A 72,089-nucleotide genomic window follows, 5' to 3' on the forward strand; every position below is an offset into this window, starting at 1 on the left:
CCTTGTATTCTGTAGTTTCATTAATCAAGATTTGAGGGTAGCCGCACCAGCTTCCTTTAAAAAAAAAAAAAAAAAAGATCCTAAACATATTTCAAAAGGTCAGGCATAGCTCAGCTAATGCTTTTGCCAACCTTGATGTTGATCATTTAGGTAATCGAGTACTACTTCACTAAGTTGCCTTCTTTTGCTAGCAACTTATACAAGGCGTCATTTAGTTGCATCTGCAATTTTGCCTTGTTATCAAATCGCTTAATCTTGGCTGCATTGCTTTCATTTGTGTTCTTCCATCTGCTGGTGCAAACAAAAATGATATTTCACAAATCTTTACTGTATATGTTTTATTGCTTCTGATGGGCAAGGTTTTATGCTCACATAGTGATGTGTATAAATAAGCCTATGTAATGATTGAGGAAATTCTACAATACTTTAATATATGATATACATACGATTAACATTTTAAAATTTGTTCAAGTAAATCCATATTTGTGTGTTTGGCCCAAACTCTAGGCTACTTGACCTAGTGGTAATAGAGTTTTAATTAAAGAGAATCTCGGAGAATATCGTAGAGATATCCATTCATTGTATGATTACCAGGTCCCTATGCATTCATTGGATATCCATTCCCAGAAATCCAGAATCGGAGGCACCACCTCAAGAACCGGCCGGAAACCTACTGAATCGGCCACCAGAATCTCCAAACCACCCTCAGCAAATATCTCAACTGTTCACCACCTTCCAGACTTCCAATTGATACCCAATTTTTATAGAAGTAGCGTCTCGATCCCAACATCCGAGAACCGGAAACAATTTTCCTGGAACCGGCCACCTTGTCCCCGAACCAGCCAAAAGTTCTGGCTGCACCTTGAACTGGCAGAAAAGAAAGAAGAAGAACAGAAGAAAAGAAGAAGAAAGAGAGAAGAAAGGAAGGCCCAGCCCAGAAGAAGAAAGGAACAGGCCTAGAAGCCCACTGACCTAAGCCCAGAAGCCCGCTAACATCAGCCCTAGGACCCGCGACCACGTCAGCAGCAGGACCCACTTCCACGTCAGCAGCAGTGCCACATCAGCCCTCTGGTCAACCCCCCGTCAACCTCCGGTCAACGACTTTTCCGGTGACTTTTTCTAACCACTTTTTCCTGTCAAATTTTCCGGTTACTTATTTCGAGGTATTTTTTACTAAACGTTCCAGTTTTTTTAGAGTTTTTTTAATTCAATTTCTCTTCTTTTTCAGGGACTTGCAACATCCCTTCTTCTACCCCCCTTTCTTGATCATAGGGGAGACCTAATTAAGCCGAACTGTGAGGGTTCGTGCTCACTCCAAGTTTGGAGCTTGTTGAAATCTCCAAACTTAGAGTTTGTAGAGAATTTATGATCGACCACTTACATCATTGTTTCGATCTAATCCAATACCTCTTGGAATTGAATTTCTTGGAAGCAATTACGCTCAGAAATTCCTAATTTCTTGGGAGCAACTACGCTCAGAAATTTTATATGTTTTCGTGGTAGCCGTTTACGCTCCGAAACTAACCCTAATTTCTTGTTCTCTTTCAGGATGAGTAACCTGAACAAATTGGACTTTGCTCCATTGGGAACAACTGGCTCTAGATATCACAGGTGGGTTCGTGATGTTCGCCAGCATCTCAAGGCCGATGGAATCCTAGATATGATTCTCGAGCCTAGCCAGGACGTGCTAATTGTTGAGCAAGCTCAAGCTTTGGAAGCCAATAGAGCAGCCTTAGAAGCAAATAAGGTGAAAGCCTCATCCTAATGACTCGTAATATGGATGATCCGCTCCAGTACGAGTGTATGAATGAAGAAGACCCTAGAAGGCTGTGGGTCTCACTCGATGAAAGATTTAGCAACGTCCATGACTCCCTGCTTCCTGACCTAGAAGTGAGATGGCATAACCTCCACTTTTGTGATTTCAAGTCAGTTCTTGACTACAACTCAGAAGCACTTCGCATTAAATCACAAATGCGATGTTGATTGAGAAAACTCTCTCTACCTTCCCCTTCTCTGCATTGATGGTTGCTAAGAACTATCGAATTGATGTTACTGCAGGACGGATCACAAGGTTTCATGAGCTCATTGGAGCTATGAATGTAGCTGAAAAGCATGACAACATCCTTGTGAAGAACTATAATTCGAGATCCATGGAAATAGAAAATATTCCGGAATCCAATTATAGTCGCGCCCCCTAAGAGAGGGCGCCAATAGCGAAACCCTAATCTTAGGGATACATTTGGACGTTTTAGTCCACATAATCGCTCTACTTAGGAAGATAATTTCCAAAATAGGCGAACACGGAACCAAAGAGGTCAACATGGAAAAAGAGAGGGAGGCAATGCCTTTGGCCATGTTGGTGGCGCCACCAACACTAAGAGCCATCTAAATGACGCTTTCAAAGCGCCTTAATCAATGGAGTTTGAGCAAAGAGATGTATGTTCTCGATGTGCAGTGTCTGATCATTGGGCATACATTTGTAGAGCTCCTGAAGGAATTGTCACCGCCTACAAAGCATATTGTGAATCAAGAGAAGCTCACTATGTGGAACAAGAACATCAAGAAGATGATCTAGAGTGAAGGGTTGAAGACTACAAATCTGGCTGGGATCAATAGATCGCCAATTCTGTTTAAATATTTTTATTTTCCAAGAGATGTAATACGCAATTGCCATATATTTTTGTAGTAGATGCCAATGGTTTAGTCTTTCTTCAAAATAGACTTACCCCAAAGTAAGTGTGATGTCTAGGAAGGTTCTGAGATTAGTGGTACTTAAGTGAGCCTTGCTCCACCGACATCTCTTTACTCACCTAGTCACTTTCATTTTGGAATTACCAAAAGAAGTTAGACGACTACTGTTGCAAATTTTGCATTAGCTAGCATTTTGGATTAGATTTTCTTTAGTCAAAGAGACAATGATGTGACTCTGTTGGCTTATGAATAAAATTTCAAGTTCTTTTGATTATGACTCAATTTTGATTCTGAGCTTATTACTTTGTGACTAGGATGGCTGGGTCTTTAGTATTAATTCAAGGACATGAAATAGCCCAAGTTCCACTTGCCAAATGACACCTTGATTACTGTCACGGAAACTCTCTACGCTTCTAGGGCGAATCGCACCTATGAATAGCCAACGGATTCCATGCGAAAACACATGTAGAGAACGGAAATGAGTTCCTTTGCAATGCCTCTAACGATTGCGAATAAGGGCACATCGTAGAGAAGTTTATGTGTCTCTAGTGGACTTTATGTCACTATTTGAGCTATTAAATCCAATAAATTTATGAGAGAAGATCTCTTGGATTTAGACACATATTGGCTTTGTCACGATAGGATAGGTCATCCTGGTCATGATATGATGATCCGTCTACTAAAGACTTCACATGGAGATCTTTTCTATCGAGCGACATGAAGCATGAATCAAAAGTTGATTCTTGAACTAAGTGTGACCGACGCTGCTGCCTAGGGCACCGCCTCCATCCACCACCGGCCTAGGGCTGGCGTAGTAACTGTCCATGATGCCATGGATGGTGTTCATCATGGTGATGGCACCCCAGGTGATGCTGCCATCACCAACTTGCTTCAAATAGCGTTTCAGACGCTCAGGCCTAACCAAAATTCTCATTGGTTAGTTCTAAAGCCTCCCGCTCGTTTTACAAAGTTGTTCCTTAGGGAAATTAGGACTGAGACTGAGACCGTCCTATGCAAAGGATATGAAAATACTCATTTTGTTCTTACATAGAATCGGTGGAGATTTTATGGCCTGATTCAACCAACTTGCGGACATTTAAATATCTCATGATGCTGGTTGACACGCAAACACGCTGGTCATGTGTTGTACTATTGTCCATCTGTAAATGCTGCTTATACTACACTCCTAGCACATATTATATGACAATGGGCTCACTCCCCGAATCATCCTATTTAGTCAATTGGATTTGACATTGCTAGAGAGTTTACAGCGAAGATTTTCGATGGTTATTGCATTGGGACTAATGTTGGACATCATATTCCCATGAACACACCCAAATGGTCTCGCGGAAATGACTACGATGGTAGCCCGGACATTGGTCATGTGCACCAATCTCCTTATATCCGCTTGGGGTGATGCAATATCGCATGCAGCTAATTCGTCTACGACCTACTGCCACTCAATGTATATCTGCATTACAGCTAGTGACTAAGTACAAGTATTTTGCACTTATGCACATTTGAGTGAGCCCTTTATGTGCCTATTGTGCCACCACAATGCTCTTTAATGGGTCCTTACAGACGAATGGGCAACTCAGTTGAATTTGAGACTCCAACAATCGTCCGCCACTTAATGCCTGTGAATGGCGATCTCCTTACCGCTAAATTTAAAGATCTCACTTTGATGAGACAGTCTTCTGGTCGTTAGGGGGAGATAAGAACACAAATGTTTAACAGGAACGACAGGAATTGTCGTAGTCTATCCCCACTATGTCTCATCTCTATCCCCGTTAAAGTGACGAGATCACACAAATATGTTGCAAACAAGCCTGCAAGGAAGGCCATCCCTACGAGAGGACATAGCGCCACCCTACAAGGAGATAGGCCCTACAAGGAGATAGGCATAGTGCCAACGCTAAAGAGAGTGGTACTCTGGCATTACAGGCCATGGCCCCAGCTAGGATGCTTGGGAGGCCCGTGGGTTCGAATGATACTTTGGCACATTCCAATCCTTTGATCATCAAGACTCAAAATCCGTCTCATGAGAATCTTTCGGGTTAGGGTTATCGTTGGGGGATTCCTCAACGTCAGATCCTATTCCTGAGAATATAGAGCTCTATGTAAATTACACTAGTGTACATGAGATGTGGGATAGAAACTCCATCATAATTGATGATGTAGTTGCGCATGAGTTTGTTGAGTCTGACGATATCGAACCACGCTCCGTGGATGAATGAATGCCAACATAGAGAAATTTGGCCTAAACGGAAAGATGTTATCCAGGTTAAGTTGGATTCTCTAATGAAGAGGAAGGTTTTTGAGCCAATGATGGTAACACCTCCTAACATAAAACCTACTGACTAATGGGTTTTCGCTAGAAAGCGTGATGAGAAAAAGAGGTGGTAATCTCGCCTTATGGTGCAAGGCTTCTCACAAAATGCCCTAGAATCGACTACAATGAGACATATTCTCTCGTAATGGATGTCATTGCACTCCACTACCCTGTCAGTTTGGTAGTTTACGAATAACTGATTATGCAGCTTACAAATGTGGTCACTACATATCTCTATGGGGATCTAGATAGGAACATACATGAAGGTTCATGGTGAACTTCATTTACTCAAGTCAAGTGCCTCTAGACCACGGAGCGCGTTTACAAAAAGGTTGAAACACTCACTAAAGTGACTACTTGATTGGGAAGGGATATGCCCACGCGTTTCCATAACAAGTTTCAGATTCTATCGTGGTTCATGTTGGACATGATCTTCATTGGAAGCCCTTAAAGAGTTAAGGGAAACCGCTGAACACTTCAAATCCGAGTTTGAGATGAAGGGTTTTGGGAGAACACGATTATGTCTCGGTTTGGAACTTGAGCATCGTGTTGATAGATGCTTAGGCATTTTGACAAGGTCAAACCTTCAAGCACCCCATGATCGTTCGTAGTTTTGATCCTGAAAATGATCCTCTTCGTTTGACGGATGATGACGAAGATGTGCTAGAGGCAGAAGTGTCTTACATGAGTACAATAGGTGCATTATTATACTTACCCCAATGCACAAGACCGGACATCTCATTTGCAGTGAACTTGTTAGCTAGATATAGCTCTGCGCCCACGCGACACCAATGGATTGGTGTAAAAGATATCTTTCGATACTTGAGATGTACGATTGATATGGGCTTGTCCTATCCCTACAGAGAGATGATGGATTCGGACCCATCACACACAAGGAACGCCGCCAACACTGGCCTGCGTCCTCTATCCCCATCCCAAAACGACATGTGTTTTGGAAGGTTTTGCTGATGTTGGGTATCTCTCTGACCCATACAAAGGTCATTCCCAAACTGGTTAAGTGTTCACCATGGGAAAAGACCGTGATATCTTGGAGGTCTACAGAACAAACCTTAGTCGCTATATCTTTGAACCATGTAGAGATTATTGCTCTTCACGAAATGGTTCGTGAATGTTTATGGATCGGATCCATAAATACGCATGTTCGAACAATTATGTTTTGAAGTCTACCACAGATGAGCTTACGAGCATTTTAAGGTAATGTTTTTTCGTTTTGAACAAATGAAGCAAGGCTACATCAAAAGCGACAACACTAAGCATAATCAGCAACAACAGACTCTCCTCAAGATCAAAGTGAACTAGGTTCAATCTGAGGACAGTATGGCAGACTTGCTCACTAAGTCATTGCCTAAATTCCACTTTCAAGAAACATGTTGGTAGCATCGTTTGCGGAAGTTATCCGAACTCCAATGACCGTAGTCATCAGGGGGAGATGCAGACATTAGGGGAGAGGTGTCTACATGTATGGTCTCGAATCGTGAAGGGTGTGTTGCGCTCTTTTTCCCCTTTGACCGAGGTTATTTTTTGTCCCACTGAGTTTTTGTTACTCGGCAAAGTTTTTAGCGAGGCAACGAAAGAAGCACCGCGTTTGGGCGACACAAGGGGAAGTGTTCAAGTAAATCCCTATTTGTGTGTCTGGCCCAAACTCTAAGTTACTTGACCTAGTGGTAATAGAGTTTTAATTAAAGAGAATCTCGGAGAATATCTTAGAGATATCCATTCATTGTATGATTACCTTTCCTTGTACAATTCAGATTCTATGCATTGCAATCCTCTATATAAAGAGGCCCCTATTATCAATGAGAACACACAGCAATTCTCTCTCAAATATCGTTTTTACTTAAATGATAACCTATTTTTAATAAGGGTTTTTGTCCATTTACCTCATTTCTAGGGATTTTTATCCCACATACCCCCTTAAGTTTTTTTAATTCTCTCTTACCTCTTTATTTATTTTTATTTTTATTTTATTTTATTTTATTTTAATACCATTTTACCGTCACCCCTTTATTATTTAGAGAGAGAGAGAGAGAGAGAGAGAGAGAGAAACCATATGAGAATTCGGCTGAATCCGGCCAATTTTTGCCGGAATCCGGTCATCGACCACTACCCACCGGAATTTTCTAAAAACATATATTGCCCCAAATAGATGTCTATTGCCCCCCAATAGACGTTTCAATTACCGATATGGGAACTAATCTTCTTAAAATTACAAAAACAAAATTTGATTATAGAAATAAAAAAAGATTACATGATCAATTTAAAACGTCTATTACCCCCCCCCCCCAATAAATGTCTATTGCCCCCTAGTAGACCTCTATTGCCTCCCAATATAATTTTTTTTTTTCATTTTTCTTTACTTCAGGCCTTCTATCCCATTTTACCCAAAAAAAAAAAAAAGTGTTACGGGCACCCAGAAAATGCTCTGGGCACCCAACCGTCAATAGTGCCAAACACAGGCTGCTCGCATACACTGTACAATCCCATATTAACCAATTATCACCGACTCGATTTCTCTTGAAATGTCACAAACACACCACCAAAAAATCACAGATCAGGAGGACAAAATCAACAGTGGAGACATGGGTCACCAGAAGGAACTAGAGAGAGAAAATGGAGCTTTTTACAATCTTTATTGGTTTGTAAGAGAGAGAGAGAGAGAGAGAGAGAGAGAGAGAGAGAGAGAGAGAGAGAGAGAGAGAGAGAGAGAGAGAGAGAGAGGTCTGGTATCTCTGATGTGGTGCAGGTATGGCAGAGATCAAGAGTGGGGTTCGACCTGAGAGTGAGTGAGGGATCGAGTGGCAGCACTACAACAAAATCTGGTTTTAATGACCACCACATTGGTCACTAAAAATAGCCAATTTGGTCACTAAATATGATTAGTGACCAAATATTATTGGTCACTGAGTGGTCACTATAGACCCGTCACTAATTCTATTTAGTGACCAAAATATGGTTGTTGGTCACTAATGTGAAAAGATTTAGTGACCATGATTATTTGGTCACTCATCACAAAAGAATTAATGACCACAAAATTCCTCACTAAAAGTAACAGGTTTGGTCACTAAAGCACATGATATGGTCACTAAAATCCGAATAACATGCTTATATTAGTGACCAAACTGTAGGCCACTAAAGTTCTAATCACTAGAAAAAAAATATCTCATAAACTTTTTAATTTTGGTCTCTACAATAGTCATCAAATAATAACTAGGTGAAAATAAAACTCCAATATTAATAATAAAACTTCTATATAATTGAAATTGTGTCAAAGTAAATACATTGTATTGCTAAAAACAATCCATATTATCACAAGTACAAGTCCCTTGAAAACTAATTTAAAAGCCTAAAACAATTTCAATACTTCCATGACAACAAAATCCATGAGAAAGATGGACAAGCTTTTGCAATTCTTCACATGTAACAGTTGTAATTGATGTGCATTGAGATATCTACCTCTGAACTGACAACCCTCTTCACCATTCTGCATTATAAGAACACATATTGACCAACAGAATATACTATAAATGAAAAGACATTAGGCTAAGTTTGACAAAATAGAAACTATTGAAGACATCAGTGATACCAACATACACAATAAATCATTAATTACAATGGAAAACTGGAAAACAGCAAATAATGTAATGTTCTTTCTTCAGTTGCTTTTTAATTTGATAAGTGAAGTTGTACTTCCACTATACAATTAAGAGTTGAGCAATACATAGAAGTCATGCCAATTAAATGCAAGAGAATGAAAAAGGTCTGCCCAACTCCTAAAGAATTTTGCTATCAAATATAAAATGAAGATATTCATTGATAAGAATGGTAAGGACAGGTCACCTCCATTGACGTATGTTCAGGTCCTCAATTGACTTTAGTTTAGGTTCTTAAGAGATCTTGATACCTGAAAATTTAATATGAATACCAGATCAAATTTCATGACATAACTACAAGTGACTATTAGTTTTCTAGCAAGCTAGACTACCTTCTGGATAAACCTCACACTTCACCCAAGCTAGGAAAGGGAAAAAAAAAAAAAAGTCCATTGATAACACAACAGTACCTAAGAGTTTAAAAGAAAAGCAGGATCTCACACTTTAGCTATACCATTAATAAGAGATTCCCGAATAAAGACCAAAGCATCTCAGTTATTATTATTATTTTTTCATTTTCATTTGAGCATTGTAACCTTCTTACTTATGTGATCCTGCATGATTCAACAAGTTTACATACAAAAGTAACAAGCAACTTATACTCATCATGCTAGTTGCTAGAACCTGCAAACTAATCTTAATGAATTTATTCTCAGTTTCATTTCAATAGTTTTAGACCACCATAAGAACCAGCTGAAACCAAATATGTACCAAGTAAACCCCAACTTGAGATACTTGAGTATGTTATAGCTCTTAACAGAATTCCAACTTATTAGCAACGCTAAATTTGAAGTTCAAGAATAAAGTTCAAGAGCTTTATGATCTTAATTAAAGTTGACAACTATGACCAAGGCAAATGTGAGTGAACTAATGATGATTCCATACGATAGGGTGTGTAATATATGGCATTGAGGACGGAAATTACCACAAGTTTTTTCTCCTCAATATCGTCAGGGAGTCATTTCCAACAGTCTGAAACTGTTAGATCTGAAATATCAACTTCTTGATCCAGATAGCACTATTCTTCTTTTAAAAAGCTGCATACCAAATTAGCATAAAATGAAACAACTGCAGCAGTAAAAAACTGAAAACTACAGATCTAGATAAAGGCGAAAACACACAAAGAGAGATTACAAAGCAAAATGGAGGAAATTACTTTTATGGAAACAATATCTCTACTTAACAGCTACATTGTACATGGTGAACATTACCTAGAAAAGTCCACCATCACTATTTTTGTTTCCTACTATACAGTTGAAGCCTCATCCTAGAGAAGGATTCTAACTCGCCAAAAATGATTAGTAATGTAAATGACTAAGATCTATGCCTTGTTCTGAGCAATGGTATTACCTGTCTTTCATAAATTCGAAATCAGACTAATTTTTCCAGTTATTAAACTCAAAAGATCATTTTCACGGCAGATTAATTGATTGACTGGTTGGACAATATGCACCAACTGTGTGTAGATTCAGAAAGGATCCCACTTGTCAATTCATTCATCAGAAGCATCACTCAAAGGAGAAGATTCTTTAGAGAAGTTAGACTTGGATGCATTTTGAAATTCTTCCTTGAGTAACTTCCAGATTTTACTTCTTAACCTTGAAGCCTCTACAGGTTGGAACCACTGCCTGACAATCTGAAATTTCAAAGTAGATCAATCAGGTATAATCGAGAATGATACTTGCGGAGGAAACTAAATAATGGAAAGTACCAATTATTAAATTATACACCAAAAAGAGTTTAACTTCCCACTACATGTATGTGTGCACTCACCTCCCACTTGTGCCTGCATAAACATAGGTCATGCATCTTGGTTGCAAGCATGAAAATTTCAACAAACGGAGAAATAAATAGCATACAAACATAATATGGAACATCTCGAAGAAATAACGTTCTTTCTTCTAGCCACTTCATGGTCCATGATGCCAGCAGAAGTGGTGAGCACGATATATCCAAACTGCAAGATCAAACAAAAAGCAGTAAGCTCAACTGAAAGTGGCAGGATCAAATTTGTAAGGTGAACTTAATAAGGTAAGAGTGCGAAAAGGGTATAAATGTACAACACTATTTGATTCATAACAAGGCAACTAATTATACCACTAGTGCCCAGTGAAGGATGAGCACGAATGATCACAATTCAAGGCCACACTATATATAATCACCTAGAGTTCTGTTAATCTTTTAAAATTTCAAAAAAATTGTTCAAAACAACAATTATAGATTAAATATGTATACTTAACGGAGCCTCGAAATCATATCATATTTCTAAACTTGAAAGACCACTGCAATTCTTTTTTCCGAGAAGAAAGCTAACAGCTAATGCTTGACTAACCTGTCTTGAAGGAAGCAACCTGGCAGTCCAACCTTCAATCTCCTTAACACCAACATCAAAACGAGGACTAATGACCCCACACTTGTTAAGCCTTCCATTCAGTTCGACCACAATTTTACCAGACCTGTGGTCGTCAACATACTCGAACTCTCCAATGTATCCTAAAGAAGAAAACCATAAACATAAATATCCATACATTCATAAAAACAGACTAGCAAAAACAGAAGTAATGAATTATGTTTAAGTAATGGATACTTAGCATGCTTTTGCATGACAATAAGAAACTTGATGATCACTTTGGATGACGGCCTGATCATCACCTGACGCTTACCACGTTTCTCTGCATTGTACATGCTCTTGAGAGCATCATTCAGCACGCTAACTCTCACCATTGTCGCTGCTGCATAAGAAAACAAAAATATCCAGGACTTCAGTTCACAAATCAGGAATGAAAAAAAATCAAACAAACAGAAACACACATAAAACCTCTGCTCTCATTCTCTCAATATGCTCCTACTCAATAGCACCCAAAACCATAAAAGCACATGCCAAGTTCCTAACTTCATCCATATTCACATAACAACCCGCCAGTCCAACTATCTTTTTACAGCAACCACCAACACCCATGTTAGTTTTCCCCATTTCTATCTACTAAACAGATAAAAGATCAAAATGACTACTGAAGCTCTGTTCACCATTATAACAAGGCCGCACCGAATTCTAGCTAGTTCAAAAGTTTAAATCTTTTTTAACCCAGTTCCAAAACAATTTCATCCTACAATAATAAACCAAATATTTACATTTCACCGTAATGCCCTGGAATTCCACTAAGGACTTCAAGAACAAGCACAATACAAACACAGACCCTAAAAACCAAATATCCACACCAATATAATAAAAGCAATTACCCAATAGATCTACATGCTAAAGATCAAATCTTTGGTTCATATTTTCCATAAATTTTCGAAGAAACCAAACAGAGAATCCAGCTACGCCTAAAAAAAAATCACTAATTGAAATCACAAGGCGCATACATGAAACGATAAGAGCTTAAAATGGATACAGATCGAAACAATTTCAGTTATTGATGAAGAAAATGAATACTGACCGAAAGAGATGAGCAAGCTAATTAGAGGCGCCTCCGATTCTCCGAAAATTTCACCTCTGTTTGTTTGAATTGTGAATATGCAGCATACAAACCCAAACTCAAAACCAACAACAAACGGAATCATCCACTTATAATAATATAACCACAAAATGTAAGATTAATATGATGAAATACCAAAACAAGGAACAAATTTAGAACAAGAAAACTGACGATTAGAGTATAAGATCAAACCCAACGCCATTAAAAATTGAAAAAGTGCAAAGAGTAATTAATAATTAACTCTGAAAATGAATAGGTAATCCAAGATAGCAGAACGCACCCGAGTCCTGAAGTTCCACAGTTTTAATAGCAAGGCTCCCCTGTATCCCTGCAAATGCAGTGAAGTTCAGAAAAAATAAAAACAAAAAAAAATTAAAATAGACAAGAACTAGAAATTCAAACACCCCAATCCGAATTATAATCCCTAATTTCCAACACCTTAAAATCATAATAAGTTGATTGATTAAAAGCCCCTTACCCAAACCCTAAAACGAAAATAAGTTTGGCCCTGTGGAAGAGGAAGGAACAAATTCAATCATTAATTTGGATAGGAATGAACAAATTCAATCGAATACTTCAACTCTACCTTCACGAATGACTGACGAAGATGAGTCGCAAGAACAAGAAGCCATCTGGAAGAGGAAGATAGACTAGATGGGCATACAGTTTTTGAAGGAGAACAAAAGACGTGACCAGATTTTATAAAAATAAAAAATGAAAGAAATCAATATCCCACTTCAATCTTTGAGAAACCCGCGCCCAATTATCCCGCTCACTGAATAAAAAAAAAAAGGATAATTCCCGCTCACAGAATTGGTCACTAAATTGAGAAAATGAATGAACGTTTAGTGTCCTAAAACAAATTGGACACTAATAGATAAATAATTGGTCAGTAAAAGATAACCAATAAGCGGGAGACTGACCATATTTCGCGTCCATCTCTTTAGTGACCTGTTGTCCTCGTTGGTCATTAATTCTATACCATTAGTGACCTAATGTCATGTGGTCACTATCAATTTGGTCACTAAAACCCGATATTGTTGTAGTGCAGATCTGAAAGAAGAAGACGAAGACGAGGACGATTGGTTTGGCGTTGTTGGGGTTGCGGCTGTGCATCGGTGAATGGTCTTACTCGTTCGAATTCGAGCGGTTGATGGTGACAAAGCTGAGGATGGAATCGCCGTGGCAGTACCGGAGAGGCAAAAGCTTCTGGACTAAGAGGTCGTTGCCGTTCGGTCGCTGAAGCCTCGGGTCTTCTCGTTCCGAATGCGAATCGGAGTCGCCGATTTCCCATGGATCAATTGCTTCATGGTGTTTGCAGAGAGAGAGAGAGAGAAGCGTTTTGGTTTCATAGAAAAGGGGAGAGTCTAGAGAGAGACAGACAGACAGAGAGGAGAGAGATAGAGAGTGGCAGTAGCTGTAGTTATTTAATTAGGAAGTGGGCAGAATAGTCATTTCAATTTAAATTGGGTTAGCGGGAATAAAAATTTGTTGTTTGGGTAAGTGAGATAATTTTAGCTCATTTTGGTGTTTTTGGTCAAGAATCCTTTTAATAAAGGCCTATTTACTTTAATGAGGACTATTACAAGTAAGGATATGATATGTTAACTTTTTTCATATATATCATATATCATGCAATAGTTGAAGGTAGCTCTTGCCTATTCAACTACAAAATTTCTTTTTTTTAAGAAACCAATTAAAAAGAAGAAGAAGAAGAAGAAAAATTTCTTATCCAAAAAGAGCAGTGTCATTTATCTTTTTGGGGACTGGATGATGAAACACCCAAGTTGATGTGCATGTACATAAATTTGAAATAAATTTGATAGAGACGGCGTCTCTCTTGCTCACCTAACTTCTTTGAGGATGCCAAAATGTCACAAGCAAAAAGACCCTGCAAGTGGTTCTTATTAAGTCTTAACCAATATGGTGGCGCTATTCTGGTTGGCTGCACTTTTTGTTCAGCTAAATTCAATTGGAATTGGACACTACTAGTAGTCCAAGATATAGACTTCTGCAAATTGTTTGAGGTGGAAAACTGGAAATGTACACTTCTAAGTCTCATTTAGCAGACTTCTTAAAACTAAATTTGTATGTACTGATAGGTCTTATTAAGCCCCGAACGACTACTTTGATTCACGTTTATGTGGCCCAGTTTGGGATAACACAATTATAGAGGCTTTCAACTAAAGTCTCACTCTCATTATAGTACTATAGTGATTAGTCGGAAACTCTTCTTTGCTGGAAAAAAAAAAAAAAAAAGATTGAATGAGTAAGGTACCTAGATGCATTGTCCATTTGTTCAATTATTGGTCAACTTAATTATGTGGTTCCTGATGCATGGATGGAATACTCTTTGTTTTATTCAGATGCAAGAGGGGTGGCAAAGATAATAACATATGAAACTCAAGTTGTAGATGTAGGGATATGTGTTCTAACTTATATGATTCTTTGCTATCACTAGGTGATAGAGATATCTTTAATTTGCCGACGGAAACGAATCAACGATGGTACTTATTTTTTAGGGTTATTATCACAAATGGTACCTGAACTATACCTTAATCTTATCGATGGTACCTGAACTTCAATTTTGATCACAACCAGTACCCGAACTTTTCGATTTCATTTTAAATGGTACATAGAGTCACCTCCGATCAATATTCCGACTAAAAAGGGCATGGGAGGCGATCATAGTGATGATTTTTGATGATTTCGAGGGTTGCGATCATATATAGTGATGATTTTTTAGTAATAGACTTGCCTTGAACTTGTTTTTTTGTTTTTTATTTTTTAGATTTGGCTTTTTTGGCCTGAATAATGATCGAATGTGGCGTTAGGTACCATTTAAAATGAAATCGAAAAGTTCAGGTACTGATTGTGATCAAAATTGAAGTTCAGGTATCATCGATAAAATAGAGAATAAGTTCAGGTACCATTTGTGATAATAACCCTATTTTTTAACTTGGTTATCCTTTTCTCATCTACTTATTAATCTTATTGATCCTTCTTTGAGATATTCTCTATAAACACTCAAGAACTAGTTAGTGATTACTTAATTAATAAAACTTGGAATATTTCTAAACTTTCTAATGTTTTGCCTTCTCATATTATTCAAAATATATATTTCTTTCATCACGTTACCTATCTATGATTAGTTGATTACTATGATGAATTCATTTGGGGTCCAATTGGTAATAGAAAATTTACAAGGATTAATCTCTGGGCCTATGAATCATTTGGGATACTGCAAACAATCCGAACAGAGGGTGTTAAAATAAAGGGTGCGGCTATTGCCACCCTACTATTTTCTTAGTTCACCCTACAAACATTTGAATTATTGAAAGACTATATTACCCAAGTGCAAAATGACTAATAAGTACACTAATTTTCTAAAATCCAAATATGTAAGAAAAAATAAATATATAAGTAATTAATTAAATATAAGACTACTTAATTTCTCATTGGATAACATTAATCTTTATGTTCTTAACCCAAATTTGAATTTATTACTATTTCTTTGTCTTTTTTATGCCTCTTCATCGTTAATTCATTATTCAATTCACAAAATCATTGCATTTAACTTCATCAAAATCTCTACAATATTCTTTGTGAACACTGAAAGTAAAAATTTAAAACACGAAGAAAAAAAAAATCAATCTCTTCTTCATTGATCATAGTTGTAAATTTACTAATCTTTTTACATAGATTGAAATAGAGACCATTGAAGTTCTTGATCAAAAAAAAAAAAAACATTGAAATTGAAAGAAAAAATTTTAAAAATGGGAGTAAATTAGATTATGATTTTATTAGGAAACTTTAATAAATTTTAAATTTTTTTATGAGTATAAATTAAATGATAGATTTTTATTAAAAATATTTATTTTCTAATTGGATATGTCATATAAGGATATTCTTGAAAAGAGAAATGGGTTAAATAAGTAAATTTAATAATTGAAATTAAAATGTAGGGTGTAATGAGCAAGTATGGTGAACAAAGAAAATGGTAGGGTGGCAATAGCCGCACCCAAAATAAATCAGTTTTTGATTTACAAAACCAACATATTCCTATACACTCTCAAACTAAATTACAAAATTTTATCTGGAAACTGAATCTGCCCCAAAATTAGGTAAAAAATTTGGTTGGCAAATGATTGCAAAAATACTAAAAACTAAAGATCAAATTTATTCTAGCAATATTATTGATCGCAAATGCCCCTTCTGAATCATGGATCATCTCTTCATTCATTGTCCCTTTAGTAGACAAGTTTGGAACTTATTTTCACCCAATTTACAACCTATTAACCAGCATGACTCCTATATTATATTACTTGGCTGAACACAAACCATAATTCAAGATCTCAAGATAAAAGAACTGTTTTGGAACCAATTTTACTTCTGAATTATAACTTGGTTTGTAAGGAATAACTTAATTTTTAAAAATATTAAGGATTCTCTAGCAAAAATGATTTTACTTATGCTTCAATATTCCATAATTATAAGCAAGAACATAAACCTTCCAATACCAGGAAGAAAAAATCTCAAAAACTTATTAGATGAATTCTACCTTTTGAAAAATATATCAAAATGAACTTTGATGCCTACCGGACTCCCTTCTTTTAATAAATGGGTTACACATTGATTTCATGTGAGCGAACTGACATGCAAATGACCTGCATTTTAATCGTACGGGTTCCGAGTCATGTTATTGGATCATGTTAGAATCAATAGCCCTAGTTTTAAATGATCATTAAGCTGCATCTAGCTTAATTTTCAGAGATCATTGATAACACCTAACCCACTACCCAGGAGTGAGGATGTATTTTCTTTATAGTATTTTAAGGCACCCTGGCACACTAACTTCAGAACAGGTACATGATCAAATAGATAATTGCCCATGCCAGTGCATATATATCAACCAATTATAGCGTTATGAGTTGCAATTCGACCAAAAACTTTAATGTTCTAAGTGCTGGCCAAAAGTGAATCCAGGATACAATGTGATCATAATCTTTCCTTAGAACTTGGTCTGAACAAAAACTCACAGAACCAACGATTTAATCTTTGTGTAAGAATTCGTACATATGGTTCAAAATGCGGAATGATCGAGTTTTTTGTATAACAATTTAACCTGCAAGGTTAATGTGTCGATAAAAATTTATAAGCATAAAATTCTCGTGCTTGTCATGAACACAGCAACTTAACCAATCATATGATTTTCAGCAAAAATAATAGACATTGTACATGACAAAACTTAATTACTCATGTAAGAACCATCACATAAACAAGACATCGTTTCAAGATCTCTAGAAGCATATGACCTGCTTTGATATCACATGTAAAACTGAATAAATGAGCTTAAGTCATACACTTACAAGAGATACATAACATATATATATATATAGACACACACACACACATATCTTATCCAGAGCGAGGCATCGCTTTGAAATTTCAGAGCGAGGTTAGGGTTTAGGGTCACTTTTCGGTCGCATATCCACATCTCAACCGTTCAGTTTCTAGGTACTAATGTATAGATCATCTCTGCAAAATTTCAACTAAATTGATGATCGTTAAGGCAATGATACCTACCTTAAAGCTAGTACGGTTCAGGTTGGATAGATTCAGTTCGTCCATTGGTTTAAGAGAGTTAGATACCTTAAAGACCATCAATTTCGTTAAAATTTTGCAGAGATGATCTATACATTAGTACCTAAAAACTGAACGGTTGAGATGTGGATATGCGACCGAAAAGTGACCCTAAACCCTAACCTCGCTCTGAAATTTCAAAGCGGCCTCGCTCTGGATAAGATCTGTATATATATATATATCCTATCTAGAGCGGAGCTTCGCTTTGAAAATTAACGTGTGAAGTTCAAGTTTTGGGTCACTTTTCGGTCGCATATTCACATCTCGACCGTTCAGTTTTTAGGTACTGGTGTATAGATCGTCTCTGCAAATTTTCAGTCAAAATGATGATCATAAAGACATTGATAATTGCCTTAAAGCTAGTACGGTTCAGGTTGACAGATTCAGTCCGTCCATTGGTTTAAGCAAGTTAGATACCCTAACGATCATTAATTTGGCTGAAAATTTGTAAAGATGATCTATACACTAGTACCTAAAAATTGAACGGTCAAGATGTGGATATGTGACCGAAAAGTGACCCAAAACTTGAACTTCACACGTTAATTAAGCAAGTTAGATACCCTAACGATCATTAATTTGGCTGAAAATTTGTAAAGATGATCTATACACTAGTACCTAAAAATTGAATGGTCAAGATGTGGATATGTGACCGAAAAGTGACCCAAAACTCGAACTTCACACGTTAATTTCAAAGTGGAGCTCTGCACTGGATAAAATCTGTATATATATATATATATATATATATATATATATATAAGGGTTCGAAAGAGGACGTCCGTGAAATTATAAAACTGCAGACGAACGGCTCTTAGCTGTTGATTGGCATAAATGAAAAGGAATGGCTCAGATCGTTGCTTCCAATAACAATCACGGGTCAAATAGCTCTATGCCTTCAACGCGACTCCTCAGTCTCACTCTCTCAACGACAAAACCAAAGTTCTCATCTCGACTTCTCCGACCAAAATCCAGTTCTCCAACCCAACTCCTAGTCTCCACCATTGACGCTTGAAACTGGCCTCAGATTGCATGATTGTCACGACACAAACTTTCTTCTTTTCCTTTCTCGATGCCTGATATAAGTCCCCGCCGAACCTCGTCATCTCCTAATTAATCCTCCTCACTACTGTCGTCTGGGTTGGACGATGACGTGGTCACCGGAGTTTATCATAGATGAAGACCCCGATGAAGGTCCCCAAGTCGCCGTATAAGGTAAAGCTTTGAGTTTGAAAATTTGAGATTTTTCGGATTTTGCATCTGATTTGGTCCTTTTCAGGGTTATGGATTAAGTTGATTTCAGGTTGGGTATTAGCTTATGTTTTTTCAGGTTTTGGATTTGCAAGATGATTTCAGGTTGGGTATTAGCTTTATTAGTTTCGACATTGTTGAGAAATTGTTGTTGTGATTGGTGATTTAGCTTATGAATTTTGCGGTGTAATACCGGTGCCTGAGTGATCAAGTCACATCTCACAAGACAATTTTCTTCTCTTGCATTTGTTTAGAAATAGAGCTCAAGATGGATCGAGGATTGACAGGCTTATGATAATTACCGGTGCCTGACTCAGATACAGTTTTCAGTTTATAGTAGTTGGTCTAGAATTTATATCTGAGAAAGTAAACATTAATCTTAGATAATTAAGAGTAGAATGATATCAAGGGGTTATGAATGGTGTTGTACATAGATTAATGAATGTAAGTTTATGCAATGAATCATCATTCGTGTTAACCCTTCTTTGACTATCGAGTCTTGAAAAGGCAAAGGTAAGGACAGAGGAAAAATTATTCTTTCTTTTTTGTAGATACTTTGACAGGACCCGCCCCTGATTTCACCCTGAAATCTGAAGTGGCCCTGCGGAGCCCACCTTAGAAGAAATTTTACCCAAAATTTGGCTGAACTTCCCCTAAAAATGGACTACCCAAAACCTGTAGAAAGACATTTTACACTTCTAAATCATCCATCCTTGTTCTCCTGGAACCACCATGCTCCCCAAATCTCAACATCTCCCATTTCACATTACACAAATCTCAACTTAATAACATTAATCACACAAGTTCTCAGAGCAATTCTAACAACAAAAGTAAACAAGGAAAACATGGATAAAAATGAATACACGAAAGCGGTGCTAACTATGCCTCAACTCCATGTATGCCCGACCTCAACCAATCAAGCCTGCAAACTGGGCATTTGAAACCGAAGGGCCCAAGGGAAAAGTATTGAAAAACACATTAGAATGAGTGGACAAAATAAATAATTCAGATAATATAAATGAAGCAAACTTGAATACTTTCCCACTTATTTAAATTTATAAAACCTCGATGCATGCAACGTTTATAAAACATATTTCTTTAAACTCTGAAATCTTGTGAAAACATACCAGCCCCGCTGGTTAAGAGAAATCGAACTAGCCCCGCTAGTCAAGTAACAACAGAGTATGGGGAAGAAGTCATCACCATACGAGTAAGGGAGCCTCCCAGGCTCGGGTGGGAGTGTCCCACTCTCTTGAGCATCTCATGCTCTGCTCAACTCACCCACAAACACAGAGTAAGCAGGGAGGATTACTAATAGGCTAGCTAACAATAAAATAATACGACCCAGGTATGGTGGATTAAAATCATACGAAAATTGAAAAACCAATAAAGCTTCCCCAAGTCTCACAAGAAAAATAATATATATCATTGACGTGGCCCCGCACGCCAAAATATTCTCGAATTCATAAACCAATATGTGAGATTAAAGTAATCCATGAATCCCAACAAAAATCCCATTTTCGAAGATCTTTTGGGAAACTCAAAATCGACGAATAAAATATATAATGTTAAATTATGGAAATCACTTCAGAAAATAATTCATCGAAACTCATATAAATCATAATTTCAAATAATAATCAAATATTGGATATAAACATCAAAAACTCAATATCCAAAAATATTATCACGAATCCATTTCCCAAATCATAATTAATCTCCGAAAAATCAATTCATATTCCCGAAAACAATTCATAAGTCCAAACCCAAGTATATTAAATTCAATTCCGAAATTCATATGGAAAAACAATGCAAAAGTAGAGTCCAAAGCCAAATATTATGCTTAATAAATAAAAAGATAAATAATTAAATAGATCAATTATCATTTCGGGAAAAAAAATTTGCATGCATCATTATTTAAAACAAAAGTCCACTCACAGTACTATATAGGCGACCACGCATACGGGTTTCTTCGTCGAGCAGTAACTCGGTATAGCGCCCTGTACACAATTATATTCCGTGAATAACAATTCGGTAATTAAATACTATTCCTAAAATCAATCCTCTTAAGTCAACATCTCTATTTCCTTTTCCGATCCAACCCAAACTTTACCACCAACACCATTCCATTAATTTACATGTTCTAGGGCAGATTCGAGAGAAATCTGACGGTCGGATTCTCGTAAATCGATAATCGAAATCCTAAATCTTTGGAAATTAGAAATCGATTCAAAACTTCTCCGATCTTCACCAAATTCACATATATAAGCTCTAGATCAAATATAGGATTTAACTAGCTAAAAACCGAAGCCAAAAACATGCCCTACACACCTCCATGCGCCATCCACAGTGGCGGCGCGTGAGGCCCATGTGCCATTGGCTACCACCTATGATGGCCACCGAATTTTGGCACCAACAACTACTCAACAATCCCAACACTTTTATCAACTACAACAAATTCCAATTTTACCTTGTAGAGCTCGAAATTGGCCGGTGAAAATTTTCCAGAAATTTTCAAACCCTAGGATCGGGTTTTCCTTCAATTCGCTCTCCACACCGCGAATTGAAGCTAGAAGCTTTAGGGGAAATGATCCATGGCTCGAGGCGCTTCTACTATACCTGGTTTTGTGGCCGGAGATGGCCGGAATTGGGAGAAGTGGCCGGAAAACATGAACTGCTACATTGATCTGATTTGGCTTCAATTTGCAGTTTTCCGACCAAATCGCCGTGAACCACCACTATAGGCGTGTGCGGGAGGAAGAGGCGGTCCTAGAATGACCGGTGGCATGCCGTCAGGTGGTCGGAATCAGAAGATATGCCGTAAAAACCAAGAAAAATGAAACCGGGGGGGTGGGGAGAGAGAGAGAGAGAGTTACCGAGTGGGTAGGTTTCTGGAAATGGAAACTTACCACAGTAACTTTCCATTTATATAGAAACTTACCATGAACAGTAACTTTGCTAATTTCATCCATAACTTTCACATACGAACTCCGATTTTTACGTACCACATATGCACAGACTCAGTTTAACGTCCCCTACAACTTTCATGCAGAACATTTTCTCAAATTTTGACCCGAAAAAAAAAGTCAGCATTTAGGGCCACTAAAAGTATCGAAACAAAGTAAAAAGTGAAAGTAATTGCTGTTTACCGTCCAAATGACTAGTAAACCGGTAAATTGAGATACGGGACATAACATACTTATTCCTTGATGCTTGGGACAAGAAATTATTTACTAATTACTAGTGGTTACAAACTTACAATTGCTTACTTCTAAATCCTTTTCTCACTGGCGTTCCTCTTTTTTTAATTTTTCTGTTTACTTTGTTTAGGTTTTGGATGCACCGGCCTTGCAAGACGATTTCTGCTAATGCTGGTGGATTGGTTGCTGCATAATGTATTGGCTGTGGGGTAGGAAAACTGTGTTTATTTGTGGAATCAATGTATAGAAAGCTTTATGAAATCAATGTATAGAAAGTGTGAATGTAATGTGCATTTCCTCATAACACAGAGCTTTGCTCTTGCTATTCTGGAGAAAGTTCATTTTGTTGTACTTTATAGTATTATAGAATGAATGATGTCCATGTATGTTGTATATTGTATCAGATTCAGAAAGGTTCAGCTTTGCTTTGAGAGCATTTTGTTTATTGGTTGTGGTTGTTGTCTACTTTGGCAATAGACATTTATTGGAAACAAAGTTGTTTACTTTGGCAACAGATTTATTGGAACCATTTTGAATCTAAATTTGCATATAGCTCCAGAATTGAACTTTTGATCCCATAGTTCCTCATTCATTTTCTGGAATCATTACATATCAAGTCATGACAGAAAAAAACTAAAACACTAAAACACTCGTGTAACATTTCGAGGATGGGCGCAAAGTCTAGATTGGGTGATCAATGCAATGCAACTTATAGTAGAAGCAGCACCACGTATTTCTCTATAAGATTCAACTTCATTAGGAAATGCCTAGTCAAGTTCTTCCAGTTGATGCTCTCGTAAACTCTGAACAAAACATTACAGCAAGTTGAATCAGGTAACTTGACAAACTGAAGTGGGATATAAAAAATGATTAAATGGGTTCAAAACTAAAATGTAAACTCGGCATTTGCTTTGAAGGTATCAGTTTTGCCTTTAGTGATCTCATTTTTGGCATTGCAGCTATTTATGAGATCCCTTGTAAGTAAATCAGGATTCTTTCCATAGTCGACTATCAACCTATGCAAACTTGACATATCTTTTGTGGTCAAAATGGGCCATAAAACAGAAATTTAGTCGCAGGAAAAATGTAAAATTACAGAAGAAGACTCACTTAATAACCTCCATAGGAATCTGGAAATTGCATTTGTCTGACAAGTTAGCCATATTGTCCAGCTCCATGGCAAGAGCATTTCTGAGAGGTCAATTCCAATATGAGAAAATCTCCGATAAACAATCATATATACTGGGAAAGATTCTTTGGCTCTCGTCATAAGTACATGATGACATTCTTGGCCTCTGACAAAAAGGTATCATTATGAGTAACCTCATGATAATCATTTGTCCCAGATTTGGGACCGGCCAAACTCAAAATAGCCCCCATTCAATATCTGCAAAGAATTAGTAAGCCTATGAAACTCATGCCTTTTTGTCAGCCCCTAACTTGGACCAAAGAAACAAACAAACAAAAAAAAGAGAGAGAAAAGAGAAAAAAAAATATTGGATATCTTTTGACCTCATGATATTTTACTGCAAAAAGATACAAACTTCTTTTCATCAATGGAAAACTAAACTACAGAAAAAGCCACAAGACTGTGAGTCAACTTATCAATTCACAGTAATTAACATATGCAAGAAGAAACTTTTGAGAATATGGCTTCAAAATATACTCAAAGGCAACGCTCCTAGTTTTGACCAACTTGAGCTAAATTATGCTAATTTTTTCATAGTAGTATGCTAATATACATATATATAAGTTCCAGAATCTTGAAGACTATGAACAAGACTCTGCCATATAATCTTCAAATGAATTCTATGTCTTCCAAAACATTAATCAACCTATAATCCATATAGAAGCTAAATCAGTAAAGCATTAGCGGTAGTTGACTGATGCAAAATCCGAAAAATCCCAAATCTTCAAACTCAGAAAACTCAAAGCTTACCTTACAGTTCACCTGTTGATGAACAACCATCCTCATCCATACTAGTGGAACTTGACTCCCCATCTTTGTTAATAGCAGGTCTACATAAAGTAAGCAAAAATAAAGTTGGGGTATATATCGATCTATAAAATTGTTGATATAAACAATAATTTCAAACACAGTTAACTATAAATTTGTGACGACCTAAAATTTTTAAACAAGTTTAATTTTATTGTGCTAAACTATTTGTTTAAATATTGTTTGGTTGTTTACATGATTGTATTGGATGGTTGTGTACATGATTATATGCATTTATGTCCTCTGTTTCTGTTTGTTTGGTATGGCTGAATAGTGAATACACTTACATATTCAAAGTATTTGTGCATCAATAAGACATGAAGTATAAGGGTGGTGATGGTAATGTGAATATGCTATTGGAATGAGTATGTTGGTTTATCTTTTACGTAGTTGAGTCTATAACCTCAGCAGGTACCAGATCCCAGGTATGCCCACTTGTGAATGTGCACTTAGTATAGGATATTGAAAGGGTAATTCGGGACTGGCGAAAGGGGAATAGACAAGATGACTAGCAAAAGAGGGTTAGGGGATTGATTTTGGGTGGGAGTTAGTTCACATTGTTGAATACTCTGAGTCACCTTCGTGGTAAAATACATGGTATGGGACATGTAGGTTCAGTTTATTTTACAATGTGGATTATCGGGAATAGATAATAGTTGCATCCATTCATTATTGCTATTCTAATTATGATTTTCAAAGAGGTTTATTTCTCCTACTGGGCAATGGTTGCTCACCCCTTTTTATCATTTTGCAGGTGATGAATAAATAAGTTTGAAGTTATTTTATTGCAAGGGTGTTTTTAATAATGTAATATACATGTGTGTTATTGTTAATCATGCTTGGATTCCTAGACAAGAACTTGGAATATAGTTGACCTTTTGTTGTAAATGTTGGTGTAAACCCCTCTTGTAATAAAGGTTGTGTTTCAATTTCGGAAACTTGTCTATTATCGTTCTTTTCCAATTATTCGTATTTCAATTTTGGAAATTTATTTCCATGATTGGAATATAAGTCGCATCTTAAAAAAAAAAAATAAAAAAAAAAAATTTGGATGTGACAAGTTGGTATCAGAGCAATAGGTTTAATTAGTATCCTTTAGGATTGTTGACATTGGATAGAAATTTGTATTCTCTTTATTCCTTTTGTTTTTAGAGACTGTAAACTGATTCCTTTATGTTGTGTTATAGGATGGATAGAGTCTACTCATCCGATAGCCTTGGACCCTTTGAAGCCACCAGAAATGAGGTTCGACCGTTAAATCCCGACACCTATGAACTACAATTGGATTTTCGTGCCGAAAGACTCGTGAGACAACTGATTAGAAAGACCATATTTTTCAGATCTACATACTCTTACCAATTGCAGCGGAATATGGTCAAGTATAACCTTAGGAGCCAACTTCGCACTGTCAACCTTGCGATAGCTGCTACTGCTAATGACTATTACTATAATATGTTAAGGGACCAAGTAGTAGCTCTATGGCATCTTGGAAGTTCACCTGAAAATCCTATGATAATACCACCATCATCATCAGAGTCTAATATGAGTGAGAGTAGTAATGATAATAATGATAGTACTGATGATGGGAGTAGTTCGATGGGGGATTATCTTGAGGCTATTCTAGTTGTTAGCTCCCCAGAACCTTATGAGGAAGAGGAAGTTTAAAATGCTATGCTGAGTGATTATGTTCTATGGTGTAGAATAAATAACCATGGGTGTGTTTATTAGCTTTTGTATAAAGGTGTGCTACTTTTGTTTAAAGTTTTGTAAAATATAGTCTGTAGATATGTGTTTTTACTTTCAAAACTTTGTAAAGTTTTCATGTAATATATGTTATGTTTATCCTTCTCTCTCTTATGTGTTTAATCTTTGTCTCATACTTGAAAGTTTTGTTTACTACATGTTAGATTAATTAAATTTTATAAACGCATAATGAAAATTATATGATTGTTTTGTTTTAAACCAAAAGAATGGCAGAAGAACAACATAAGGGTGAGGTTAGTAGTAACATGGAAGTCATAGCTGCTATTCAAGATATGGCAAGTGCAATAAGGGAAAATCGCAATGGTAATCATCAAGAAGGTAATGAAGAACGAGTTATGAGAATACAAGGTGAATTTCGTAAGGCCCGACCTCCTATATTCAAGGGTACCTTAGATCCCATGATAGCTGAAGAATGGTTGAGACAAATGAAGAGAACCTTGAATAATAAAAAAGTGCCGGAAGATTTGAAAGTAATTATTTCATGTACTTACTTGGAAGGTGCAGCTTATCACTGGTGGGAATCAGTTCTTGCTACTCCAGACACTGAAATTACAACCTGGGATGCATTTGAAGTTATTTTTCTTGAGAAATATTTCCCAGACACAGTAAAGCAAGCCAAGGCAAAAGAGTTTATGTTTCTATCTAAAGGGGAAATGACAGTAGCTGAATACCAAGGTAGATTTGAGGAACTTATGCGGTTTGCTCCAGGTATTATTCCCAATGAGGCTACTAAAGCAAAGAAATTTGAGGAAGGACTTAATCCTGAGATTAGGGAGAAAGTATCGATTCTAAAGTTATTGAAATATTCAGAAGTGGTAGACCGAGCACTTATTGCTGAACGTAGTATTCAAGAAACAAAAAGGGTTTGGAATTCTGGGAGTACTAGTGGACAGTTCAAACGTCAGAATTTTGGACCTTCCAGAAATAATTTCCAGAGATCATACAAATCTTTTGGGACATCTCCATATACAAAATTCTGTTACTACTGCAGAGGACCGGGACATCTTCAGAGGGATTGTCCACTCATACAATCAAACCAAGTTCCATATGCACAATTTCGTCCAAATCAGCAACCTCAGTTTCGTGCTCCACAACTCCAGTTTCGTCCTCAGCAGCAGCAGGGTTATGCACCACAACAACAGTATCGGGCACCTTTTCAACCACAACAGAATTGGCAGAGACCAAATGTTCCTCAACAGATACAACGATCAGGAAATCTTATTAGGCCTAGAGCACCCATTGGCGCACGACGTCCAACACAGGGTCGACTGTATGCTCTGAATGACATGGAGGAACAAAATGGATCTCAAGTGGTAGAAGGTACATTTCTAATATCTAATACGGCAGCTAGAATATTATTTGATCCTGGTTCAACACATTCTTTTATATCATCATCCTTTGCATCTATACTTGAATTGAAACCTGAGATTATGAAGACTTCATTAATTATTGGGTCTCCTTTGAGTAAGGGTGTAAGAGTTAATAGAGTGTGTAGGCTATGCGTGATAGAAATATCAAATCATAAATTCTACTTTGATTTGATAATGCTGGAAATGTCAGAGCACGATATCATCTTGGGTATGGATTGGCTTAGTCGTTATGATGCTATCATGGACTGTGCTAAAAAGAAGATAACTATCAGTACTCCGGAAGGTGAAACTTTTAGTTTTTACGGGGATAAGAGCACTTATAAATCAGAAGTATCATTTGACATCAAGTGCAATTATTTGAATTTAATTGCCCATATTGTGGCCGAAGAGGAGAATAAAATGAAGTTAGAAACGATTCCTGTGGTAAAGGAATTTACTGATGTGTTTCCGGAAGATTTATTCGGATTGCCTCCTGTGCGTGAGATAGAATTCGTAATTGAAGTATATCCGGGTACATCACCTATTTCGATATCCCCTTACCGTATGGCACCAGCAGAATTGAAAGAACTCAAGGCACAAATTCAGGAATTAGAAGGCAAAGGTTATATTCGTCCTAGTACTTCACCGTGGGGAGCACCAGCCATTTTTGTGAAAAAGAAAGATGGATCTCTTCGGATGTGTGTCGATTATCGTCAATTGAATAGAGTAACTGTGAAGAATAAATATCCAATACCAAGAATTGACGATTTGTTTGATCAGTTAAGGGGTTCTTGTTTCTTTTCGAAAATTGATCTCCGTTCTGGTTATCATCAACTCCTAGTCAAACCTGAAGATGTGCCGAAAACAGCTTTTAGGACTCGATACGGACATTATGAATTTTTGGTTATGCCTTTTGGATTGACAAATGCCCCAGCAGCATTTATGGACTTAATGAACCGTGTTTTTCGACCCTACTTGGATCAGTTTGTAATTGTCTTCATTGATGACATCCTTATTTACTCAAAATCACAGGATGATCATGAGAGACACTTGTCCATTACGTTACAGACCTTGAGAGAACATCAGCTATTTGCTAAGTTTAGCAAATGTGAATTTTGGTTGACTGAAATAAAATTTTTGGGACATGTGATCTCTAACGAAGGCATTGCAGTTGATTCTTCCAAGGTAGAAGCAGTATTAAATTGGAGTCAGCCAAAGAATATTTCAGAAATTCGAAGTTTTCTTGGATTGGCTGGTTATTATCGAAGATTTATAAAAGATTTTTCTCGATTAGCCACACCCTTGACCAGGTTAACCCGAAAAGAAGTCAAATTTATCTGGAGTAGAGAATGTGAAAATTCATTCCAAGAATTGAAGACACGCTTAACTACTGCTCCGGTGTTGATTATTCCTGAGCGAGGAGAAGGTTACGTGGTGTACACAGATGCTTCTTTACGTGGATTAGGATGTGTGTTAATGCAATCAGATAGAGTGGTCGCATATGCCTCTCGACAATTGAAAACACATGAAAGAAATTATCCAACGCATGATTTAGAATTAGCTGCAATTGTTCATGCTCTTAAGACTTGGAGACATTACTTATATGGTGAGCGATTTGAGCTATATTCTGATCATAAAAGTTTGAAATATATATTTACTCAAAAGGAGCTTAACATGAGGCAACGACGTTGGATGGAATTTTTAGAAGACTATGATTTCGGATTGCATTACCATCCTGGAAAGGCAAATACAGTTGCAGATGCTTTAAGTAGAAAATCAGAAAGGTTTGTGGCAAGCTTACATGTTCAGAAATGGAAGATGATGGAGTCTCTTTGTGAATATGATCTACATGTTGATATACACAACAATATGGCTCGTATTTGTAACTTAGCCACGCGACCAATTTTGATGGAAAAGGTTATTGAGAAACAACAGGAGGATACTCTATCCAAATCAATTCAAGACAGATTGATGTCTGGAAATCAACTTGAGGGTTGGATCTTCGATCAGAGTAATGGTTTGAGATATTTTGGAAGGTTATATGTACCTGAGATTCCAGAGCTTAGAAATGAAATTTTACGTGAAGCACATTACTCATCATACACTATTCACCCTGGAAGTACAAAAATGTACTATGATCTGCGTCGTCAATTTTGGTGGGATGGAATGAAGAAAGATATTGCACTATGTGTAGCAAGATGTCTTACTTGCCAACAAGTCAAAGCGGAGCATAAAAAGCCAGCAGGAAAACTTCAACCGTTGCCAATAGCTGAATGGAAATGGGATTATATTACCATGGATTTTGTAACTGGTTTACCACGTTCACCTCGAGGTAAAGATGCAATATGGGTTATTGTGGATCGTTTAACTAAATCAGCTCATTTTTTACCAGTGAAAACTACAGATTCTGCAGAAACACTTGGCAAGTTATATGTTCAAGAGGTGGTTAGATTACATGGAATTCCTCTCTCAATTGTATCAGACAGAGATTCCAAGTTCACTTCTAAATTTTGGGAAAGTTTACAAAAATCTCTCGGTACAAAGTTAAATTTTAGTACTGCCTTTCATCCCCAAACTGATGGTCAGTCAGAAAGAACAATTCAAATTTTGGAAGATATGTTGAGAGCATGTGTTTTGGATTTCCATGGAAGTTGGGAAGATTATTTGTCATTAGCAGAGTTTGCATATAACAATAGTTTCCAATCTAGCATCGGAATGGCACCATATGAAGCTCTATATGGTAGACCTTGCAGATCACCATTATGCTGGACAGAAGTAGGTGAGACTACCATAGTTGGACCTGATTTTATACAGGAGACTACTGAAAAAATAAAGATAATCAAGCAACGACTGCTAACAGCACAAAGTCGACAAAAAAGTTATGCCGATCAAAGGACACGTCCACTAAAATTTAATGTGGGAGATCATGTGTTTCTGAAAGTATCACCTCGAAAAGGAATTCAAAGGTTTGGAAAAACTGGGAAATTAGCTCCAAGATTTATTGGTCCTTTTGAGATCCTAGAACGGAAAGGTGAAGTAGCATACAAGTTAGCTCTACCACCACAGCTTTCGGGTATCCATGATGTTTTTCATGTGTCACTGCTTCGAAAATATGAACCAGACCCGACACATATTTTAGATTGGACAGATCTTGATGTGGACGAACAATTATCTTTCGAGGATAGACCAATCCAAATATTAGATCGGAAAGAAAAGGTACTGCGAACAAAGAATATTCCGATAGTCAAAGTTCTTTGGCAACATGCAAATGTGGAAGAAGCTACGTGGGAATTGGAAACAGAAATGCAGAAAAAGTATCCAGAGTTATTTACGGATTGTGGTATGTTCTAAATTTCGAGGACGAAATTTCTTAAAGAAGGGGAGAGTGTGACGACCTAAAATTTTTAAACAAGTTTAATTTTATTGTGCTAAACTATTTGTTTAAATATTGTTTATATATATATATATATATATATATATATATATATAGGATAGAGTTGAATTTTATTTATTTGGGTTTAAGTAATTAGAGTTTAGCCCAAAAGATTTGGCCCAAAACTCAAACCCAAGTAGCTTAACAGCTGATAGAATAAAACTCCACGACAAAACCAAATCAAACAACGCCTAAACTCAAAACATTGTCCCGTCTCTTCATCGTCTTCCTCACCCCCATATTCTCCTCCATCTGATACACCAGCCACCGCCTTAGGAAAGTACAAAGGACATAGCCGCCGCCATGGGTAAGTAGGAGGTGTCAACAGCCTTGGAAATCAAGTTTCAGATTGGTGATTCCCCAAAGCTATGAAGCTAGAGCTGGAACCCTAGAATCAGGAGCTGGAACTCTAGAAATCTGGAGGTGGCAAGTCTAGTACCTATATGGGTAAGATTTCAATTAGAATATCTATCTTGCTTTCTACGTTTTCACCTCCTTTCCAAACACTATAAATAGGTTAAACCATCTATGCTTTCCATACAGTTCCTTGAGTTGCTAGATACATAGATAAACAAGGGAGAGAGAGAAAAAGAGGGTTTTGGTATCTTAGAAGTGGAGGAGTAAAAAGTCAGGTGTGATTCTTTTAATTTTTGATTTGATGAGTTCTTTGTGGTTCTGATGGTTAATGCAATTTGGAAATTGAGTTATGTTCGTAGGTTATTATAAGACTTGGGGATTCTTGATGATAGAAGAAGTTACAATAGAGATGAAGTTCAGTTAGGAATAAAGTTGTTGTTACTGGAACAACTAGAACTAATTATTTTCTCATCTTCTATTTGATTTCACTAGTTTTCTGGAAAATAGTTTATATCTTTTGTCATTGAATTGATCTAAATTAGAATTTGAAATCACTTTGTATTTGGTTTGTTGTTTCCTTTAGTCATTAGAATTTTTGGAAGACATAGCTTAATAGAATCTGATTTGAGAAGAGTCAAGAACCAAGTAGGAAACATATGCAGTTTTAAAGTTGAATTTAGAAAGCCTTCACTCATCCTTTAAAGCCTTGTTGAAAGTGTGATTTCTTTTATTTAACACTTTAGAAAGTCTATTTTCAGTATTGAAAGTTTTACACAAATTGGAGTTGTGGAAAGTACATTAAAACTGAAGAGGTTAGCACACAGTAGCAGTTTCTGCAGAAAAACGTGGGACTGTAGCTGAACTTTAAAAATTCATAACTAATTCTAGGAAAATTTTTTTCAGGTGATTCAAATTCCGAAAGTTTCTTTAGGATGTCAGCTACAAATCGTTAGAAGACCATGGAAGCATATTTTAAACAGATTTGTACAGTTTTTAACATTAAGGTGACTGGGTCAGAAAACTGCAGTATTTCAGTTTGTCAAGTAAAAACCTGTTTTGGTCAAAATAACTCACTGCTAAGATTTTCATAGTATGTTAGCTGAGTTTTGCTTTAATTCTTTATGTGTGGAACTAATAAATTCTATTCTTGCAATAGGAACTTGTTTTCATCCGGATACTTAACGTGAAAATCAATCGAGGTAGGGGAAAAACTTGGGGAGCCTCTATGTTTGCATTGGATGGTTGTTTACATGATTGTATTGGATGGTTGTGTACATGATTATATGCATTTATGTCCTCTGTTTCTGTTTGTTTGGTATGGCTGAATAGTGAATACACTTACATATTCAAAGTATTTGTGCATCAATAAGACATGAAGTATAAGGGTGGTGATGGTAATGTGAATATGCTATTGGAATGAGTATGTTGGTTTATCTTTTACGTAGTTGAGTCTATAACCTCAGCAGGTACCAGATCCCAGGTATGCCCACTTGTGAATGTGCACTTAGTATAGGATATTGAAAGGGTAATTCGGGACTGGCGAAAGGGGAATAGACAAGATGACTAGCAAAAGAGGGTTAGGGGGATTGATTTTGGGTGGGAGTTAGTTCACATTGTTGAATACTCTGAGTCACCTTCGTGGTAAAATACATGGTATGGGACATGTAGGTTCAGTTTATTTTACAATGTGGATTATCGGGAATAGATAATAGTTGCATCCATTCATTATTGCTATTCTAATTATGATTTTCAAAGAGGTTTATTTCTCCTACTGGGCAATGGTTGCTCACCCCTTTTTATCATTTTGCAGGTGATGAATAAATAAGTTTGAAGTTATTTTATTGCAAGGGTGTTTTTAATAATGTAATATACATGTGTGTTATTGTTAATCATGCTTGGATTCCTAGACAAGAACTTGGAATATAGTTGACCTTTTGTTGTAAATGTTGGTGTAAACCCCTCTTGTAATAAAGGTTGTGTTTCAATTTCGGAAACTTGTCTATTATCGTTCTTTTCCAATTATTCGTATTTCAATTTTGGAAATTTATTTCCATGATTGGAATATAAGTCGCATCTTAAAAAAAAAAAAAAAAAAAAAAATTTTGGATGTGACAAAATTCTTACTTTCCATGAAGTGTTGGACAATTTCTTTTGTCATCTGACTGACCAAATAGTCCACATCCATGGTATTGCCTACCTTGACTCTCCTTAACCTTAACCTTCCTCTTCTCTTTTCCTTTTTTCAACCTTCTCCCACACCCTTTGGCCCTCACTTGATTTGGTTCATTAAAAATATGCTGAATAGCATCAATCTTAGTCTCCAAAACTACTGCACTTTGTCCACTTTCATTACCAATCAATGTTTTAAGATTCTCCAAGAAAGCATCCAAGCATTCCATAAAGAGCTTACTAGCCTCATCACTCACCATTGCCTTATCAATTGCATCTGTAGCATGCTGGAATAGTTTGGTCCTCCTTGCAAGTAAAGATTTGTTATCTTTTACCTTCATTCCATCAGAATCTAACACAAGACTCTGTCTTGCAGCTTTAGTCCATCTCTTCAATATGTACTAAATAGGCAATTTATCAACATCTTGGATTTTAATCAAATATGACAAAACATGCCGACATGGAAGCCCTTCACTCTCAAACTTTCCACAGCTACATGATGCAAAATCAGAAACTTTTCGTAAGTCAGTTCACGAGATTTACAAGTATCAATGTTCTTTCGCATAACCTTAAACACACAATGAGTGACATTTTCTCTTAGAAGTTCTAGTTTATATTTGAAGCTCTCTTTCAATTGTTCTTGAACTTCATAAAATAGCTTACGTGTATAAACCTTAGCCATATGATCTTCTATGTCAAGGGACATGACAATTTTTGGCTTCTCATTAATATTAATATGATCCTCCTCTAACTCATAATGACGTTGGTGAAGAAGTCCCCTCTTAAACTGAACCATAAATTCCACCAACGAATTCTGATCAGAAATATAATTCTTGAACAAAGAATGTTGACCCTCTACTCTTTGACTACTTGACATTCCTTCTGAGAAAACATGATTTATATGTGCTGGTATCCATGACGAACGAATTTCATATCTTGACTCCAACCACTTGTTATCACTCAACCCACTCTTCTCAATAATTTCAATCCATCTTGAGTCAAACTCCTCTCTACTACTTGAATTCCATATGCAGCTATGAAAATCTTGGTAGTAATCCCGATATTTAATCGCATCTAGCTTCTCAGAAAATTTATTTAGAATGTGCCAACTGTAATATCTATGAAATGTTTATGGGGGTGCTTCTGAAATTGCTTTAGTCATAGCAGGATCTTGGTCAGTAATATCATTTTGGGGGCATTTTCTGGTGCATTTCCTGGCATAGCATTTAGAAGTTCCTTGAATAACCAAACAAAAGAATCGGCTGTCTCATCATTTAAGAATGCATGCACAAGCAAAAATGATTGTCTGCCCATGATTATTAACACCAGTGAATGGTGCATAAATCATTCCATACCGATTTGTGTTGTATGTAGTATCAAAGATAACTACATCTCCATAAAAGCTGTAAACTTGTCTTGAAATTGAGTCAGCCCAAAAGCACCTTGTTACTCTGTTTTCCTCATCTGACTCTATTGTATAGACAAAAGAAGAATATTTTTCTTTCTCATTCTGAAAATGCATGTACAATAGATCTCCATCATGCCCCTTCTTCACTTCAAGACAAGTTCTTCCATAATTATATAGATCACGCTGTGTACAACTAATATTCTCAATGCCACCTGCCTAAACACCAAAGAATTCAAACTGTGTATATGTATGAACATTTACCAAGCTTAGTTGCTGTGATAGAACTGTGTTAACTTTTGAAACACGACGGTGAGATCTCAACAAATGTACCCTAGGTGGGCTTGTTAATGGGTGGTTATGACCCTCAACAAATACAGAGATTGCATATCTCCCAGACTCCTTCTTTCTCACAACTGCAATTCTTGCTTTACAACCCACTTTTGGTAATCCTCTCTTACGTTTTTCTCCTTCAACTTTGGAAGTTCCTTGCTTATAACAAACATACTCCTTCCTCATAAGTTGGGTATTATCTTTGTTGGTTGCACTAGAATGACTTCTGATACTAAACCTTGCTTCTTTTGCATATCTATTGTAGAAAGCAGCAACATCATCTATTGTTTCAAACTCTTGGTGCTATTTAGGCATCAACTCTGCCTTTACTTGAGGAATATAAACATGATCATCCTCTAACTCCATTTAATTGAAACTGAAAAGCACACATACACCTAACTTACTTTTGTCAGTAAGCAATGCCGATGAAAAGAAAATTTAGAAATTCAACCAATGTCAATATGCAAACTACCCATGAATGCTTTTCATTGCTGCCTAAAACTAAAAAAGATACATCAACAATCAATGAAAACATCATAACATCGACAAAAGAAAGAAAGAAGAAACCCAAAAACAGAAAGAAGAAAACCCCCAAATATGGTAAAACCCTAATTTTGGTAATTGGAAATCAAACAAATCAGAGAAAAGAGATAACCCATACTCCAGATGTGTTCCTCTGCTTCCAAGTCTCCAACTTTTGGCGCGAAAACTCCAAGGGAGGTCAGGACCATAAGAGAACTACAATTTTCATGAGAAAGAGGGGAGAAAAAAAAAGCTTCAATTGCAATAATCGTGCAACCTGAGAAGTGTTTCAAGCATCAATTATGAGAAGACATGGATTTTGGCTGGAGAACCAAAGAAAACTTTGATTTTGTCGTTGGGAGTGAAAGTCAGGTTTGGAGTGCAAGAGTATTTGACGTGATTGTTATTGGAAGAAGACTCATCTGGGGCATTCCTTTTTATTTAAGCCAATCAACGGCTGAGAGCCGTTCGTCTGCAGTTTAATAATTTCACGGACGTTCTCTTTTGAACCCTTCTGTGTGTGTGTGTACGTGTACACACACACACGTACATATTGTACAAAATAATCGTGTACCTGAGACGACCATTCTCCTTGTAGTTGATGTTGAGTCTAGGAAACTTGATGTCGAATCCAGGGAACTTTTACTCTCTCCAAAATCCGTATGCGAGTCTAAATGGGGTAGATTGTTTCGTGTGTCTTTTGTGAAAGCAGGGACCCTGAATATGTAGTGGTCGGATATCAATAAAGGGCTAACCCATGAAGGACACATATTGACAATCCTTTTGACCATTGAAGGTTACATCTCTTGCAATTCTTTGAATTATTAATAGTAAGTGCCCATAAACAATATATATAATGATAATCACAATATATATTGTAACTAGATTATCAATAGACACATCCTTTATTATCTAATTCATTCATGATTAGTGCTATATACCATTACACCTTTATAATTTATGATTGTCCGACCAGTGAAGAGTAATCTTACATTTTTCTAATATATATGTCTTTTTTAGTCAATCCATCTACCTATACAATCTGATTTTTCTTTTTTATCAAGAAGAAACTTCATTAATAATGAACTGGATACAATGAGTTTTGGCATCATCTCATACATAGAAATGGCCACTGGACTTCACACTGGAACTCCAACATGACTGACTAACAGAGCCAAACAAGCCCCGACTCAACTACAGACTTAACTTGCACTACAATTAAAAGGCAAAGACAATAGGCACAGGCACACAACTTTGTCAACACTAACTCGCCACCCAGAGTCCTCCTGACCTGCCTTTGATCGACCAAGTCTACATGAGTTGTGACTTCAAACCTGACCAAATAGAAATGCTAGACCGTCAGACCTGAGACTAAATTAAACCCAAGACCATTGCCACCTTAATGTCAACACCATCAATCCACAAATGCTCCAAATCGCCATCACCTCCGACTCGAGATCAGACAGGAACAATCCCACTAGAAGGCCAAGGATGATTGTCTATGCTAGTATGCCACCGCCAGACATTTTCGCCACCGCTGCTGACCTAACTCTAGAACAGGAACGACCTCTAGACCGCTGAATAGAAGATTGTCTATGCCAAAATTGCGGTGCACCCGACCCAACAGCTAAAACTTAAAACAAAACCTAGAAAGTAACTTATTGCTGAAAAACAAACCAAAAGAAACTAAACCCTAATTTAACATGCAATAAAACAAAAATTAAAATTAAAACATTTTGGGACCTGAGCCCAACCACAGACCCAGGCCCAAACTCCATCTAGCCCAAGCAACAAAGCCTGAGCCCAGAACACAAGTGCAGTCGGCCTCCATTCTTCACGCCCAGCCCAAGATCTCGCCTACACCACCACGCCCGCCACTCCGCCATTGACGTCACCGTTGGACCACCACAGGAGGACACCCTCCAACTCCACGATCCCATCCCTATGCAGCCTGGATCCAGATCGGGGATCCAGACCCAAGAGGAAACCTGCCCAAACACCGCCCCTCTCCATCCCTCCACCCACTCGTGGTAGCACCGCTGGATATGGAAGTCCACCATGAGCGCGCCCAGACACTCGAGCCCCATGCCGGATCTGCACAGAAAAGCGACGTCAAAACACCCAAAGACGCTATCCAAAACTCCCCGCCAACAATCCTGCCAAAACCTCAAGCCAACCCCTTCTCTGCAGACCAAAACCCTGGGCAATAAAACACCCGTCCGACAGCCAACAAACCTGGACAACGCCGCGAAGCCGACACTGCCCATGGCCGCCGCCGGACAGGAACGTTTGGAGATGTTGGGTCTCTCTCGCGGCGCTAGGGTTCCAAATTTACAGTTTTATTTTACTGAAACTTTATACAATCTGATTTTAAATGTAGAAAAATTGGAGTATGTATTAACTATTAAGTATTTAGGAAATGTGCAAATATTTTTTTTCAATCTGTTAAGATCAATTAGATTCGATTGTAAGTTAACCGCACCCAAATTGAGAACTGATATGTTTTTTTTTTAAATTGAGAATTGATATTTTTGAAAGAAAACTGGCATTTAACTAGCAGGAGGTCAATAAACCTACTTGATATAAACGAGTGGCAAGTTAACTGACAGAAGTTTCGTGCGTGCGTGCATATATTATGGAGTGCTTCCAGCCTTCCATCACTAGCGTACTCTTCCTTCAAATGCCAGATTGATCGATAGAGAATCAATATGCGTGCGCGCATGTATAATTAGTTTTTTTGGCAATTGCATGTATAATATATTAGTTAGAATGTACACGTCTCATCATATATGCTTAGAAAGTCTTAAACTTGGCACAACATCACCATCTACATAATGTTGCCAGATAATACCAAACTTAATGAGATGCATGCATAAAGGCTAATCACTCGATTAAAGAGAAAAGAAAAAAGAGAAAAGAGAGAAAAGAAAAAAGAGAAAAGAGACAAAAAAAAAAAAGGCTAATCAATCATTAAAGAAAAAGAAAATCCGCGTGCTTAAGTAATAGGGCTAAATGATGTGGACTTTCACTACATTTCTCAAACAATTTCATCTAATCTTCTCATTTGTTATGTAAAATTTACAAATTAGTCATAATAAAAAAAATTATTATCTAATAAGTCATTTTCGATCATACAGGTGCCGGCTACTTATGACTGGACCTGTAAATGGATCGAATTTTGATTCAGACCCGCTCCAGATCATTGGCTATTGGACGGGTTTGGATTGAAAATTTTAATCCATTGATCCGTTAATGATTCGAATCAGTTAACTCGTTTAATTATTTAACTGATCAAATACGGATTTAGGTCGATCCGATCCGTTAATGATCCGATCCGTTTTCATAATAATATAATATTATTTTTTATTAATACAATATTATTATTTTTGAATATAAAATATAATCTAATACAAATTTTTTGTAAAAATCTAAGGATGGTTTTCATAAAAGAGTCCATCAGTCCATCACCAAGAAGCATTATTGATAAAGGCTTTGTTTAGATTACCAAAAACCTAAGAATGTTGTAGAAGCACAATTAATCTCATACACATCTCTAGACGTCTATCTCTTAATTTATCGGGTGTAACGAATATTTTGATAATGTAATTCTACTTTTGGTGATACTCTTCATGTTCTTTTATATGAGGTATCATGATATATATTTAATAATATTATTTAAATTTTAAAAGAATTTAAAACTATAAATAGATCAGATTAGCGGATCAGGTATTAGTTAATCCGGCGGATACGGATTTGGATCGAGCTATCAATGATCCGACGGGTTAAAGGAGCGGATTCGGGTTGAATTTTTTTAAATAATAAACCGATTTAGATTTAGGTCAATCTGCTCCAAATCCGGTCCATTTACAGGTCTACTTATGACTAAAGAATAAATTTTCAGTTTAATTAAAAGATTGATAAATTGAATCGCTGAAACCAACAAAAGAATGAAGAATTGACAATAATTAAAGAGGAGAGAGGGAGGGGGAGGAGTTGAGGGCCCCAAGTTGAGAAATATACTCTATTAATTTTTTTTTAAATAAAGAAATTTATCATAAATCAGAAAACTGAATAGAATTTTTTTTTTTTTTTTGAAGAATAGATAATTTCATTACTTATTCATGACCAGAAAGCACGTACATCAGATGTTGTTTTATACCAAAATCATAAATGACACGAGCAGAAAAGCAAAAGATAGGTAACCCTCATTGCAAACAAAATGAGCGCACTTATTCAAGCCTAAAAAACAAAAGCATTCAACCCTCACAACATAACTCCCACAAATAGTAAACTAGTCGCCTAGAGATCTCAATTGATGTACAACTACAGATAGGGGTCATTATGGGTCGGCCCTACCCTAAATTTTAGGGCTTAGGATCAGGCCGGGCCTAGTCAAAGTCAACAAAATTTGGGACTGGATAGGGTCGAATCATGGCTTAAATATGTTAACCCTTACCCACCCGAAATGCTCGAGCCACTAGGGCCGAAAGGGCTAAAATGGGCCTTAATCTATTTAACCAAAAAATATATATATATTTTTTATTTTTTTTTTTATCTCAAAATGTGGCTCAATGGTTGTATAGGTAATATAAGACTCACTGTTTTTTGTTGATTATATTTAATATATATACATATATGTATATATTGGAATTAACTTATAAGTTATAGCATTTATAAATATTAGTTAAGGTGGTTATATTCAATTAATTATCTCTCTAAATCTCTCAAAATTAATTGTTGTTTAACAAAGGAAACAAAAATTAAAGAAAATAAAACTTAGGAAATCAAGTACAAAAAACAGAGATAAATTGTATGTTATAGAAAAAAGAGAAACATATTTAAAAAATAGGAAAAAATAATTATTAGAGCTTAATTGGGCACCCTTAAAAGGCCGGGCCAGGCTTCATTTGCATGGTCCATGCCCTACCCTATTTAAAAAAAGGTCGATCTTCAGCCCTACGGGCCAGGCGGGCTTATGGCCGAAGGGCCAAACGATGACCCCTAACTAGAGATACTAAGAGTTAAGCTGATAAAGACCAAAATCCAGTTGAAAGGCAAGCTAGATAACAAAGAAAAAATTCTTTACACTTAAGGGCGTAACTCAAGAAGACCAACAAACCTAACCAAAGACAAGCTCAACAAGCCAAAACCCAACCCACTCGGACTAGACCCAAACACCAACGAAGGAGCAAACTGTCACACCCCTAATTTCAAGCACAATAATAATACAATAACATCAAATACAGAGCACCGGGTGTGATGGTTCGGACACCAATACTAATTAGTTGAGAAAATTTTCCTTTAAACAAGGCACCCAACGATGTCCCGAACCCATAATCTAAATATAGACTCATTCTTTAGAGTCACATATTACATTAAGAAAAGTTTACGAATTAAACTGAAACATCAATTCAATAAGTAACTGCACACACAACGCTCATTACACAGCGGAAGACTAATAAGTGAGTAGCACAATTAGGTAATAAACCTACAACTGCAACAGCAAGGAAAATCTATGGCTTCAACCACACTCACCCTAACCTGCAGGATAAACCCCTACACCGTGGAATAGCGCACCAGGTTGCAAACACAAACCCGGTAAGCTTTTTGCAAACTTGTATGAGTAAACTCAAAACCAGCAACAAAAACAACATGCTTAAGTCCTCTCAACCTAACAGTCAATAAGCATATTTCACAACATCAACTATCATTTCCACTTATTTCAATAGCATGCATCAAGAAGGCTACTCATAAAGGAATCTATATGCTCATGTCTCACTTCAGCATTCAAATCCATGATCATAGTCCAAAACAAAACCCTTCAAGTAATGTTTGAAATCATATTTGACGCTCAAAGGCGGATTTCCAAATCACGATATCCAAAGTCATGGTAATGCAACTCAAGGAAGCAACTCACCCAAATGATAAGGAAAACAACTCACACTTTGATTCCTTAACACACGAAATAAAGGAGAACAACTCACGCTTTTATTTCCTTTCAAATCGAAGTAAAAGAAAGCAACTCTCGCCTTGATTTCTAATAACATGAAATAAAGAAAGCAACTCACACCTTGATTTCTTTCAAATCGTAAAGAAGAGAAAATAACTCACATCTTGATTTCTGTCAACATGAAATAAAGAAAGTAACTCACACCTTGATTTCTTTCAAATCGTAAATAAGAGAAAGCAACTCACACCTTGATTTCTGTCAACACGAAATAAAGAAAGCAACTCACATCTTGATTTCTTTCAAATCTTAGATAAGGAAAACAACTCATTCCTTGATTCCTTAAAACACATACTCATGAGTTAGTTATAACCTCGCTCCATTACCCCATGAGATACACTGGCAGACAGACTAGAGCTCTAACTGAAATCGTAACCACTCATCCAGCCAAAGACGTGATTACTCGATATACTGCCTAAGGTCACCATCTGACCTTAATTCCTCGGACCTCTCAATGCCTCGGAATAAAACATTAAAAAAGTCGCACAGGACTCAAAATGTTACACAAATCTCAATGCTTTTCAAAACAATAGAAATAAATTACTTCCCCAACATTTGTTTTCCGAAAGCCACAACACAAAACAATAAAAAGCACCATTCATGCATCTTGTTTTCATCAATCAACAAAAACCACCAATACATATATATTTCACGTAAATATATATATGTAGTCATTCACTCAGGAATGCCTACTAATATCAACTATAGTTTGTAGTTAAATAAATAACTCCCAAAATGATAAAGGTAACTCCGTTCATAAATGAACATTGTGAGATTACTCACCTCTGAATCCCGCTGCGTCTTCACACACAAACCAAGATAAGCACTAATCGCCGCAATCCACTCAACACACTTTCAACATACCTAATCACATCAAGGTCACATCTTAATACCACTTGTGGTACGAAAGCATCTAATTTCAAAGCAAGCTATTAAAGTTTGAATCTCCAAATCGAACTACAACCCGAAAGTAAGGCCAATCAAGGCGAAACCTCATCCGAGACCACCCAGAGTCTTCGAAATACATCTACAATCAATATGCCAAAACCACAAGTCGATCGGACGCTTGAATCCACACGGATTGAATAATCAAACGGTTCGAAACCGTAAAAATCATAACATATTCATACGATCTCCAAAAATTACGTATTATATATCAAAATGCTCGTATCAATGAGTAGATGATATGTAAAACCAGAAACTATTCCTTACATGGCCGGAACACCGCCACCAAGCAAACTCAAAATCACAACGATCAAGCCATCTAGAAATGTTCATCATGAAAAGCTGACAACTTTCATACCTGGAGCTAAGCTTAGATTGGTCTAGATCGTCCTCGATCAAGTTTGCAAGATCAACCAATCGCTGCCATCTGATCAAGCTCCAGATTTGTTGTGCACCGCTGATCTTCAACCCTTGATCTTTCACTCCTCACTCAAAATCGTCCTTCAAGCCGAGTATGGGGATGATCAAGAGGAGGAGGCGATTCCAAAATCGAGAAGGATCGGCCGAGGAGTCACCGGAAAATGGAAAATCTGACCGGGTCGGTCTGCCACCACTATTCACTTCTGCGATCTCCACTCTCCGGTGAACCACCGTGCAAACCACCACCACAAGGCGATGCACGAGGCTTGTCTGAGTCAATGTTGGCTTGTCCCGTCGTCGAAGGTGGCTAGAGGAGAGAGAACGAGAGACATATGGTTTCCAAAAATGGGAATTTTGGAATTATGTCCCAATTTCCAGAAAAACCTAATATATACTAAAATATAAACTTTTTCCGATGGTCATAACTTCTTCATATGAACTCCCATTTCCGTGTTCCACATATCCACAAATTCGTATCGAAGCATTTTACATCTTTCATGGAGGAAGTTTTTGGAGATAAGCTTCAACCTTTGCACCCCCCCCCTAAAACCATACTTTTCGAATAACAATCCGTCTGAAACACTTCTGCTCCATCCACTAACCACAAAATCGTCCAATAACCACTAATTAAATTCCAGAAAATGCTCGGAAAATAATAACGAATTTCGGAGGTATTACACAAACCAGAGATGCAGCACCAACACCATCGCCTTCGTCCCCAAATGACTCCAAAGCTGCCACCACCGATGAAAGGAAGCCCCCTATCAGTGTGCCTGTCATCACCCAACCATGGTGTTTTGCACAGAACCACTGCCAAAAGTGGATCCTGGAGCAAGTCGCGAAAGACCAATTGACCACCCTGACCACCCCTACAACCACCGACAGGAGCACAGCATGCAACTGCCTACCCAACCATCATCTACCTCAAAAGCAACAAACCTCCTCGATCTCCACGAGCCAAATGAAGTCCGAAACAGATCAGCAGGTTCGATTGCTTTTGCTGTGACCCCATCCTTGACTAAGCCTACTGACTAGCTTTCCAAATGAATTACGCATACTAGATGCCCGTCCAGCAACGATGTCCAAGAATGCCCCTCCGAACGGAGCCTGGATTGAATTTCAGAAGTGCGTGCGGCTCGTATGAAATAGGAAGGCTAGGGTTTGAGAAAAAAAAGTCGTGAGAGCGATTATGCATAAAACATATTATAATATATGCATAAAATATTCTTGGCGTGTTATCCAACGACAAGGAAGCTGAGCTCGCCTCAAGCCATAGTGGTTATTACATATTCTTCTGCTACCATCTATAGAAAGAACAAGAAGATATGGTAGTAGTCATTGTGGTATATAGAGGGTATATAAAGATAGATCCACTCTTTGAACATCCAATGGTCCGCCATTACATAATAACTTGAATCCTCCTTCAGTACTACTCCAAAAGATTCACTAGTACCACATATGTTAAAATAAACATATTTTACTGGATCAAAACCTCTGGGATCCCACATACAGAACTCTAGAGAACTAGAACCCATCAGTTTGGTCCAAGAAAGAGACCAAGTCCAGCTTAGAGCTTATATTTGAAACCACTTTCGAGCCTTCATCCAATTAGGTCCCAGACTTCAATTGAGCCCCTAATCATATTATACTTTGGGCACCCAGACCTATTGGAACACCCAACTTGAAAAAAGCACTCGATCATGAGGTTCACCATCTCTCATTCCATCCACCGCCGCTGCACACGCAGGTCAGTACGCCACCATAACTTGCCATCGGCCCACTACCTTAGGTAGTAGCACCATGGTAAGACCAGCCCTCAATTCCATTGTCGAAAATATCACTATAGCCGACCTTGCAATTTGGCACATGTCAGCAAAATCTGTCATGGAGCCCGACGCTCTGTGTAAAGCAACCACCACCATATCTAATATGCCACGTATCTAAATTTACCCGTTTACCAGTCCTTTGGACGGTAAACAATAATTATTTTTACTTTTTATCTTCATTTCAAACTTTTAGTGGGTCAAAAGGTTGAGTTTTTGTTTCGTACACTTTTCGTAAAAACTTCCTTCTAGAAAGTTGTATAATACGTTAAACCGGGTTTGTAGACTCACGACATGCCAAAATCAGAGTTGTAACGAAGAAGTTATAAAGGGTTAAAGTCAGTGGCAAACTTGTAATTTTGGGGAACTTTTTGAAGTGTTTTAGCTGCTTTCGGAAATAGAAATTACTATTTTGAGTGATTTCCATTTTGGGGAAATCGAAGGAAGAGAAAGAGAGAGAGAGAGAGAGAGAGAGAGAGAGATCGTCACCGAACCATCTCGGCCTCTCCGACGCCGATTCCGGCCTCCTTTGGCAATGAAACTGGTCCCATCTGGACCGCCTCGACTTCTTCTTCCTATCTATGGCGGTGGAGCAAGCTAATTCCGACAATAAGAGGCGTAGTGAGCAAAAACTCCGCCGACATCAATTTCAGTTTCCTGCCAAATCTCCTTTTTCTGACCACCTTAGGCCACGCCTGTCACACCCCTGATTTTTAACATAATAAAAATCGATATATAATCACATACTTATATATGCGCGATCGTTCAGCTATCAATACAAAATACCTGGAAATTTTTTTCCTTTTAACCCAAGTACAAATTGATGCCCTGAACCCACAATAATAACATATACTTGCTCTCCACAGAGTTATGTAATACAACAGCTTACGAATTAAATTGCCACAACAAAATAAAACGTAAATGCTCCTCAGAGCTCACTACAAGTGGAAGTCTTATTAACGGTAAAGTCACATAAATGGCTTCCTACTGTTAAGCTGCACGCATACTACCTCAGCATCAGCCACGATTATCCTGACCTGCAGAAATAACCCCTACACCGTTTGAATGGTGTACCGGGCTGCCACACAACAAACCCGGTAAGCTTTTGCAAGCCTGTATGAGTAACTCAAAACACACACGCACAACTCACCCAACGAGGAAACCCATCAACTCGTAAAAAAGGACACCCACCCTGTTTTCCCAAAACAGCACATTCTTTTCCCAAAAGAAACAAATACAAGTCACCCCGTGACAGAATCATATTAATTGAAACTCTGACAATTTAAATATGATATACAAGTCCTCCACGGACATTTAAAAGAAAGCATCCCTGAAACTCTCTTTTAAAAACACGTACTCATGAGCATCAGATAGCTCCTCGCTACCCCCATGATGTACCAACAACAAATCAGTCCAATCTAGACACATAACACATCAACACATCCTCAATCATATATATCCTTAACCTAACAAATAGAATATGATTCACAAGTCCTCCCAGGACATTTAAAAGAAAGAATCCCTGAAACTCTCTTTTAAAAACACATACTCATGAGCATCAGATAGCTCCCCGCTACCCCCCATGATGTACCAACAACAAATCTTGACACTTCTCAAACAATAGGAATTCCCAATTCCTAACACGTTGTCTCCTGAAAAGTCAAGCCTCAAGCAATAGAATGAAACCCATCAATCCTTATTGCATAAATTACCCCTCTACCCACAAGAATATATATATTTCACGTAAATATATATATATATATATATATACACACACATGTGGTCATTCACTCAGGAATGCCACTAATACCAACAATAGTTTGCAGTTAACTAAATAACTCTCAAAACAATAAATGTATTCCATTCATTAATGAACCTCGTGAGATTACTCACCTCAAAACTCCTGCTGCGTCTTCAATACAGAACAAGGCAGCTACACCACAAAACAACCGTCCAAGGATACCTCGTCAAGTACCTAATCACATACGGCTTCAACTTAGCAACAATCCACAAACGATTTAAGTCTGAAACCCCTATTTTGAACTAAAATCCCCAAACTGATGCCAATTGAAGCGAAACCACATCCGAGACCACCCAATGTCTCCGGAATACTTTTACGATCGATATGCCAAAACCACAAGTCGATCGGATAGTCGGATCCTCACGGATCGAAACATCGAACAGTCCAAAACCGTAAAAACCCTAACATGTTCATACGATCTCCAAAAATTACAAAGAATATATCGAAATGCTCGTATCGACGAGTAGATAGAACTCAGGGACAAAAACTATCCCTGAGGTGGCCGGAAACCGTCGAAAAACACCAACACAGTGGAGGCGCCGCCACCGGCCCAAAGTCGGATTTTGACAAAACTCCCAACACCAAAGTTCTTCATTTCAACTCCAATTTAAACTTTCATAACTACACCAAAGTCCAATTATGAACCAATTGATTGAATTTTACCTTAGAACAAAACATCTCGATGGAAACCCTAGAATTTCAAAGCTTCAATTCGTCCTCCACAAGTGAAATCGCTCCAAGCCACTCTTGAAAAAGCATCTACGTCCTCCGAGCTCCAAAAGCCCTCAAGAATCACTGGCAAAGGTGGCCGGAATCACCAACTCAGATCAAGGCGATTTCGTCCCCGAAGTGGCCTCTTCCAGTCGATGTAGCTCCCTCCACAGCTCGAATCTCTCTTCAATCCTTCCACAGACCTCTAGAGGGGATTAAGGCAACGAGAACCCACTTTGAATCTCATCTAAAGGTGGCCGGATGAGGGAGAACGACGCCGGCGAAGTGGAGAGGCGAAACCGAGCTCGGGGAGAGAGAAAACAGAGCTGGGTTTCCGTTTTTGGAAATCTAGCCGTATTTGCAATTTCCAGAAATTTTCGTCCTTTTATACCAAAATGGAAAGTTTTTCCGAAGCCCATAGCTTCTTCATACGAACTCCAACTCTTGCGTTCCGCATGTCCACGAACTCGTATCAATGCGCTCTACAACTTTCGTGAAGGAAGTTTTTGAAGAATCCCAACAAATAATAAGTCAACCCTTGCGCCCCTCCCTAAATGACGCTTCCTGAATAATTATTTGCCCGAAACACTTCCGCTCCATCCACGAGCCACGAAACTGTCCGATACCCACAATTTAAATTCCGGAAAATCCTCAGAAAATAAATACGAATTTCCGGGGCATCACAACGCCACCACCCACAGCTTGAAGCTCTCTTCTTTGTGGTTCAAACAACTAGTGGGTAGCTCCAATTTTGCCAGAGAAAGGTGAATCGACGGCGAGAAGAAATTTAGGATTTGCGAGGTAATTTCTGATAAATAGACTTGAAATTGAGCATTGTCATAGTTAAAAAAGTTGTTGGGAATGATGAGATGATCATGTTGATGATATTTGGTGACCTAATTCTAGATTGAAACCGGCAGAGCGTGGGACCCACACGTAGCCTCCTGTGGGGGCACGTCTGGCCATTCCTGGTGTCCTAGTGATGAGTCCTCCGCCTCTTTCAGGACACACCCTGATTGTCTATCCCTTCACTGCTCTCAGCATTTGTCTTTCCTTCCCTCGCGAATCCCTTAAATCTGACAACTCATCCTGGCAAGTCTTGTTTTCCTACACTATTATCATAGCTTAGCCGCGATGAGTGCCACAGTAGGCAGCTCCAACATAGCCACATCACGCCTGAATGAAGGTTTCAGTTCCTGCTGAAACTTCTTGGCCAAGCTTAAGACATCCATCGGCCTCACAAACCAGCACAATTGGGAGAATCGAGCTTCATAGTCCCTGACACTCATGTCCCCCTAGATGAGAGCAATGAACTCCATCTCCAACTGCTCCCTCACCGAAGCAGGGAAATACTTGTTCCTGAAAAGTCTCGTAAAACCCTCCCAAGACAGAGTGGATACATCACTTATCATTCATGCGCACTCCCACCACACACGTGCTTCGCTGTGAAGCAGAAAGGCAACTATCTCCCTCTTCTCACTATTAGTACAGACAACCATCCTAAGGTAATTCTCCATGTTATCGATCCATTGATCTGCCAACATGTGGTCTGTACCCCTTGAAATGGAACAGCCCCTAGCTTCATAATCTCTCTAGCCAACCTCGACAAAAAAAGTGGCATCCACCACCTCAACAACAGGTGGAGCTGGCTACTCAACATGCGATGCCTCCACCTTCTCCTCATGGTAAACCTCTTCCACAAGAGGAATCCGGCCTCTTCCTCTGGCCCTACCCCTGTCTTTGCATCTACCTCAGCCCCTATATTTGCCTCCTTGTGAATCCATCACCTAAGGAGCATAGCATACTTGGTTAATACTTGAATAATCCTCAAACACAAGTAAAAGTCAATCAACATGACCTCAACAGTCAAACAACTACCCCCGTACGGAAGGATACAGTTTTCTATTGAAACAATCCTTAATAACTCCACCAGAGTTCAATCCAGAGGTTCCCATTCCTCAAAAGACTGTAACTCAAAGAAGCTACACAAAACTACACAACTTCACTAACAGAGCACATCAATGCTCTGACGATTCAACACTCTAACCCACAACTAACACTCATACATACCCAATGATTATATCAATACTGAAGAGCATCAGATGGGGATCCACTGCAGACGGGTCATCGCTATAGTAGTACTGATTATCACCAAATATGTACCTTACGCTCTGATACCAAACTATCACGCCCCGATTTTTAAACACAATTAAAAATCAATATATAATCTCATAATTATACATGCGTGATGGTTCAACCATCAATACAAAATACCTGGAAAAAAAAATTTCCTTTTAAACCATGTACATACTGATGCCCTGAACCAACAATGTCAATATATACTCGCTCCGCAGAATCATATATTACACAAGTTTACGAATTTAATTGCCACAACAAAATAATAAGTAAATGCTCCTCAGAGCATACTACAAAGCTGAAGTCTTGACAACGGTAAAGTCACAAAAATGGCTTCCTACTGTAAAGCTGCAACTATCGGATCTCAGCTTCAGCCCCAATTACTCTGACCTACAGGATTAACCCCTATACCATTGAATAAAGCACCAGTTTCCACACAACAAACCGGGTAAGCTTATGAAAGCTTGTATGAGAAACTCAAAACAAACAGAAAACCACACAACTCACACCAAAATAAGGAAAACCTTTCAACTCGAGAAAAAGGAACACATACCATGCATTCCAAAAACAATATTCTTTTCCCAAAAGAAACAACAAAAGTCACCCCGTAACAAAATCATATTAATTGAAATTCAGACAATCAAAATATGAAAAATCAATCCAACTTGGATAATGAAAATCAACAACATAACAAATCATATCTATTGCTAACCTAACAAATCGAATATGATACTTCAGTCCAACCTGGAAGATAAAAATCAACTCAATGAACAAATCATATAAATTTTTGCCCCAACAATTAAATATGAAAAACAAGTCCACCCTGGATATTAAAAGAAAGAATCCCTAAAACTCCCTTTTAAAATACGTACTCATGAGTTTCAAATAACTCCCAGCTACTCCCCATGAGTACAATTAATGGCAATAGACTAGAGCTCTAACTGATCGTATCCACTCACCCGGCCAAAGGTGTGAAGTCCCGATATATATGCTTAAGGTCACTCCTAGCGACCCCAGATCTGTCACGCCCCAATTTTTAAACACAAATAAAAATCAATATATAATCCCATAATTATACGTGCGTGATGGTTCAGCCATCAATACAAAATATCTGGAAAACTTTTTCCTTTTAAACCAAGTACATACTGATGCACTAAACCCACAACATCAATATATACCCGCTCCGCAGAGTCATATATTACACGAGTTTACGAATTAAATTACCACAACAAGATAAACGTAAATGCTCCTTAGAGCTTACTACATAGCGGAAGTCATAACAATGGTAAAGTCAACAAAATTTGTTTTCTACCCGTACTGCTGCCAACAACCTATCTCAGCTTCAACTACGATTACCCTGACCTGCAGGATTAACCCCTACACCATTGAATAGTTTACCGGGTTGCCACACAACAAACTCGGTAAACTTATGAAAGCTTGTATGAGTAACTCATGAACATCAATCACCAACTCACACCAATCAACTTAAGGAAACAACGCAACTATGATTCCTTCCTTCATTCCATGAACTTTCCACCGAAGGGACAATATAAGTCACTGCTGTGACAAAGTACTATTTGCTAACTCTACAATCAATAAGTAATATCAAGTCCCGTCTAGACAATAAAAGAAAGAATACCCTCGAGACTCTCTTTTAAACTACATACTTATGAGTCTTCAATGACCTCAACCGTTACCCCCATAAGCTATAATAGCAGACAGACTAAAGCTCTAACTGATCATAACCACTCGCCCAGCCAAAGGCGTGATTCCCGATTTCTTGCCTTGGTCACCATCTGTGACATATGATTTTCAGACCCCGTCTGGTCTTAAAATCAAACGTTAAGTAAGTCGCACCCGACCTAAAAACGTTACAATAACCTACTAAAAGACTTCCCTTCCCTAATCACCATCTGTGACTATTGGTTCAAAGACCAATACATTTAAAATAAGTCACGCTTGACTCAAAAATGTAACATCAAACTCGACACTTTTCAAACAATAGAAAACATCTTTTTCCACAATATTGTTTTTCGAAAAGTCGCATTCAACAATAATATGAACACAATCATGCATATTATTCCATCACACATCACTCACAAGAATATATATATATATATATATATATATATACGTAGTCATTTGCTCAGGAATGCCTACTAACACCAACTATAGTTTGCAGTTAAATAAATAACGCCCAAAACAATAATGGTAACTTCATTCATAAATAAACGTTGTGAGATTACTCACCTCTGAATCCTGCTGCGTCTTCAATACAGAACAAAGTAGCACAACCACAAAAATATCCGTCCAAGAGTACTTAGTCAAGTACCTAATCACATACGGTATCAAATTAGTATATGAATCATAAGCAATTTATGTCTGAAACCCTCGTTTTGAACTAAAATCCCCAAACGTTACGCCAATAGAGGCGAAACCATATCCGAGACTACCCAAAGTATCCGGAATATTTTTACGATCGATATGACAAAACCACAAGTCGATCGAACGCTCGAATCCTCACGGATCGAAAATAGAATGGTCCAAAACCGTAAAAATCATAATATATTCATATGATCTCCAAAAATTACGTATTAAATATCAAAACGCTCGTATCGACGAGTAGATGATATATAAAATCAGAAAATGTCCCTTACAGGGCCGGAACGCCGCCACAGGCGGTGGTGCCGCCGCCGGATCAAACTCGACCACCTAAAAATCAAGGCCAACAAACATGATCATCATGAAGAGTTGAGCAAGTTCCATACCTATAGCTAAGTCTGGTTCAGTCTAGATCGTCCTAGATCAAGCTTGCAAGATCGATCAATCTCTGCCGTTTGATCAAGCTCCAGATTCGTTATGTACCATTGATTTTCAAACCTTGATCTTTCACTCCACAAGCAAAATCGTCCTTCAAGGTGGGTATGGGGATGATCAAGAGGAGGAGGAGATTCCAAAACCGGAAAGGATCGGCCGAGGAGTCGCCGGAAAAGTGGATTTCTAACCGGGTCGGTCCGCTGTCACTATTCACTGCTCTGATCTCCTTCTGGGTTGCTCCACCAGTGAAACTGACGCCAGGCGTCGACGGAGGAGGGCTGGACGAATCGATCTAGGCCGGGTCCGCCATCGTACGTCACCGGAAAACGGAGATGGGTCCGAGTCGGTCGACCGGAAATCGTTGGGTCTGAGGAGAGAGAACAGAGAGAAACCGGGGAGGAAAATGAAAAATTTGAAATTTCTGGGTTTTATGAAAAAAAAACCTGAAATTTCCATATTTATAAAAATTTCCCCAATTTTCAAACGACAATAACTTTCTCATACGGACTCCAATTAACGCGTACCATATGTCTACAAACTCGTATCGACGCGCTCTATGACTTTTGTGAAGGAAGTTTTTGGAGAATCTCAATGTATAAAAAGTCAAACTTCGTACCCCCCCCCCCCCCTAAATCCACACTTTTCGAATAATTATTCGTCCAAAAATAATTTCATTTCACATACAACTTACGAATAAAGCACAATACTCATAATTTGTACAATTGGTCCATTATTAATTACTAAAATTAAGTAACGAAAATCCAGGTCATCACAGGATCCTCAGGTCCCTGACCTTCAGATCAAAACATTTAAAAGCGGTCATTCAGGACCAAAATGTTACTCAACTCTCAAAGGAGATGTCACAACTTGTGATTATAAGCCTCAGACCCCCGGTCGTTAGATTAAAATATTAGGCAAGTCGCTTTAGACCCAAAATGTTAAACCAAATCAAAAGGAGATGTCACCCCATGACCTCCAAATCCTCAAACCCCCGGTCGTCAAATTCAAAAATATTAAGCAAGTCACTGTGGACCCAAAATGTTAAATCAAACCAAAAGGAGAAATCACAACCTGTGACTCTCAGATCTTTAGACCCCTGATCGTTAGATCAAAACATTTAAAATCTCATTTAAAAAATCACACAAAATCTTGATACTTTGCAAACAAATAGAAATTCCTAATTCCTAACACATTGTCTTCCGAAAAGCCAAACCTCAAAACAATATAATGAAACCCATCAATCCATATTGTTTAAATCACCCTTCGATCCATAAAGATGTACATATTTCACGTATATATATATATATATATATATATATATATATGCACACGTAGTTATTCACTCCGGAATGCCACTAATACCAACTATACTTTGCAATTAAATCAATAACTCTCAAAACAATAAGGTAACTTCGTTCGTAAATGAACATTATGAGATTATACACCTCTTAATCCCTCTGCATCTTCTATACAAAACAAAGATAATACACCCACAAAATATCCATCCAAGAATACTTCGTCAAGTACCTGAGGTTTTGGTCGATTTGGCCTAGATCGGTCTAATCAAGCCCACAAGCCGGAATCCACTGTTCACCTCGGGTTGCAACTCCACAACAAGAATCGATCAAAACCACCACCAAGGATCGACAAAAGAGGTACTGCGAGCTCAACATGATTGGTTTGAAGCCCCCACCATCATCGGAATTGAGAGAACCCGTTAGGTCCGACAGCCCTCGCCTCCGCTGTCTTGCTATGCCACCGTGGATGAGAATCGCCGCTAGAGACCACTGTAGGGATGACCGCACAGAGGAGAAAAGCAATCTGGGTTGGTCTCACTACTAGAGGTTGCCGGAAAAAGAAACGCCAGTCAGGTCGGAATTGCGGTTACAGGTCTGGTCAGTCTCTGTTTAGGAGAGAGAAAGGAGGTTTTTTGGCTTTCCGGAAATAGAAGCTTTCCAAAAATAAAAATAGTAAATTTTCGAAAACGGAAATTTCTATTTATAGTAGTTTCCAAAAATATCTGAAACTTCCAATGGCCATAATTTTCGCATACGAACTCCGATTTTAGTATTCCACATATCTACGAACTCGTATCGACATGCTCTACGACTTTCGTGAAAGAAGTTTTTGGAGAAACCCAACGAATAAAAAGTCAACCAATTGACCCCTCGAAAATAAAATGTTTCGAGTAATTATTTGTCCGACATACTTCCACTTCCACTTCAACCTCAAACTATGTACACATACCAATAACCATTGAATTAATTCCAAAATATCCTTGGAAAATAATAACTAATTTCTGGGGTATTACAATGAGATTATTATTGAATTTCCTTTCCGAGAGCTTTCATTAATTATCGAGCTATTTTAGTTGAGTTATTGATTTATTGAGAAATGGTTTTTAGAAAATAGTTGATTAAGAAAATAGTATGAGGATTAATGATTTTCTAGTATTTGAGTACGGTTGCATTATTGAAATATCTTTTTGAAAAGCAAATGAGTTTATGAGTATAATATTGAAGTATTTGAGTATAAACGAGTTATCGAAATTTCATGAGTTTAATATTTTAAAGAGACTGATTTCAGTTTATTTGAGGAGGTAAAGATGTTAATTAATCCATGCATGCATTACCTGGTCAACAGTACCCTCCAAGTAATAGTCTGGTCTGCAGTACCCTCCAAACAATATTCTGGTCGGCAGTCCCCTCTAAATGGCACGAAGTAGTTAGTCGGCAGTACTCTCTAACTATCTATGGTTAGTCGGCAGTACCCTCTAACCATTACCTCCTCATAGTCCGGTCGGCAGTACCCACCGATGCATCTCTGGTCGGCAGTCCCATCCAAGGGGCATGAGATGACTAGTCGGTAGTTCCCTCTAGTCATTGCTTATTTTTCTGAGATGAGTTTCAGTATTTTGAGTTGATTTACATAATCTTTGAGATTTCCAAGTTTCTAGAAGTTTATGAGATATTCGTATATATTACGAGTTGAGATTACATAATGATTTGAGATTTCAAGATTTCAGTATCAGAGATTAGATAAGAGCATATTTACGAGACTTTACTGCATGCCTGAGTTTTAAGAGAATAAAAATTGGGAAAGCATTAAATCTTATTTTTATTTCTTTTGAAACTATTTATTTTTTGTCAACTCACTCTAATGGTTTTTAAAATGCTTTTCCCTGGACTTTTCAGTTTCTCGTGCCCAGCTTGCAGAGTAGTTGAGATCGAGCTTGTGTAAGAGTCGAGGCATAGTGACCACCGCTTCCATCATGACTTGGCCATTCGTCTCTGGTATATATAAAGAGTTAAATTAGTAACTATAGTGTTTACCTTTATTAAAATATTGGCGAACTGATGTTCTATCCTTATTTACCGTAATTTTAATTTATTTTAACTGATTACTACTTTCTACCCCGAGTTGCGTCAATTAACTTATATTACCAAACATCTTGCCTTCATCAGATCATCCTCTCAACAGAAAGAGCGGCGTTTCTAAATATGTGATTCATATTAGCATACACTATGGAGCTAGAGATCAATAATAGGGGGAGGCAGGTGGCCAATGTCATTATCGTCGATCGAATAATTAAGAATATAGTGGGAGGCGGTCATGCATGGCCAAACCTCATCCACAGACGACACTACTTTACTACACGTATTGCTAAATGCTTGTCTCCTTCCTCATCAATTGTAAGCTATAATTGACAAAACTCCAAACGTGTTCGCCCAGGAAATGATTCCAAGTTGCCTCCATCGTTTTGTCAAGTAAAGCAAACAGGTAGATTAATATATCCACAGTGCGCAACGCACGTTTCATGTTTTGGCATATATATCTATCATGCGCTGTTCGTCCTTATGCCCTAGACCCACCTGCCCTAGATCAGCCCTCCCCCTAATTTTTCCGGCTATGACCCTCTAATTTTTCTGCCTGGCTTCCTTCCTTCCTTCTGGATAATATTCAATCATGGTGGGAGTATACAACCTACCCTAGATGCCGACATGTTCTCACAATTAATAGATGAAGAAATCAAATTGGAGAGTACTATCATCAATTTTCACAATGATTAAAATGAGAAAAATTATTTTTCATAGTCTTGCAACTGTGTCATCAAGAAAGGATTCAAGTGGTTGAGTTTTTATATGAATTATTATGGTCTATGGACTCTTTCCATCGCCTATTTGTGGTAGGGTTTAATGACACTACTTTAAACTTCTTACATTTCTTAATAAATGAAATTATCTCCTTGAACAAAGATAAAACAGTGTTGGAACTGTGCCATATGTTTGGATAAAAATTAAACATGTGGAAAACAAAAAATTTCACATTAAAAACATAAGCAATAAAATATAGGGGCCGTGACCACTTACCCAATTTCAGCTTCAAAATTGTCCGCTTACTCTATTAAGAGTTTTTTAACCTCATTTACCTAATTAAGTGTTAAATAACAATTGCAACCTTCAATTAATTAAAAAATTACAGGTTCTCTCTCTCTCTCTCTCTCTCTCTCTCTCTGACCAATCTCTCTTGTTGGGACTTGCGGCCGGTGATGGGATTGGTGTTGCAGGATGAGTGGCTGGGTAGATCGATATCTAGAGGAGCACTGGTGTCCGGCGGCGATGCGTGCAGAGGGGCTGGCCAGAGCACGCTAGGTACCGGGGGCCGGGGGATGAGAGGTGGCGGGTGGGCTGCTACGTCGTCCCGGATCTGGGTGCTGCGACGGTGGGGGGATGACGAATCCGATCTGGGTGCGGCAACGGTGCAGAGGAGTCGTCGTTGAGGTCGAGATCGGGTCTCAAGGGCAGCGCGGAGATCAATTTCTCTTGGCTGGGTGCGGTGAGGCCGGCGGCCAAAACAAATTAAATTTTTTTTTTTGGACGCAGTAGAAAAGAAGAAATATTTTTCCTTCTTAGGTTTTTTTTTTTTTTTTGACAGAAAGAAACTAGAAAACTGGAGTTTATTTTCTTGGCTATTGGCTCTGAGCGTGCTAATAATGTATAAAAGTAATATGAGTATTGGGAGGCAATAATATGAGTATTGGGAGGCAATAATATGAGTATTGGGGGGGGGCAATAATATGCATATAAATTGATCAAATGTGCATGTAGTGTATTCATTTTGATCCTGAGAGTTTATACAATTCACTGGAGGGCAATAATATGATTATTGGGAGGTAATAATATGAGTATTGGGGGACAATAATATGATTATTGAGGGGCAATAATATGATTACTAGGGGGCAATAATTTCAGATGCCGAAATCCGATGACTGGTTGTCAGATTTCGATCATTGGATGCCGGACTCCGGACACCAGCCACTGGTCACCGGAGCACAGTAAGGTGGAGGATGACTTCTCTCTCTACGTGAGAAAGAAGAAGAGGGCAAAAAAGTCCCAAAAATAAATAAAAAGAATAAAAAAAGAATTAATTTGGTATTAGAGAAATAATCCCTTATAATGTTTTGGGTAAATGAGGTTAAAAAACTATTAGTGGAGCAAGTAGGCAATTTTCAAGCTGAAATTGGGTAAATGATCATTTCCCCTAAAATAATAAAACACAAAATATCAGTAGCTAATTCACTTAGTATCACGTTTTTGGGGGTATGTCTCCACACATAATTGTTTAATTTAGAATTAAATTATGTTTAGTCCCTGTACTTTATCCCTCTCATCGTTTCAGTCCCTGACATTCTAATTTAATCTAAAAACTCCCTGACTTCACAATTTTCCTCTAATAGGTCACTCCCGTGTCAAATTAAGAGTTGGTCTTAGGTGAAATGTCCAATATACCCCTTTGCTATTTCTTTTTCTTTTTTCCTTTTTAATTTCTTTTTTTTTCTTTTTTCTTTTTTCTGTTTCCTTTTTAATTTATTTTTTCTTTTTTCCTTTTTAATTTCTTTTTTTTTTCTTTTTCCTTTTTAATGACCATCGTATCATGCTGCATCGGTAGCGCCACGTCGGCGAACCAATCCAGATCGACCCAAAACCCCAATTATTGTTCTCCATGTCAGTGGCCATTTTTCTTTTCCATCACTATTCTTCTTCTTCATTTCTAGTTTTGGTCAACTTGGCCATCAAAAACCATCATTTCAACAAGACCCAAAATCCAAATCACCATTTTGAGCAAGACTCAAAAACCTCAGGGTCTGAAAAAATGGTAGTTTTCAGTGAAAAGTTTCCAAATTGAAGCTTGATGTGGAGAGAGAAAGTGAGATTTGAGTGGGAGAGAGAGAAGTAGGCTGTGAAAACAAGAGGGGAGTGGTTTAGCGGCGAATTTTCGAGCTGATTGGGATCTTCTTGTGTTTGGGAGATGGTGTCGATGACGATGGAGGCGAGGGCAGATCCCAACATAGGGAGATGGCTTCAGAGAAGGTGATCGAAGAAGTGATCGATCAGCTCCTAGCCTCTTGCTTTTACTCGATGTCCATCTCTACACCGCCAAGCTAGGTCTTTGCTGGGTTTGGTTTCAATTTGGGGATGGAAACAGATGGGTTGTGGAGTTTGATCGAAATGGGATTGGTAGGTTGAGGAAGGAGAAAGTAGGCAAAACGAAAAGAAAAAAAAAAAAGGAAAAAAAGAAATTAAAAAGGAACAAGAAAAAAAGAAGAAAAAGCAAAAAAGAAATTAAAAAGAAAAAAAGGAAAAAAAAAAAAGAAATTAAAAAGGAAAAAGAAAAAAGAAAAAAAAAAGAAATTAAAAAGGAAAAAAAAATAACAGAGGGGTATATTGGACATTTCACCTAAGGCCAACTCTTAATTTGACGCGGGAATGACCAATCAGACGGAAATTTTGACATTAGGAACTTTTCACATTAATTGAGAATGTCAGGGACTGAAACGAAAAAAGAGTCATAATACAGGGACTAAACATAATTTAAATTTATTAGTGATTGACAACGTAATACCACTATATATAACTGGCCATGAGACATTGAGACCATGATAATTACGTTTGCTTGATATGGATCATAATATCATACACGACTTTGGAGTCAAGCTCTTATATTATTCATCAAGCCAATTATTGGATGCTTGAGAAAATTCATCAAATGATTCAATTAAGATACTGATTACGTATTTTAAGGATACAATCAAATTCCTAACATAAATAATACAAACCTCTTCATTTATCATTTGATCCCATTGATGCACGATTCGTGTATATACGACATGTGTGTGATGCTGATCGATGCATTGCCAATAATGGATGAGAATCACAATGCACAAAATTATTATATATTTGTGAGCTAGCTTGAAGTAGCTTGAAGTCTGTGGGTAGATAAGATGACATGACCCTATTCAATATTCGAAGCAAATTCATATTTGAAGTTCCATAAAATTGATGGATCCCGAAATTATCTATCCATTAATTAACTCAATTATGAAAGAAAAGGAATCTATGAGAAGAAATTGAAGATGCTTTTTTTTTTTTTTGATGATGACAAGAAATTGAAGATGTTACATATGGAAATTTGAAGAAAAATAAAGACGTGTAATACGGGAGCAAATCACATGTTCTCAAACTCCCTTCCAAATCTGTCCCACAAATAGTAATTTAACTCGTAACTACTCATCTAACACCTCACTAACACTGTTAACTCTCACTAAAAACAAAATAAATAAAATTTTACAAAAATAATTTTTTGTTTTAGGGAATCAGAAATTAAGAGAAATTCGCTGTGTATATTAATTGATAATATGAGGCTCTTTATATAGAGGATTACAATACATAGAGTCTGAATCATACAAGGAAAGATAATCTCTAGATTCTTCTAATTAAACCCTATTACCTCTAGGTCAAGTAACCTAGAGTTTGGGCTAAACACAAATTAGGGTTTTACTTGAACGTACTCCCCCTTGTGTTGCCCAAACGAGGTGCTTCTCTCGTTGCCTCATTAAAAACCTTGGCGAGTAACAAAAAAACTCAGTGGGACAAAAATAACCTCAGTCGAAGGGGAAAAAGAGCACAACACACCCTTCACGTTTCGAGGTGAACATGTAGACATCTCCCCCTGATGTTTGCGCCTCCCCCTGATGTCTGCGATCATGGGAGTTCAGATAATTTCCGCAAGCCAATTCTTGCCACATGTTTCTCGAACGTGGATTTAGGCAATAACTTAGTAAACAAGTCTGCCACATTGTCCTCAGATCAAACCTGGTTCACTTTGATCTAGAGGAGCTTCTGTTGTTGCTGATTGTAGAAGAATTTAGGCGATATGTGCTTGGTGTTGTCGCCTTTAATGTAGCCTTCCTTCATTTATTCAATCCAAGCAGCATTATCCTCATAAATGCTCGTTGGCTCATCTGTGGTAGACTTTAGACCACAATTGCTTCGAACATGCGTAACTATGGATCGAAGCCATATAGATTCACGACGTGCTTCGTGAAGAGCAATAATCTCTACATGATTCGAAGAGGTAGCGACTAAGGTCTGCTTTGTAGCCTCTAAGATATCGCGGTCTTTCCCATGGTGAAAACATAACCAATTTGGGAGCAACCTTTGTGTGGGTCAGAGAGATACCCAGCATCAGCAAAACCTTCCAAATCGTTTTGGGATGGGGAGAGGTCCCGGGTACTTGATGGGTTCGAATCCATCGTCTCTCTGTAGGGATAGAACAAGCCCATATCAATCGTACTACTTAGGTATCGAAAGATATCTTTAACACCAGTCCAATGGCGTCATGTTGGCACAGAGCTATATCTAGCTAGCAAGTTCACAGCGAATAAGATATATGGTCTTGTGCATTGTGCTAAGTACAATAATGTGCCTATTGCACTTAGGTAGGGCACTTCTGCCTCTAGCACTTCTTTGTCGTCATTTTTGGACGGAATGGATCCTTCTTTGGATTAAGACTACGGACGACCATTGGGGTGCTTGAAGGCTTAATCTTGTCAGTATTGAAACGCCTAAGCATCTTTTGGGTATAAGTTGATTGATCAGGATACCTTCTCTATGGTGCTCAAGTTCCAAACCGAGACAAAACCGTGTTTTCCCAAGATCTTTCATCTCAAACTCGGATTTCAAGTGTTCAGCGATTTCCCTTAACTCTTTAAAGGTGCCAATTATGTTCATGTCATCGACATAAACCGCTACTATTGTAAATCCGGAACTTGTCCTTTTTATGAACACACATGGGCATAGTTCATTGTTGACATATCCCTTACCAATCAAGTAGTCACTTAGACGGTTATACCACATCTGTCCGGATTGTTTCAATCCATATAATGAGCGTTTCAATCTAATCGCAAACGCGCTCCGTGATTTGGAGCCACTTGATTTGGGTAACTGAAGTCCATCTAGGACCTTCATGTATATTTCTGTATCTAGATCCCCATATAGATACGCAGTAACCACATCCATAAGCTGCATGTTCAGTTTTTCAGAAACTACCAAACTGACAAGGTAGTGGAACGTTATTACGTCCATTACGGGAGAATATGTCTCCTCGTAGTCGATTTCAGGGCGTTGTGAGAAGCCTTGCGCCACAAGGTGAGCTTTGTACCTTACAATCTCGTTTCTCTCATTATGCTTTCTAACGAATACCTATTTGTGACCAACTGGTTTGGTGTTGGGCGGTATTGGCACAATTGGTCCGAATACCTTTCTTTTCGCTTGAGAATCAAGTTCTGCCTGGATCGCATCTTTTCATTTTGGCCAATCAGTACGTTGGCATTCATCAACGGAGCGTGGTTCGATATCATCAGTCTCAATAATCTCACGCGTCACTGAATACGCGAATACATCATCAATGATGATGGAGCTTCTTTCCCACATTTCTCAAGGATAGGTTCTGACATTGAGGCCTCCCCCAATGATGTCTCTTGGACATAACCATAATCCGGAACATTCTCATGGGATAGATTTTGAGTATCGATGATTAAAGGATTTGTTTGTGCCTCATTCACTTTCTTTCTAGGGCAACTATCCTTCGAACCAATCAGTCTACCGTGCTTCCTTGCGGGACCTACTGCCATAGACGCCACATCATTGCCATGCTGGGCAATGGCGTCATCTCCTGGTGTCACCGGAGTGGCGTGATGTCCAGTATTCGAGACATTGATCCTTGCAGGCAAGTTTGCAGCAGGTATGTGTGATCTCGTCACTTTGGCAATATCAGAAAATGCATCAGGCAGAGTTCTGCTACGTTCTGGAACTCGATTATTCTTCGCACTTCAAGTTTGGACTATGCGGTACAGGGATCGAGATGTGACATAGTGGGGACAGACCACGACAATTTTTGTCATTCCTGTTGAACATCTATGTTCTTATCTCCCCCTAAAGATGGGAAGACTGTCTCATCAAAGTGACAATCCACAAATCTAGCGGTAAAGAGATCACCTGTCAAGGGTTCAAGATAGAGGAAAATAGTTGGAGATTCATAGCCAACATAGATTTCCATTCGTCGTTGTGGACCCATCTTAGTACACTGTGGTGGCGTAATAGGCACATAAATGGCACACCCAAAAATGCGTAAGTGCGAGATATCAGGCTCGTACCCAGTCACTAGCTATAACGCAGAGTAAGATTAGCTTGCAGTGGGTCGTAGATGAATAAGAATCGCTGCATGCAATATTGCATATCCCCAAGCAGAAACAGGGAGATTGGTGCGCATAACCAATGTCCGTGCTTGCATCTGTAGTCATTTGATAGCAGCTTCTGCAATACCATTTTGGGTATGAACATGGGGAACTGGATGCTCTACATCAATCTCCAGTGACATGCAATAGTCATCGAATGTTGTCGATGTAAACTCCCCAGCATTATCAAGTCGAATTGACTTAATTGGATGGTCAGGGTAGTGAGCCCGTAGACGGATAATCTGGGCAAGGAGTTTTGCATAAGTAGCATTTCGAGTGGACAACAGCGCGACATGTGACCAGCGTGTCGATGCATCAACCAATACCATAAAGTATTTAAAAGGTCCGCATGATGGTTGAATTGGTCCACAGATATCCCCTTGGATTCTCTGTAAGAACGGAATGAATATTTTGGAATCTTTGCATAGGACGGTCTCGGTCCTAATTTCTCGAAAGAACAGGCTTTGCAAAATGAGCGAGGGGCCATAAAAGCAACCAATGAGGATTTTGGTTGGGCCTGAGCCTCTGTAGCGCTATTAGAAGCAAAATGTGTGACTACATCTCCCATCATGACATTAGAGCCATGGGAAGTAATATGTATGGCGTCATGGCCATTAGGAGGAACAACCATGGCGACATGTTCATGGTTGGTGCCATTGATGGCATCATCACATGGGACTTGGGCGGCCCTATGGCGCCCCAAGATGGCTGCAGCGCTAGATGTTGCAATTGTTGCCGTCTTGCTAAGTCCAGGAATCAATTTTCGATTCTTGCTTCTTCTCACTCTGAAGAATGGATGTCAGTGTGAAGTCTTTAGTATACGGAGCATCATATCACGACCATGGTGTCCTAGTCGGTCATGCCAAAGCCAATATGTGTCAGAATCCAAGAGATCTTCTCTTATGACATTATTGGATTCAATTGGTCGAATTGTAGTGACATAAAGTCCACTAGATTGACACATAAGTTTCTCTAAGATGCGCTTCTGTCCGCAATCATTAGAGGTAATGCAAAGGAACTCTTTTCCGTTATCATTATGTGTTTCCGCATGGAATCCATTGGCTATTATATCTTTAAAGCTCAATAAGGTTCGATTTGCCTTAGGAGTATAGAGAGCTTCAGTGACTTTAATCAAGGTGCCATTTGGCAATAGGAATTGGGCCATTCCATATCCTTGAACTAAACCTGATGGCCCAGCCATCGTAGTCACAGAGGAATATGTAGGCAACATCTCTAAGAATAATTGTCTATGTCGTAGAATGGTCTGCGTAGTCACACTATCCGCAAGACATTGAAGTTCATGCATTTCTAAAAGAAAATCTCGTAATTAAAAAGGAGTCATAAAGAAAAGAACTCAACTTTTATTAATAAGCCAAACGGAATTACATCATCATTTCTTTAACAAAAAAAATCTAATCCAATAAACTAGCTAATGCAAAACAATGGTAGTCATCTAACTCCTTTCAGTAATTCCAATGTAAATGTGACCAAGTGAGTAGAGAGATGTCGGTGGAGCAAAGCTCACTTAAGTATCACTTATCTCAAAACCTTCCTAGACATCACACTTACATTGAGTACGCCTACTTTGAAGAAGGATTAATACCATTGGCATCTACTACAAAAATAATATGGCAATTGCCTACATCTCTTGGAAAATAAAAAGACTTAATCAAAATCGCCAGTTTCTGGGTCTTGATCCTTGTAGTCTTCCACCCTTATATCGAGATCGCCATCTTGATCTTCTTGTTCCATGTAATTTGCCTCCCTTGCTTCACGATACGTCTTGTATGCGTTTGCAATATTCTAGGGTGCCAGTTGTCCCCAATGGAGCAAAGTCTAATTTGTTCAGGTTACTCATCCTAAAAAGGAACAAGAAATGGGTTAGTTTTAGAGCAAATAGGCTACCAAGAAAAACAATAGGAATTTCTGAGCGTAATCACTCCCAAGAAATTTGATTCCAAGAGATTTTGAATTAGATTGAAACAATGATGTAAGTGGTCGATCGTAAAATCTCAACAAACCCTAGGTCAAGATAGCACAAATCCCCATAGTTTGGCTTAACCTTCCCACACAAAAAGAAGTGGGAGGTAGAACAAGAGAGGTTGCAAGTCCTTGAAGAAAAGAAGTGAAGTTGAAATCTTAAAGTAAAGTACACAAAAGCGGAATTTCAATAAATTTTTTTGTCACGCCCCGAATTTCAATCACAATAATAATAAAAAATCAATCAATACATGAACTCCGGGGGTGATGGTTCGGACATCAAACAAAATAGCTAAGAAAATTTTCCTTTAAACAAAGGTAACCAACCATGTCCCGAACCCACAATGTGAATACAGACTTGTTCTTTAGAGTCACATATTACATCACACAAAGTTTACAAATTAAATTGCATTAACAAAATAATAAGTAACCACTCCTCAGAGCTTATGACACGATGGAAAACTTAACAACAGTAAAGCCACAAAAGTAGTTCTTTAGAGTCACATATTACATCACACAAAGTTTACAAATTAAATTGCGTTAACAAAATAATAAGTAACCACTCCTCAGAGCTTATGACACGATGGAAGACTTAACAACAGTAAAGCCACAAAAGTAGCTTCCTACCGGCCAGCTACTACAAGGTCTCCATTTCAGCCATAATTTCCTTGACCTGCAAGATTAACCCCCCTACACCATAGAATAGTGCACCGGGTTGCCACACAACAAACCCAGTAAGCTTATAAAAGCTTGTATGAGTAAACTCAAAACCACAAAGCAGAATAAGTCACCTCAACCTAAACAACGATAAGCACATAACTCACAACTACAACCATCAATTTCATATCCTTCCATATCAGCTTACATAAGTCAACTCGTGACTAAAACCGCATGCTCAGATTCTCAACCTAGCATCCAATTACACAAATTTCAGTCAAACAAAACCTCCTCAAGTAATGTTTGAAATCTTTTAAACACACAATGGTGGAACACAAAAATCACACTCCTTTCCTTCCCACCGGAAGCCTTTGTTATCAACGTGACATCATCAAATGTGAAAATCAATGAAATCACTTTCCTATCCTCCCCACAGGGAACAATCCTCACCACTATGGCCCTTCAAAACATTCAAAGCCTCAACAGTAAAACCAAGAAGAAAGCAAGGCAATCACAAATCAAACAAAGGTAAGACAATCCATAGTAGCCCCTGCATATAGTTTAGTTCAAGAGGTTACATTAAAACAAACAATTCAAGTCATAGAAATCATCACAACCCCATGCTCTGACATCTGTAGGTAGCTCCGACCATCACAGCAATCCTCTCAATCGTTGTTAACTTAATAACAATTCAACTCCTTTACAGAGCAATCATCACACAGATGTCACCGGTCATCACACATATAACAATAATCCCATTGATCATCACACAGATTTTACCTGTCATCACACAAATTTTCCCACAAAAATCATCACAAAGATTCATCACACAAGATCATGACACAGATTTCACCGATCATTACACAAATATTCCTACATAAGCTTTATATGGCAATCATCACACTGATTCCACCTATCATTACACAGATATTCCTACACAAGCTACCATATCTTAAATCCAAATTAAGATGGTCATACTAGACCCATGGTATCTCAACAAATGAAATTCTACAATCACCACTCAATACACAATTTCACTATTTCCAAACGATGATGAACTCAATACATTATATATTGCTCTATCACAACAAATGCACCAATACATATATATTTCATGTAAATATATACATACGTAGTCATCTACTCAGGAAAGTCACTAATACCAACTATAGTCATGGTTAAACAAATAACTCCATGATAATATGGTGACTTATTCATAATGAATATTGTGAGATTTACACACCTCTTAATCCCGCTATGTCTGCACACACTAACCAAGATAAGCACAATCATCCCAATCCGCTTAACACAACTCTGTCAAGTACCTAATCACATACGGTCTCAACTTAGTACATGAATCCCAAGCGATTAAAGTCTGAAACCCCCGTTTTGAACTAAAATCACAAAAGTGACGCTAATCGAGACGAAACTTCATCCGAGACCACCCAGAGTCTCTGAAACACTCCTACGATTGATATGTCACAACGACAAGTCGATCCAACAATCGGATCCTCATGAATCAAAAATCGAATAATTCGAAACCGCTAAAAACCCTAACATGCTCATACAATCTCCAACTGCTACAAACCATATATCAAAACGCTCGTATCAATGAGTAGACGATAATAGGTGAAAGAAGCTGCCCCAGACATGGCTGAAAACGCCACCAAGCACCACCACAGGCGGTTGCACATGTACTGCATGCACCGCCGGACCAAACTCAAAACCACCTTAATCCAACTGTCCAAAATGTCAAGAATACCAAGTACAGCAACTTTAATACTTGGGGTTCAAACCAACTCGGCTTAGATCATCGCAGATCACCGTCACAAGCTAAATACCACTCTTCACCGTGAGTTGACTATGCTCTGGTGAAAATAGTCCAAAACCACCACCAAGGGTTGAAGGAGGAAGCTCCTACGAGAAGAATAAGCTCAGTTTGAAGCCTTGCAGTTGCCCGAGTTAAAAATTCAGGTCGAATCCCAAAGCTCCAAGCTTTCTTGACTTCGATCTGTTGTCTGAGGTGGTTGTCAGAGGAAAAGAAGGGCACGGGGACGACAACAACTTCTGTCTGAGTCGAATGGGGCCGGTCTCGTCACTTAAGGTGGTCGGAGTCGAAAGATTCAGTCGGGTCGGGTCGAACGGAAATTTCCAGATCTTAGGGTTTCAAAGAGAGAGAATGGATAGAAAAAGAAATTCTAAAAATGGAAACTTTCCGAAAATAACAACTAATGAATTTATTTTCTGAAACTTCTATTTATAGTAATTTCCAAAAATGGCAAAAACTTCTGATGACCATAACTTTCTCATACAAACTCCGATTTCAATGTTCCATACATCCAGAACTCGTATCGACACAGTCTACCACTTTTGTGAATGAAGTTTTTAGAGAAACCTAACGTATGAAAAGTCAACCTTCACGCCCCCCAAAAATGACGCTTCCTAAATAATTATTTGTCTGAAAATAATTCCACTCCATTCCCGAACCACGTACTCATACCAACAGCCACTGAATTAATTCTGAAAAATCCTTGAAAATAATAACGAATTTTTGGGGTATTACAAAATTACCTTGAAAAGGGTAAATGGGGGTCGTTGGAAGTTGGCTGGGAAAAAACTTGTCTGGACAATGGTTGGCCAAAATAGATTTCAGCAGGTGGTTCAGGCGATTGGGCGACCGGTTCAAGGATTTTCTGCTTCTGGTTCCTGGATCTTGGGGTCGATGTGCTGCTAGTGGTCAAATTTGGCTGCAGGAAGAGGTCTGGAAGGTGATGAACCAGATAGGGATTGATTTCTGCTTTCGGGGGCTGGTTCGGTACTTTTCCGGCCGATTCTAGTGGTTTTGTCACTATGTGCGGCAGAGGCAATTAGGGTTTCAAGGTTTCGTATTTGGATTTAGAGTTTGGTTATTTGTTTCAAGGCTAGGGCTTCGTGCTGACAACGTATTTTAGAGAATCTGAATATGAAAAGAGAACAGTAGAGAGAATTGGGAGAATGTATTGTGGATTGCATTGATAATAGAGGCTTATTTATATAGAGGATTACAAGCAAAGAATCTCAATTTTACAAGGAAACATAATCTTACAATAATTAGAATATCTAAGAAGATATAACCCTATTGCAACTTGAACAAGTAACTAGAGTTTGGTTTAGACACATAATTTAGGTGTCCTTAAACAAAATTATTATTTTGAGATTTTATTTACTTAGATTTTAGTGAGAGTTAACAATTTTATTGGAATGGTTACGTGTCAAATTATTATTTGCAAGACCAGAATTTGGGAACTAGCTAGCGATTTCCTCCTGTGTATTATGTACTATATATAGCATTGGAAAGGGAAAAAAGTAATTACAAACTTGTGAGGACATCAACCCCTAAAAGAATTGTGACCGTATTACACGCTTGTGAAATATAATTACACGTCACTTCTAACATCAATTAGAACAATCAGAACCATCTCATTTCCAGATTTATGAAGAGACTTCAGGTCAGCGAATAAACTGTCAAAAATCTGCATTATCCTTCAGTCCTAATGTGGTGGAGGCATACCGGGAGTTTATGACTTCCTTCCTCGGTATTCCAATTGTGGCTTGTCATGAACGTTACCTGGGCTGACCCACTTTGGCTGGAAGAGGCAAGCGATCACTTTTCAAGAATGTTTGTGAGAGGGTTTGGCACAAAATCAATGGATGGAAAGAAAAATTTCTCTCTCAGGCAGGTAAGGAGATATTGTTAAAGTCGGTGGTGCAGGCAATACCATCTTATACCATGAGTGTCTTTCAACTACCATCTTCTATTAGCAATGAGTTGTCAGGGATGTCTGGGCATTTCTGGTGGGGAAGAAGGAAAGGGAAACGTGACATTCACTGGTTGAAATGGTCATCTCCTCTGCCGAAATAAGTTAAAAGGAGGCCTGGGTTTCCGGGACTATGTAGGCTTTAATCAGGCCTTGGTTGCTAAGCAATGTTGGAGATTATTGACTTCACCTGATTTACTGATTTCACAGATATTTAAGGGCCGCTATTATCCTTATTCTACTATTTTATCTGCTCCGGTTGGCAGTTCGGGTTCTTTCCTCTGGCGGTCCTTGTTGTGGGGAAGAAATTTACTTATCAAAGGACTCTGTTGGAGAGTGGGTGATAGGAGATCTATTCACATATATACTGACCCATGGATTGCCAATCCCTTCTTCACTATGAATCATGTCCACTCCAAACATGCCTCTTACCTCGACAGTTTCTGATTTAATTACTCCTGCTGGAAATTGGCATCTAGAACTCATCTCTCACTCTTTCTGGGATATTGAAGTAGCTGCAATATGTTCCATTCCTTTACCTCTCTCTCCAGCACCAGATAAACTCTGTTGGCATTACACTAAGCAAGGAGTTTACACGGTCAAAAGTGGTTATCAGGTAACTCAAGATGCCTGTGCAAGAGATTTGGGTGGCGAAGGAAGCTCCAATGGTCTGGAGGATGGAATTTGGAAGGTCTTATGGAATCTTAAAATTTCCTCGGCAGCCAAAGTTTTCTTATGGAGATCATTGCATGATATTCTACCAACTGCTGCTAATCTACATCGGAAACATCTACTGCACTCCCATATCTGCTCTAGATGTAAGCTTGCCTCTGAAACAACACTTCATGCTCTATGGACTTGTCCCAAAGCAAAAGAGGTGTGGGTTCTTACCTCTTATCGATTGGTTGTGGGTAGTTGGCGCCAAGGGAGGTTTGTAGACTTATTCAGAGCTGCTGTCTCGGCATTATCAAAGACAGAATTATCCTTTGCAGTGGTCCTATGTCGACGAATCTAGCAGGCTCGAAATGAAGAACTTTTTCAACAAAAGTTTGTCACTGCACAGTCTCAGATATCCCAGGTTCATTCTTTCATATCTGACTTCCTTCTTGCTACAGCTGTAACCCCAAAATCTGGTGTCGCACTAGTGCAGTCTCATTGGACCCAACCTTGTCTTCCTTTCCTTAAATTAAATGTGGATGGTGCAGTGGATGTTTTGACAGGAAGAAGAGGTTTAGGGGCAGTTTTGTGGAATGAAAATGGTGAGCTAATGTTGGCTGTCTCTGAAGGCTTAATGGGAGGTTTTGTTCCAAAAGCAACTGAACTTTATGTTGCAGCACTTAGGCTTCAGACAATCTCTCAAGATGGCTTCCAAAATTCACATCTTATCTTGGAGATGGATGCTTTGTTGGCTGTGAATGATCTCAAAGAAGAGGAACCAAACTGGTCAATTGAAGGTGCTTTAATCGAGGAGGTGAAGGCTTTGTTTCACCTCTTCCCTTTAGTAATGTGCACATATTGCCCTAGGAAATGTAATCAGGCAGCGCACTCTTTAGCTAGGCACGCGCTTTTATTTCCTGCATTTCATGTTTGGGTAGAGGATGGACCACAATGACTATCTAGTGTGCTCATTGCTGATGTAACTATCTAATTGCTTAATATATGCAATGTTTACATTTTCTCAAAAAAGAACCATCTCATTTCTTTCCCGCCCATCTCTTTCACTGCATGAAAAAAAAAAATCTAATAAATGATCATATATCTACGAAAATTTGTATAAGCTTCCCTCGCAATGGGAAGTTGCTAAATATATGAAGCATAAAATAGTGGACCAACTCCTACCTTAAATATCTAATGCATGATGAAACTATGCGTGCTAAAGTAATACGAAAACGCTACGAAGTAGACGTGCTGTTTTAAATTTATCATGCATTAAGCGTAATAACCTATCAGATTGGTCTTTGGAAAGTGAAGACATATTTATGATGAGTGATTTTACCTATCAGAATGACAGAAACCCCTTCATTGACAAATTGACATGCAGAAACACTCTGATTAGATAAGAATAGTTGTTTTTAGCTAGAGATGGATTTGGACTTCAGCGTGGGTCGATTGAATACTTTCTATATGACTGATTGATATCTTATTTAGCATCATCTTGAACGTTCACAAGTTGCATTTAGACATTAACATAAATAGTTATATTAATATAATACGTTATTAGATTATGAATAATTCACAAATTACGTACTAAATGAAGATATTTGAGGAGATAAGCAATTATCAATAATTTTTTAGTGTTCTTTGCACTCTGGTCAAAATTAATCTATGCAATTTCCTTACAATATGGTTCTATCACCAAATCGTCATTCCAAAAATCATTTTCGGAAAATAAAAGTTCATCAAGTTGATTCACTCTTCTAATCAATTCCAACCACACTGTGATAAGTCGGATTACTGTACCACCCATCGGACCAGCACTAAATCCCAGGACATGCATGTACCAAGTTGCCAGATGGCCACTAGTTTCTAGCTAAAAAAACCAATTTGTTAAAATCCAAAGGACTAAAACCTAAGGAAAATAATCTTATAAGAACATGAGTGGCCACTGATAAAGACAACGATGGTGGCAATGTTTGTCATGTACATATTCTTGCTTAAATTTTCACCGTCTTTTTGCATAAAAATCTATGATCCAATTATACTCCATAACTATTGGCCACAAAAAAATTAAACTCCATCACTATTGGCCACCGCCCACACCACCTGATCAGTTAAAGTATATTCTTCGGCCATGCCACGTTTATAACCATCTTTTTTATTTTCTATACTAAGG

General features: G+C 38.1%; 1 long non-coding RNA gene and 1 other non-coding gene across 11 annotated transcripts; one reads left to right on the plus strand and one right to left on the minus strand.

Annotated features, from left to right (window-relative positions):
• Positions 1–8,275: 8,275 nt before the first annotated feature.
• LOC112166550 lies at positions 8,276–12,997 on the minus strand. Of its 10 annotated transcripts, XR_005810605.1 has the most exons (11): positions 12,760–12,996; positions 12,652–12,681; positions 12,454–12,501; positions 12,135–12,190; positions 11,358–11,426; positions 11,027–11,187; positions 10,468–10,651; positions 10,045–10,330; positions 9,620–9,731; positions 8,882–8,945; positions 8,276–8,525 (listed from the first exon to the last, which is right to left on the minus strand). It is a non-coding gene; the product is annotated as an uncharacterized LOC112166550 (transcript). The 10 variants fall into 10 exon arrangements; XR_005810608.1 differs by lacking the exon at positions 12,652–12,681 and having other exon boundaries at positions 11,347–11,426; positions 12,760–12,997; XR_005810603.1 differs by lacking the exon at positions 12,652–12,681 and having other exon boundaries at positions 12,760–12,995.
• Positions 12,998–30,996: 17,999 nt separating this feature from the next.
• Positions 30,997–33,145, plus strand: LOC112167298. Its single transcript, XR_005799248.1, has 2 exons — positions 30,997–31,247; positions 32,968–33,145. It is a non-coding gene; the product is annotated as an uncharacterized LOC112167298 (long non-coding RNA).
• Positions 33,146–72,089: the final 38,944 nt, after the last annotated feature.

The sequence above is a fragment of the Rosa chinensis genome, chromosome 5 (assembly GCF_002994745.2).
Source record: "Rosa chinensis cultivar Old Blush chromosome 5, RchiOBHm-V2, whole genome shotgun sequence".
Lineage (NCBI taxonomy): Eukaryota > Viridiplantae > Streptophyta > Magnoliopsida > Rosales > Rosaceae > Rosa > Rosa chinensis.